The 72089-nt window shown below is 35.7% G+C and overlaps 3 protein-coding genes and 1 long non-coding RNA gene across 5 annotated transcripts; 1 reads left to right on the top strand and 3 right to left on the bottom strand.

Annotated features, from left to right (window-relative positions):
• Window positions 1–25750: 25750 nt before the first annotated feature.
• LOC129900277 (uncharacterized) lies at window positions 25751–26894 on the top strand. Its single transcript, XR_008769592.1, has 3 exons — window positions 25751–26255; window positions 26430–26489; window positions 26582–26894. It is a non-coding gene; the product is annotated as an uncharacterized LOC129900277 (long non-coding RNA).
• Window positions 26895–28599: 1705 nt separating this feature from the next.
• LOC129901166 (proteasome subunit beta type-4-like) lies at window positions 28600–39082 on the bottom strand. Of its 2 annotated transcripts, none has more exons than XM_055976290.1 (7): window positions 38946–39082; window positions 38795–38859; window positions 32545–32621; window positions 30228–30357; window positions 29921–30080; window positions 29549–29734; window positions 28600–29029 (listed from the first exon to the last, which is right to left on the bottom strand). In XM_055976290.1, exons 2-7 carry the CDS (start codon window positions 38854–38856, stop codon window positions 28916–28918), a joined length of 729 nt encoding a protein of 242 aa, XP_055832265.1. In that variant the 5' UTR covers window positions 38857–38859; window positions 38946–39082; the 3' UTR covers window positions 28600–28915. The 2 variants fall into 2 exon arrangements, with proteins under 2 accessions (XP_055832265.1, XP_055832264.1); XM_055976289.1 differs by having other exon boundaries at window positions 38795–38872.
• Window positions 39083–53481: 14399 nt separating this feature from the next.
• On the bottom strand, window positions 53482–54013 carry LOC129900400 (receptor kinase-like protein Xa21). The gene is made up of 2 exons (XM_055975360.1): window positions 53737–54013; window positions 53482–53606 (listed from the first exon to the last, which is right to left on the bottom strand). The coding sequence occupies exons 1-2, from the start codon at window positions 54011–54013 to the stop codon at window positions 53482–53484; spliced, it is 402 nt and encodes a 133-aa protein (XP_055831335.1).
• Window positions 54014–54105: 92 nt separating this feature from the next.
• LOC129899802 (LRR receptor-like serine/threonine-protein kinase FLS2) lies at window positions 54106–63952 on the bottom strand. The gene is made up of 6 exons (XM_055974815.1): window positions 63631–63952; window positions 62626–62799; window positions 62396–62539; window positions 61980–62248; window positions 61033–61367; window positions 54106–54340 (listed from the first exon to the last, which is right to left on the bottom strand). The coding sequence occupies exons 1-6, from the start codon at window positions 63950–63952 to the stop codon at window positions 54106–54108; spliced, it is 1479 nt and encodes a 492-aa protein (XP_055830790.1).
• Window positions 63953–72089: the final 8137 nt, after the last annotated feature.

The following is a 72089-nucleotide window of genomic DNA, read 5'->3' on the forward strand; positions in this document are numbered from 1 at the left end:
TTATTTAAAATAATCCTAATTTGTAATGACTTGTAATTAAAGTCTTATTTTAGTAAATAATAAAGAGTACAATTATGACTTGTAACATAGAGTCTTAAATACATATGTGGTGTGATTTTCTTTTTAAATATATACAATAAAGTAATTAGTTTATAATAAATATAATCATATTTTATTTACATAAAAATATAACCAAAAGTCATCGAAAGTATACACTGACTATACATTATGATACACTTATAAAGTTGAATATAGTTTAATGATACATAAAGTATATATTGATTATATATGAAGTATACACTGACTATTTAATCCTCACCCACTCAAAATCTCTTCTAAACAATTTCAAATTTTAGTTATGAAATTCTCTCGATGTTTGAGTCTTTTGATATATATTTCGCTCAAAATGTGTAATGACCTTGAGGGTCATTTTTGAAAATTCTAGAGAAATTACCATTTTACCCCTATCGTTAGTGTCCCAGAGTGTTATTTGACCAGTTTGTGTATTGGTTTTGTTATGTTCTTAAAATGTTATGATTTGAGTGAGTTTTTGAGTTTTAGAAGTTTAAGTGGCTCAAAAGTGATTTTTGGCACCAATCGGAGCTACGAGTCTCGGAACGAGATTCCCTCAGTTTCATCAACTCCGGAATGAGAAAATTGGTCTAAGAGAGTTGTCGGAATCAGATTTAAGGTTGATTCATGGATTTGAGGTCTTAAGTTGGAAAGTTTGGTTTTAAATGAGTCAAGTTTGACTTTGGTCAACAATTCAGGTTCGGCGACTCAGATTGAATTTCTGCTAATTTCGTTGGTTTTAGTGGGTCATTTTAGGCCTAAGAGAGGCTTCACTTTATTTTTCTAAACCTTCGAGGGAATTTTTGTTTTTTTGAGGTTCAAGTTAGTTTAGTTGCGACTTATCGAATTTTGGGTCAAGGAGACCTCGAATTTAAGTTTCAATGGTTCCATTGAATTAGAAACGTCGAATAGTAAAAGTGCATATATGATTTGTGAATGCGCGATTCCAAACGAATCTCGAGGGTCCGATCGGAGATTTTGAGTTTGGAAAATTGCTGTTCTAGCGCAGGTATTCTTCTTCATCACGTTCGCGACCTCTTCCTCTCGTTTGCGAAGAGTTATTCTATTTCTCCTCGCTATCGCGGCTGAAGCCACACAATCGCGGAAGGAAGTCTGTTTGTGCTTTGTGATTGCAAAGGTTAGTGGCCCGTGATCGCGAAGGGTTAAATCACGTCCCTAAAACAGTAACATTGGGAAAAACCCCATTTCCTTCATTTTTGAGTTCTTAAAGCTTGGGGAGGCAATTTGATAAGAGATTTTCGAGGAATTTTGTTGGGTAAGTGAATTTTGACATGACACCTTTCATTTTCATTAAGTATATGGTGATTTCGACTCCTAATCTTTAGTTTTAAACCCCAAATTTCTTGGTTTCTTTCCTAACCTGAATTTTAAGGAAAAGGGTGATTCCTAATTCGATTTCTACTCTATTTTTATGGATTTTTCAACCATGAGTTCTTTATTACTAATAGAACATGATTTTTCAATAAAATTCTAGATTTGACCCTTTTTGAAATTAACCGATTTTTTTGGACTATTTTGCCTAGGTTTTGAAACCTATCAATATGGGTGTCATTGGACTCTTTGTGACATGTATGTTTCATTTTTGATAGTGTATTGGCAATTCGAACATTGAAGTCGAGGGTCGTTCTTACGGTAGAAGTATTCGAGTGTGGTTTCGGCAATTAAGATAGGTTTGGCTATCCTTCTTGGAGCTGAGTTGGGGTAATTAGTCAATTCTATGTTGTAGACTTTGGGGTGAGGGTTGTAGTATAATTTGGGATTGTTAATTACTTTGAGATGCTCGTGTGGGGGTTTATTTATATTTTGATGCCTATATGGGAGCTTATTTTTGTTGTATAGCTCGTGTAAGGGCCTTATTTGCTATCTTATCTGCTTTGAGAGTATGTGATTCATGACTTTCCTATGAGAGAGGTGTGAGGAGACTATTTGACTTGTAATGCCCGTATGATGGTGTCACGCTCCGGGAGGGTACCCTAGACGTAACCAGCACCCGAAGGCCATTTTTGACCTCCAAGCGAACCACCTGGTCCATTCATACATTCGTTCTATCACATTCTCTTAGCGGAACTCAATTAATGAAATACTATTCACAATATGGGGGCCGAAGGCCATACATGTTTAACTCGACAAAATAAATATAATAAAACTCCTCACAATAACCATTCAACCTCCCCACACTCCAGTCGATGAAGCCTCTATCAAAGTCTAAAAGGTGCCAATGACAAGCCCATGGCTACCAAGAAATCAAAGTAAAGGAAGCTACAACAAAACTATACAATAAGGTTCAACATCCTCCAGAAAATAGGAGGACTCACTAACTAGCTGGGAGTGTATGTGGATCTTCAACGGAGCGTCGGTCGATGATCTCTAGTACCTGTATCTGCATCATTAAATGAAGTAGGCCAAATGGCGTCAGTACATGGAATGTACGAGTATGTAAAATGGTCGAATGCAATGAACATCAAGGAAGAATCAGTCAACTCAGAATCTCAACTCACATATATATATACAGGACAACTCACTCAAATGTCCTAAGATTAAACAAGAATATGATTTAGACGGGACCAATCACATATAATTTAACTTAGTCTTACTCAGAGTACTATCAAGATCTATCTGGGAGTTTCTCTTAACCGACAACCATCACTTATGAGCCAGTGACAGTACAACAAGCCGACGTTGTTGCCGCGTCCATTAATACTTTGCCAGGGCATGAACGAGTCAATCAATCATGGATCCAATCCAACCAAGTCCTATAATGTCAGGACAAAACTCTCGGGGAAGCATCCGACTTTAACGGTTCAATCCTCCCTACGTTTGGCAACACAAGTATTCGGTTCGAGTATGGACTATACTCTCACCCAATTCGGTGCTCGATACTCCTCCCAAGACTCAATGCTCATAAAACTCCATCCAATCAACTCAATCAAGTCATATCGACAAGTCTAATAACAACCTTGTCAACTCATAAACTCTATCACAATCGAATCTCTTCCAATCGTACTATCCGATCAATCTCAATCATCTCTTCAAAAAATTTAATTGCACAATTATAGCAACATATAGACATAACCAATCATTTACTCTATCCATTTGAGAAATCCTTGAGACTCATCACAACTCAAGACTTTAAATCACACTCTAAAATAGGCAACACTTCTTAGGAAAATAACCTCTTTTATCATAATCGACATAGTTAAGAAGATCAATAAAACATATTAAACAACTCATCTTCATCAACTCATATTCACATATAGGATCATTTTGGGAACTCCTTGGCTCAACAACATCAACACATATAGGGTCAAATAAATAGGGGGACAAAGTTCATACAAATATAAACTATACCAAGAAACTCTATTTTCATGAACATCTAACCTCAAAGCAAGAGTAGGGCACATGGGTGGACTCAATCAATATTTTAGATAGCCTTACATACCTTAGAATAGATGCTTGAAGAAACTTTGTTGTTGGGTCTTCAATGGAAGCTTGAGGTCTTGAAGCTCTTGGAACAATTTCTTGTTGGAAATGGAGAAGAAGAAGAAGTAGTAGAAGAAGAAGAGAGAGAGAGGGGTTTCTAGAGCTTTTAGAGAGAGATTGAGGGATTGAAAATGATCCCAAAAATGTGCTAAGGCTGATACATATATAATTTGGGACAATTCCCAAATTGCCCCTTCTTAAAAATTTTGAAAAATAGGCGAAAATGCACTAGGCGCGACAGTGGTGCTTCGCGCCCTTGCAGCGCCAGGCCAATTACGCCTAAAACCTGCACACCTCGTAGTGGCGCGCCGGGCCAAGGACCAAACTACTGAGGTACATTCTTGGCGCGATAGTGGCGCGTCGCGCCCTTATAGCGCCAAGGCCAAAGTTTCTGGGTTCCGGGAATTGGCTTGAAAAAACCTGCACACCTTTTAGTGGCATGCCGCGCCAGAGCCCAAACTAGTGAGGCATGTTTCTGGCGCAATAGTGGCGCATCGCGCCACTGAGGCGCCAAGCCCAATTTTCCAACAAATGCAACCCAGGCCTGAAAATCCCTCTTGTGCTAGTTCACCTTAGAATCGACGTATCTTTTGACTCCGAACTCCAAAAATTACATTCTTGGTGGCGTTGGAAAGAAGACTCGACGACCTTTAATTTGATGGGTCGTGGGCCACCCAGATAGTCGTCTTTTAAAATATAGGGTCATTAGAAGTTGACCCTATACACGAACTCATCCTAAAACTTAACCACGATGAACATTTTGGACTTGGCTTGGTCCTAGGGGTCCTCTATGACCCCACATCACCTCCAATACTCTTCAATTTCTTAGGGACTCGTCTTAACTCAAGCACATACTTCGAAATAAATACGGTTGACCCTACACGTGTACAAGAAAAGTCCGAATCTTAGGGAAAAATTTTGAGGGGTGTTACATTATCTCCCCCTTGGGATCATTCGTCCTCGAATGATGAGAAATCAAGAATAGACTCGGGGTGCAAATCACAATCAAAACTCAGTCATTCTATCAATTAAATTCTCAATCAATTATCAATCAAGACTCAAAATGCACAAATGAATTCAATGTCAAGGAAATGGACATTACCTTCAACATTCTCCTCGGTAGGCACGAATAGATGTGGATATTTAGATTTCATGGCTTCCTCCGCTTCCCATGTGGCTTCCTCAATGAATTGATTCCTCCACAGGACCTTGACTGAGGCGTCCTCTTTGTTCCTCAATTTGTGAATTTGGCGATCAAGAATTTGGACCGGAACCTCTTCATAGGATAAACTATCCTTAACTCCAGTACTATCAATGGGGACTACCAACGAAGGATCGCCTAAGCACTTCTTCAACATCGAAACGTGGAATACCGGATGAATAGAAGCTAACTTCGAGGATAACTCCAACTCATAAGCAACACTCCCAATCCGCCTCAAAATTTGGTAAGGACCAATATATCGAGGACTAAGTTTCCCCTTCTTTCCAAACCTCATGACGCCCTTCATGGGTGACACTTTCAAGTATACCCAATCACCCACCTCAAACTCTAAGTCTCTCCTCCTCATATCGGTCTAAGATTTTTGGCGGCTCTGGGCTGTCTTTAGCCTCTCTCAAATGACCCACACCTTCTCCATGGCTTAATGAACAAAATCGGGTCCAATCAACTCAGCTTCACCAACTTCGAACCACCCAATGGGCGATCTACACCTCCTTTCATACAAGGATTCATAAGGAGCCATTTGAATGCTTGCATGATAGCTATTGTTATATGCAAATTCTATGAGAGGTAAGTGATCGTCCCAATTTTCTTGGAAGTCAAACACACATGCCCTCAACATATCTTCCAATGTCTGAATGGTGCACTCTGCTTGGACATCTGTCTGGGGATGGAAGGCTGTACTCAAATTCACCTTCGAACCTAATCCCCTCTGAAAGGATTTCCAAAATTGGGAAGTGAATTGAGCTCATCTGTCTGAGATGATAGACAAGGGGACCCCATGCAGTCTGACGATCTCCCGAATGTACAACTTTGCATAATCCTCTGCGGTGTCAGTAGTCTTAACTTCCAGGAAGTGAGCTGATTTCGTCATCCTATCCACAATTACCCAAATCGAATTGTGTTGCTTTCGAGACCTCAGCAGACCTGTAATAAAGTCCATGTTGATCATTTCCCATTTCCATTCCAGAATTTCTATATTTTGAGCTAAACCACATGGCCTTTGATGCTCAACCTTCACATGTTGACAATTCGGGCACTTGGATACGAATTCTGTAATATCTCTCTTCATTCCACTCCACCAATAGATTTACCTCAAGTCATGGTACATTTTTGTGAAGCCTGGTTGAATAAAGTATCTAGAACTATGCGCTTCGGCCATAATTCTCTCTCGAACATCATCGACATCCGGCACACACAATCTATTTTGGTACCTCAACACACTATCTCCTCTTTTGGTAAAAACCATTACCTCTTGTTTGTGTACAGCTCCCTTCAATTAGAGGAGGATGGGATCTTGGTCTTGCTTCTCCTTTACCTCTGCCACAAGTGAGGATGTAGACCCATCCTGAACAGTAACTCCGCCTTCATTGTTCTCTTCCAGATGAACTCCCAATCGGGCTAATCTATGTACCTCCTTTGCCAATTCTCTCTTTCCTTCCTCCACGTAGGCAGTGCTACCCATAAACAACCTGCTAAGAGCATCAGCAACAACATTATCTTTACCTGGATGGTGGAGGATGCTCATATCATAGTCCTTGAGTAGCTTAAGCCATCTCCTTTGCCTCAGGTTGAGTTCCTTCTTGCTAAAGACGTATTGCAAGCTCTTGTGATCGGTGAATACATCAATAAGCACTCAATACAAGTAGTGGCGCCAAATTTTAAGTGCAAACACCACCGCTGCCAGCTCAAGGTCATGAGTTGGGTAATTCCTCTCATGAACCTTAAGTTGTCTTGAAGCATAGGCTATCACCTTCCCTCTTTGCATCAACACACAACCCAAACCAATTCTGGATGCATCATAATAGACCACAAATCTCTCTGTTCCATCGGGAAAGGTTAGAACAGGAGCAGTGGTTAGCTTGGCCTTCAATTTCGGGAAACTCTCCTCACAAGCATTGGACCATTGGAACTTAGCCTTCTTTTGAGTCAGCTTAGTCAATGGTGATGATATGGATGAGAATCCCTCTACAAACCTTCGATAATAGCCAGCCAAACCCAAGAAACTTCTTATCTCCATCGGGGATGTGGGTCTGGGCCAATTCTTCACAGCTTTAATCTTCTGAGCGTCAACCTGAATACCATCTCCAGATATAATGTGTCCTAGGAAGTCCACTGATGCAAGCCAAAATTCACATTTGGAGAACTTTGCATATAATACCTGGTCCCTCAAAGTTTGTAAAATGACTCTAATATGATAGGCGTGCTCCTCTTCATTCTTGGAGTAGACCAGAATATCATCTATGAATACAATCACAAATATATCAAGATATGGTTTAAACACCCGGTTTATGAGATCCATGAAAGCTGCGGGGGCATTTGTCAACCCAAAGGACATGACCAAAAATTCAAAGTGGCCATAACGAGTCCGGAAAGCAGTCTTCGGAATATCACATTCTCTCACCTTCAACTAGTGGTAACCGGATCTCAAGTCTATCTTGGAAAAACACGTGGCACCCTGAAGTTGATCAAATAAATCATCTATTCTAGGGAGAGGGTATTTGTTCTTTATGGTGACCTTATTCAGCTGCCTGTAGTCAATACACATTCTAAGGGACCCATCATTCTTTCGAACAAATAGGACCGAAGCTCCCCATGGTGAGACAATCGGCCTAATAAATCTCTTATCTAATAAGTCCTTCAACTGCTCCTTCAACTCTCTCAACTCAGTTAGGGCCATTCTATATGGAGGAATTGAGATAGGTTGGGTATTAGGAAGAATATCGATCCCAAAGTCAATCTCCCTATCAAGAGGGACTCCAGGCAGATCTTCAAGAAAGACATCCAGAAACTCATTGACAATCGGAACCGACTCAAGGGATGGAGACTCAATACTGTCATCTTTCACTCGGATAATGTGATAAACACACCCTTTTGAGATTAGCTTCCTGGCCCTAAGGTATGAAATAAACTTACCCTTAGGCATAACAGGACTACCCCTCCACTCTATGACAGCTTCGTTCGGGAATTTGAATTTGACAACCTGAGTTCTACAATCAATGGAGGCATAATAGACATAAAGTCAGTCCATGCCAAGGATCACATCAAAATCAACCATGTCTAACTCAACCAAGTCAGCCAAGGTATCTCTGTGATGAATTGACACAGTGCAATCTCTATAGACTTTCTCAGCTACGACAGAATCACCAACAGGGGTAGCTACGTAGAAAGGCTCACTAAGACATTCAGGGATTTTATTGAACTTACTAGCCACGTAAGGAGTTACAAAAGATAGTGTGGCACCCGGATCCATCAAAACATAACAATCAAGAGAAGAGACTCGAATCATACCCATCACGACGTTTGGAGAGTTCTCTTGATCTTGGCGACTACCCATGGCATACAGGCGGTTTGTAAATCCACTCGTACCTGAAGTAGTGCCCCTATGATTACCCTTAGCTGGTGGTGCGGTGGTAGAGAACTGGGTTCTGTTCCCCCATGCCGGATACTCCTTCTGAAAATGGTCTATTTGGCCGCATTTATAACAACTAACCCTTCCCGCTCTGCATTCTCCCAAGTGGAGCCTACCACACTTGCCGCATGGTGGCTTCCCCTCGAACCTTGACTTACACTTGCCTGGGATTGAGAACCCTGGGGGCTGAAACTCTGGCGACTCTTTCCTTGCTGGTCATACCTGTTCTGCGGCATAGGTGCACTTGCGGTAGATGAGGCATAATTGGGAGGCCTCTTCTGGAAGAAGGACCTGTTGCCCTTGTTTTGCCTCTGTTCATTCTCATGGCCCGCTGATTTTGCCTTCTTGCTCAAGTGCTCTTCTCTGTCCTTTCTTTTCTCCTCCTCTACCTGTTGAGCATACACCATTAATCTGGAAATATCCATATTCGAGATCAATAATGCTGTTTTGCACTCCTTCTTCACATGCCTCCCTAATCTAGAGACAAACTTCCTCATCTTTGACCTCATATCTTGGATAATTTCTGGAGCATACCTGGACAGCTGGATGAACTTCAGGCCATACTCCTTAACTGTCATGCCTTCCTATTTCAAATTTACAAACTCCTCCACCTTTGCTTCCCTCAATTCTCGGGGAAAGAAGTGGTCAATAAAGGCTCCCTCAAATTCATCCCACCTAGCAGTTTCAGCATCCTCACCCCTACCTTGCTCCCATTGGTTATACCAGATGTTTGCCACATCCTTGAGTTGGTAAGACACCAACTCAACCCCCTCAATTTCCGTAGCATGCATGGCTTTTAGAATTTTCTACATCTCATTAATAAAATTTTGGGGATCTTCATCAACCTTAGAACCCGTGAATGCCAGTAGATTCATTCTCAAAAAGTCTTGAATTCTGGCGGCAGCAGACGACTCTTGGGAACTAGAGCTAAGAGTCGGCGAATTCTGGTTACCATTTCGGGCAGCCATTAGTTGAGTGAGCATTGCAATTTCCCCTCTAAATTCTGCCTCTGATGTGGGTGCAGGTGGAGTAGCAGGCACTTGGGGTGCCTCTGCATATCTCGCAGGTCGGTCTCTGGCCCTTGCTGGGCGTACCTCTGACTGAGGCATCTCTGCATTATCAACATTTCTCTGACTAGCCGTACGTTTAGGAGGCATTATCTGTAACGTATGAATGCACGAATTAGAAAGAAAGTTTATAGAGTTTAACTCTATCGCACGAATTCAGAGTATGAAAGAAGTGAAACAATTCCTAATGTCTTATAGCCTCCTGATTATAAGTGTGGTGCACAACACACCCACAAGCAAGACTCTATTAGACACGGCTTCATAGACTCTCTAGGAAACTTAAAACCTGGGCTCTGATACTATTTTTGTCACACCCCGGGAGGGTACCCTAGACATAACCGGCACCCGAAGGCCATTTCTGACCTCCAAGCAAACCACCTGGTCCATTCATACATTCGTTCTATCACATTCTCTTAGCGGAACTCAATTAATGAAATACTATTCACAATATGGGGGCCGAAGGCCATACATGTTTAACTCGACAAAATAAATATAATAAAACTCCTCACAATAACCATTCAACCTCCCCACACTCCAGTCTATGAAGCCTCTATCAAAGTCTAAAAGGTGTCAATGACAAGCCCATGGCCACCAAGAAATCAAAGTAAAGGAAGCTACAACAAAACTATACAATAAGGTTCAACGTCCTCCAGAAAATAGGAGGACTCACCAACTAGCTGGGAGTGTATGTGGATCTTCAACGGAGCGCCGGTCGATGATCTCTAGTACCTGTATCTGCATCATGAAATGATGTAGGCCAAATGGCATCAGTACATGGAATGTACGAGTATGTAAAATGGCCGAATGCAATGAACATCAAGGAAGAATCAGTCAACTCAGAATCTCAACTCATATATATATATATATATATATATATATATATATATATATATATATATATATATATATACAGGACAACTCACTCAAATGTCCTAAGTTTAAAAAAGAATATGATTTAGACGGGACCAATCACATATCATTTAACTCAGTCTTACTCAGAGTACTATCAAGATCTATCTGGGAGTTTCTCTTAACCGACAACCATCACTTATGAGCCAATGACAGTACAACAAGCTGACGTTGTTGCCGCGTCCATTAATACATTGCCAGGGCATGAACGAGTTAATCAATCATGGATCCAATCCAACCAAGTCCTATAATGTCAGGACAAAACTCTCGAGGAAGCATCCGACTTTAACGGTTCAATCCCCCCTACGTTTGGCAACACAGGTATTGGGTTCGAGTATGGACTATACTCTCGCCCAATTCGGTGCTCGATACTCCTCCCAAGACTCAATGCTCATAAAACTCCATCCAATCAACTCAATCAACTCATATAGACAAGTCTAATAACAACCTTGTCAACTCATAAACTCTATCACAATCGAATCTCTTCAAATCGTACTATCCGATCAATCTCAATCATCTCTTCAAAAAATTTAATTGCACAATTATAGCAACATATAGACATAACCAATCATTTACTCTATCTATTTGAGAAATCCTTGAGACTCATCACAACTCAAGACTTTAAATCACACTCTAAAATAGGCAACACTTCTTAGGAAAATAACCTCTTTTATCATAATCTACATAGTTAAGAAGATCAATAAAACATATTAAACAACTCATCTTCATCAACTCATATCCACATATAGGCTCATTTTGGGAACTCCTTGGCTCAACAACATCAACACATATAGGGTCAAATAAATAGGGGACAAAGTTCATACAAATATAAACTATACCAAGAAAGTCTATTTTTATGAACATCTAACCTCAAAGCAAGAGTAGGGCACATGGGTGGACTCAACCCATGTTTTAGATAGACTTACATACCTTAGAATAGATGCTTGAAGAAACTTTGTTGTTAGGTCTTCAATGGAAGCTTGAGGTCTTGAAGCTCTTGGAATAATTCCTTGTTGGAAATAGAGAAGAAGAAGAAGAAGAAGAAGAAGAAGAAGAAGAAGAAGAAGAAGAAGAAGAAGAAGAAAAGAGAGAGAGAGAGGTTTCTAGGTGTAACAACCCCTAAAATGTTGTATATCGATATTTTAATTGTCGACGAAAATAATACAGCCTCTGTATTTTAGGCATAACTTTTCATAGATTGGTCCAAATTAGGTGATTCAAATTTCTGGGTAATCACAACATCCTTACCTACAACTTTCATGAATAACATAGCTTCAAATTCGGAGTATAAGTAGGTCGAATAAATTAATCTTTACAAGATATAGTGCTGTGACGGAATTGAGTATTGATAGAAGAAAATTCATATATCAATATAGGTTGCTCCAAATTGGTTGATTCTTGAACGATATGAAACTAGACTTCCATATCTACAATTCTTATGAAGACACCAAATCCTAATAAGGAATTTAACTTATTCAAACGCAGCTTCGAAAACAAGTATTCTGTTAAAAAGAACTCATCTTACCTACCATGGAAACATCTAGATGCATTTGACATCATGCATGACATAAATTGTCCTCCATTTAACATCATCCATGACATCAATATATTCCATTAAATTTTTAGATTTTTCTTTATAATTATTTTATTTATTGTTAGGTCCCTCTTTCCAACCTATAAATACCCACCTTATTTCCTCATTTTATTCATCAAGCTTTCTTAAGCATTTCTTCTCTCTATATACTTCTTCTCAAATATAGTTTTAGTTTTAGTAGTATAAAAATACTACTCCGGTGATTTTTATACTCCGGGTAGTACACAAAACGCTCCGGCGAGAAGAAAAGGCTAGGGATCCAAGAGTGTTCCAATTCGGAGTAAACCTTCGGATTTAAGGTATGTAAGGCTTTCATAGCATTGGATTGAGTTCGTCCATGCGCCCAATATTTAAATTTATTATAATTGAATTATAGTTGAGTTTTATCCAAATCTTGAATTCTAAATGAAATAATTCTTCTTCTATTGAGTTTGATATATTTATGCATTAATATTATTATTATTGTTATCTCTCATATTATTGGAATTATTGTTCATGGCTACTTTCCCATGAATCCTAATTGATTTGATGTTCATGAATATTTTTACACATATTTTGAGTAAAGATGTTGGCTTTTTAATATTTTCATTGATAAAAAGAGTGATATGAATTAATACTATATATGTATTTTATTGAGTTTTGAAAGAGCAAAAGAATTGAGTTTAAATGATTTTTTGAGTAAATGATGTTTTGAGCAAGATGTTTTGATGAGATGTAAATGATGTTTTCGAAGTATAATAATTGATGAAGAGGTAATGAGATGAGTTTGATGATTTAAATTAAAGTCCAATGAGACTAGATGATGAGTTTAATATGAGCACATATTTTGGGAGTAGTATTGAGCACCGAGTTGGGTAGGAGTTTAATTGACTCAAACCCCAGAACTACGTAGCCAGCGTAGGATGGAGGCTATGCCTCTTAAGTCCCAAAAAGAGGACTTTGATGAGTGGATCCAAGATGGTGATGTCCTTTACCCTGGCAAGGTATTGGATGGATGTGGCAACGACATCGCTTCGTTGTATCATCGCTAGCTCATAAGTGATGGTTGTCGGTTAGAGAAACTCCCAACTGAGTAAGCATTGCTTATTACTATTATTTTTATTATTATATTTTAAACTTGCATTACATATTCATGTTGAGATGATGTTGAGTTCGGAGCTGAGTTTTATTGAGAGGAGTATCTTGATATCTGTCCTTACCTTCCTGCCATTTTACATACTCGTACATTCCACGTACTGACGTCATTCGACCTGCATCGTTTTATGATGTAGATACAGGTGTTAGAGATCCTCAACAGGCGCATCGTTGAAGATCATTTCTTTTCAGCTATTTGGTGAGTCCTTCTTGTATTCAAAGGAACTCCTTATCCTTTTATTATTGTTGAGTGTGATGTTTCTTTTGAGGTAGCCATGGACATGTCATTGGCACCATCTAAGAGTATTAGAGGCTTCATAGACAGAGTCTGATGATGTAATCGGAGTAGTTCTCCTTAGAAACTACTTCTTCTAATAATTATCTATTTTTCCTTTGATTATGACAAGCCCACATTAGTATTCTTAAGTCTTCCGCTGATGAATAAATAAGAAATGAGACCAAGTGGTTCTCTCAGAAGTCAGAAATGGTTTCTGAGTGCCGGCCACGCCTAGGGTTCCCTCTCGGGGCGTGACAAACTTGGTATCAGAGCACAGAGTTCAAGAGTCCTAGGGTGTCTATGAAGCCGTGTCTAGTAGAGTCTTGTTTATGGGTGTGTCGTGCACCACACTTATAATCAGGAAGCTATAGGACATTAGGAATTATTTCACTTCTTTCATAATCTGAGTTCGTGCGATAGAGTTTAACTCTATAAAAGCTTTCTTTCTAATTCGTGCGTTTACACGTTTCAGACATGCCTCCTAAACGTTCAGCTAGTCAGAGGAACGCTGCCAGCACTGAGGTTCCACAGTCAGTGATGCCTCCACGGAGAACTAGGGGCCGACCTGCAAGGTCTACTGAGGTACCCCAAGTACCTACTGTTCAGACCACTCCTACTTCTGAGGAAGATTTTCAAGGAGCGATTGCTATGCTCACCCAGTTGGTGGCTGCTCGAAATAGTAGCCAGAGTTCACCAACTCCTAGCTCTAGTTATCAAGAGTTGTCTGCTGCCACGAGGATCAGAGATTTTCTGAGAATGAATCCGCCGGTCTTCACAGGTTCCAACGTTGATGAAGACCCCCAAAATTTCATTGATGAGATGTGGAAGATACTTAAAGCGATGCATGCTACAGAGATTGAGGGGGTTGAGTTGGTGTCTTATCAACTCAAGGATGTGGCAAATGTCTGGTATAACCAGTGGGAAGAAAGTAGAGGCGAGGATGCAGAGCCTGCTCTTTGGGATGAGTTTGAAAGAGCATTTCTTGATAACTTCTTTCCCCAAGAGCTACGTGAAGCAAAAATTGAGGAGTTTGTGAACCTCAAGCAAGAGAGTATGACTGTGAAAGAGTATAGTTTGAAGTTTATTCAATTGTCCAAATATGCCCCAGAAATGATTCCTCATATGAGGTCTAAGATGAGGAAGTTTGTCTTTGGCCTAGGCAAACATGTAAAGAAAGAATGTAAGGCAATGCTAATGATTTCTGACATGGATTTTTCTAGATTGATGGTGTATGCTCAGCAGGTTGAGGATGACAAGAAAAAGGACCGAGAAGAACACCTAAGCAAGAAGGCTAAGTCTGCTGGGCATGAGAATGAGCAGAAGCAAGGGAAGGGTAACAATTCTTTCTTTCAGAAAAGGTCTTCCAATTATGCACCTTTCCCAACAAATGCTTTTACACCTAATACCAGGTATGATCAGAGATCGCTAAGTCACCAAAACTTTCGATCTCAAGGTTCTCAGTCCCAATTAAGTATGGCTCAAGGTTCTAGAGGAAAACCACCATGTGCTAGATGTGGGAGGCTCCATTTGGGAGAGTGTCGTGTGGGCACCAATGCTTGCTACGGATGTGGAAAGATAGGTCACTTCCAGAATGAGTGTCCTTCAAAGAGGCAGGGAGATGGAAGTAGTAGAGCTCAGTTTTCTTCTACAGCTCCACAGAATAGAGGTAATCATAGAGGTGCAGCTTCAAGTACAGGTGGGGGAACCAACCGTCTGTATGCTATGGGTAGTCGCCAAGACCAAGAAAATGCACCCGATGTTCTTACTGGTATGCTCCGAGGCCTTTCTTTTGATGTGTATGCATTACTTGATCCGGGTGCTACATTATCTTTTATGACTCCTTACTTGGCTAGTAAATTTGAGATCCTTCCTGAGTGTCTTCTTGAGCCTTTCAGTGTGTCTACTCCTGTTGGTGATTCTATCTTAGCTGAGAGGGTCTATAGAAATTGTACTGTGTCAATCTATCATAGGGATACCATGGCTGACTTAGTTGAGTTGGACATGGTTGATTTTGATGTGATTCTTGGCATGGACTGGCTTTATTCTTGTTATGCTTCAGTTGATTGTAGGACCCGAATTGTCAAGTTTCAATTTCCAAACGAGCCTATCTTAGAGTGGAAGGGGAATTCTGTAGTGCCTAGGGGTAAATTTATTTCCTACCTTAAGGCCAGAAAATTAATCTCTAAGGGATGTATATATCATATAGTCCGAGTCAAAAATATTAATGATCAGACTCCATCTCCTGAGTCAGATCCCATTGTGAATGAGTTTCCTGAAGTCTTTCCTGAGGATCTACCCGGAATCCCTCGTGATAGAGAGATAGACTTTGGTATTGATGTCCTTCCTGATACACAACCTATCTCCATTCCTCCTTATAGGATGGCTCCTGCTTAGTTGAAGGAGTTGAAAGAACAACTGAAAGACCTCTTAGATAAGGGGTTTATTAGGCCAAGTGTCTCACCTTGGGGCGCTCCTGTCCTATTCGTGCGAAAGAAAGATGGGTCCCTTAGAATGTGCATTGATTACCGACAACTAAACAAGGTCACCATTAAAAACAAGTACCTTCTTCCCAGAATAGATGATTTATTTGACCAACTTCAGGGTGCCACATGCTTCTCTAAGATAGACCTCAGATCAGGCTATCACCAGTTGAAAGTGAGAGAATGTGACATCCCGAAGATGGCTTTTCGAACCCGCTATGGTCATTTTGAGTTTCTTGTTATGTCCTTTGGATTGACAAATGCTCCAGCAGCTTTTATGGACCTCATAAACCGAGTATTCAAGCCATACCTAGATACGTTTGTAATTGTCTTCATCGATGATATTTTGGTCTACTCTAGAAGTAAGAGTGAGCATGCTAATCACCTTAGGATTGTCCTTCAAACTCTTAAGGAGGAGGAGTTGTATGCTAAGTTTTCAAAGTGTGAGTTTTGGCTTGAGTCTGTAGCATTCCTAGGCCATATTATATCTGGGGATGGAATCCAAGTTGATACTCAAAAGATTGAGGCAGTTAAGAACTGGCCCCGACCTACCTCTCCAACCGACATAAGGAGTTTCTTAGGTTTGGCTGGTTACTATAGGAGGTTTGTTGAGGGATTTTCATCCATATCCTCACCATTGACTAAGCTAACTCAGAAGAAGGCTAAATTTCAATGGTCTGATGCTTGTGAGAAAAGTTTTCAAGAGTTGAAAGCTAGATTGACTACTGCTCCAGTATTATCCCTACCCGGAGGAATGGATGGTTTTGTAATCTATTGTGATGCTTCAAGAGTTGGGTTGGGATGTGTATTGATGCAGAAAGGAAAGGTCATTGCCTATGCTTCCAGGCAGCTTAAGACTCATGAGAGGAACTACCCCACTCATGACCTTGAGTTGGCAGCTGTGGTATTTGCTCTTAAGATCTGGCGTCACTATCTTTATGGTGTACATGTGGATGTGTTCACAGACCATAAGAGCTTACAGTATGTATTCAGCCAGAAGGAGCTGAATTTGAGGCAGAGGAGATGGCTAGAGTTGCTCAAGGATTATGACATGAGCATTCTCTACCACCCAGGTAAAGCAAATGTAGTTGCTGATGCTCTTAGCAGGTTATCTATGGGGAGTACAACCCATGTGGAAGAGGAAAAGAAGGAGTTGGCAAAGGAAGTGCATAGACTTGCACGTTTGGGAGTTCAACTTATTGACTCTAGTGAGGGTGGCATAATAGTACGAAATGGAGCTGAATCATCTCTAGTTGCAGAGGTGAAAGAAAAGCAAGATTAGGATCCCATTCTTCTTCAATTGAAGGATGAGGTTCACAAGCAGAAGGTAATGGCTTTTACCAAAGGGGGAGATGGAGTGTTGAGATATCAAGAAAGATTATGTGTTCCAAGTGTTGATGGTATTAGGGAGAGAATCATGAAAGAAGCCCATAATTCTAAGTATTCCATCCATCCAGGTTCAACAAAGATGTATCATGACTTGAGAGAAGTATACTGGTGGAGTGGAATGAAGAGAGATATAGCAGAGTTTGTGTCCAAGTGCCCTAATTGCCAACAAGTTAAAGTTGAGCACCAAAGGCCTTGTGGAGTGGCTCAAAATATAGAGATCCCAGAATGGAAGTGGGAAATGATCAATATGGACTTCATTACCGGTTTACCACGAACCCGCAAACAACATGACTCTATTTGGGTGATTGTGGATAGGATGACTAAATCGGCCCATTTCTTGCCGGTTAAGACTACGAACACTGCAGAGGATTATGCCAAACTGTATCTTAGAGAGATTGTTAGACTGCATGGAGTTCCTTTGTCTATCATCTCTGATAGGGGAGCTCAATTTACTGCTCAGTTTTGGAAGTCATTTCAGAAGGGCTTGGGTTCAAGAGTGAACCTTAGTACTGCTTTTCATCCGCAAACAGATGGCCAGGCAGAGCGTACGATACAGACTTTGGAGGATATGTTAAGAGCCTGTGTCATTGACTTCAAAAGTAATTGGGATGATCATTTACCTCTTATTGAGTTTGCATACAATAATAGTTTCCATTCGAGTATTCAAATGGCTCCTTATGAAGCTCTGTATGGGAGGAGATGTAGATCACCAATTGGTTGGTTTGAAGTTGGTGAAGCTGAGTTGATTGGACCAGACTTGGTTCACCAAGCTATGGAGAAGGTGAAAACCATACAAGATAGGTTGAGGACTGCTCAAAGTCGCCAAAAATCCTACACTGATGTTAGAAGAAGAGATTTGGAGTTCGAAGTGTACGATTGGGTATACTTGAAAGTTTCACCCATGAAGGGTGTGATGAGATTTGGAAAGAAAGGGAAGCTTAGTCCCCGCTACATTGGTCCTTATCAGATTATGAGGAGGGTAGGTAACGTAGCCTATGAATTGGAGTTGCCTCCAGAATTAGCTGCTATTCATCTCGTATTTCACATCTCTATGCTTAAGAAGTGTTTGGGAGATCCTTCACTTGTTGTCCCAGCTAAGAGCATTGGGGTGAAAGAGAGTTTGAGTTATGAAGAGATTCCAGTTCAAATTCTTGATCGTTAGGTTCGCAAATTAAGAACTAAGGAAGTGGCATCTGTCAAAGTCCTATGGCGAAATCAATTTGTTGAAGAGGCTACATGGGAAGCTGAAGAAGATATGAAGGCTAACTATCCTCATCTATTTATTCCTTCTGATGACGATATTCAAGGTAATATTCCTTACTTCTACCTTTGAGTCGATGTTTATTCTTGAGTTTGAGTCATTGACCATTTGAGTATCGGAGTTGATGTATTTCATTCTTTATATCTCCTATTTTCATCTTCATTCGAGGACGAATGATCCCAAGGGGAGATATTGTAACAACCCCTAAAATGTTGTATATCGATATTTCAATTGTCGACGAAAATAATACAGCCTCTGTATTTTAGGCATAACTTTTCATAGATTGGTCCAAATTAGGTGATTCAAATTTCTGGGTAATCACAACATCCTTACCTACAACTTTCATGAAGAACATAACTTCAAATTCGGAGTATAAGTAGGTCGAATAAATTAATCTTTACAAGATATAGTGCTGTGACGGAATTGAGTATTGATAGAAGAAAATTCATATCTCACTATAGGTTGCTCCAAATTGGTTTATTCTTGAACGATATGAAACTAGACTTTCATATCTACAATTCTTATGAAGACACCAAATCCTAATAAGGAATTTAACTTATTCAAACGCAGCTTCGAAAACAAGTATTCTGTTAAAAAGAACTCATCTTACCTACCATGGAAACATCTAGATGCATTTGACATCATGCATGACATAAATTGTCCTCCATTTAACATCATCCATGACATCAATATATTCCATTAAATTTTTAGATTTTTCTTTATAATTATTTTATTTATTGTTAGGTCCCTCTTTCCAACCTATAAATACCCACCTTATTTCCTCATTTTATTCATCAAGCTTTCTTAAGCATTTCTTCTCTCTATATACTTCTTCTCAAATATAGTTTTAGTTTTAGTAGTATAAAAATACTACTCCGGTGATTCTTATACTCCGGGTAGTACACAAAACGCTCCGGCGAGAAGAAAAGGCTAGGGATCCAAGAGTGTTCCAATTCGGAGTAAACCTTCGGATTTAAGGTATGTAAGGCTTTCATAGCATTGGATTGAGTTCGTCCATGCGCCCAATATTTAAATTTATTATAATTGAATTATAGTTGAGTTTTATCCAAATCTTGAATTCTAAATGAAATAATTCTTCTTCTATTGAGTTTGATATATTTATGCATTAATATTATTATTATTGTTATCTCTCATATTATTGGAATTATTGTTCATGGCTACTTTCCCATGAATCCTAATTGATTTGATGTTCATGAATATTTTTACACATATTTTGAGTAAAGATGTTGGCTTTTTAATATTTTCATTGATAAAAAGAGTGATATGAATTAATACTATATATGTATTTTATTGAGTTTTGAAAGAGCAAAAGAATTGAGTTTAAATGATTTTTTGAGTAAATGATGTTTTGAGCAAGATGTTTTGATGAGATGTAAATGATGTTTTCGAAGTATAATAATTGATGAAGAGGTAATGAGATGAGTTTGATGATTTAAATTAAAGTCCAATGAGACTAGATGATGAGTTTAATATGAGCACATATTTTGGGAGTAGTATTGAGCACCGAGTTGGGTAAGAGTTTAATTGACTCAAACCCCAGAACTACGTAGCCAGCGTAGGATGGAGGCTATGCCTCTTAAGTCCCAAAAAGAGGACTTTGATGAGTGGATCCAAGATGGTGATGTCCTTTACCCTGGCAAGGTATTGGATGGATGTGGCAACGACATCGCTTCGTTGTATCATCGCTAGCTCATAAGTGATGGTTGTCGGTTAGAGAAACTCCCAACTGAGTAAGCATTGCTTATTACTATTATTTTTATTATTATATTTTAAACTTGCATTACATATTCATGTTGAGATGATGTTGAGTTCGGAGCTGAGTTTTATTGAGAGGAGTATCTTGATATCTGTCCTTACCTTCCTGCCATTTTACATACTCATACATTCCACGTACTGACGTCATTCGACCTGCATCGTTTTATGATGCAGATACAGGTGTTAGAGATCCTCAACAGGCGCATCGTTGAAGATCATTTCTTTTCAGCTATTTGGTGAGTCCTTCTTGTATTCAAAGGAACTCCTTATCCTTTTATTATTGTTGAGTGTGATGTTTCTTTTGAGGTAGCCATGGACATGTCATTGGCACCATCTAAGAGTATTAGAGGCTTCATAGACAGAGTCTGATGATGTAATCGGAGTAGTTCTCCTTAGAAACTACTTCTTCTAATAATTATCTATTTTTCCTTTGATTATTACAAGCCCACATTAGTATTCTTAAGTCTTCCGCTGATGAATAAATAAGAAATGAGACCAAGTGGTTCTCTCAGAAGTCAGAAATGGTTTCTGAGTGCCGGCCACGCCTAGGGTTCCCTCTCGGGGCGTGACACTAGAGCTTTTAGAGAGAGAGTGAGGGATTGAAAATGATCCCAAAAATGTGCTAAGGCTGATACATATATAATTTGGGACAATTCCCAAATTGCCCCTTCTTAAAAGTTCTAAAAAATAGGCGAAAATGCACTTGGCGCGAAAGTGGCGCATCGCGCCCTTGCAGCGCCAGGACAATTACGCCTAAAACCTGCATACCTCGTAGTGGCGCGCCGCGCCAAGGACCAAACTACTGAGGCACATTCTTGGTGCGATAGTGGCGCGTCGCGCCCTTATAGCGCCAAGGCCAAAGTTTCTGGGTTCTGGGAATTAGCTTGAAAAACCCTGTACACCTTTTAGTGGTGCGCCACGCAAGAGCCCAAACTACTGAGGCATGTTTCTGGCGCGATAGTGGCGTGTCACTCCACTGAGGCGCCAAGCCCAATTTTCCAGCAAATGCAACCCAGGCCTGAAAATCCCTGTTGTGCTAGTTCACCTTAGGATCGACGTATCTTTTGACTCCGAACTCCAAAAATTACATTCTTGGTGGCGTTGGAAAGAAGACTCGACGACCTTTAATTTGATAGGTCGTGGGCCACCCAGATTATCGTATTTCAAAATATAGGGTCATTAGAAGTCGACCCTATACACAAACTCATCCTAAAACTTAACCACGATGAACCTTTTGGACTTGGCTTGGTCCTAGGGGTCCTCTGTGACCCCACATCACCTCCAACACTCTTCAATTTCTCAGGGACTCATCTTAACTCAAGCACATACTTCAAAATAAATACGGTTGACCCTACACGTGTACAAAAAAGGTCCGAATCTTAGGGAAAAATTTTAAGGGGTGTTATAGATGGGTTGAGTTGGGGTTTTTGAGCATACGTGAGTACTAAGACATTTTTGAAAAGGGGTAAACATTTAATTTGAGGTATTTCCTTCCCATTACTGTCTATTGAGGGTGAATATCATGTTTAGGTTAAGTTTTGAGAACTTTGAACTTTGTATTACATATCGAGTTGAATATTACCTCTATATTGTATGTGTTGTGAATGCATTCATCCTCATTAGAAAGTTGAGTACTCTGGAAATTCTTTTTGAAAAAGAAAATGTGACATATTTTTGTATCCTTGACCACAAGTTAGGTGGCAAGCGGATGAGACATTAGTATCATCAGTCTTTGGCCATAAGTTGGATGGGTGAAGTAGTTAATACATATAGATTGTGACGAGGTATATGGTCTGCGAGACCCCATGATCCTGTTTGGTAGCACAACTTGACAGGTGTATATATGATAGGCTGTGCAACAGTCTTGATTCCACTGTATCACCACATCATTGCAACATCTCATTGCATCTCATTTTGGATTATTTACCTTATCTAATATTATGTGATATTGAATTGTCCTTATGTGTTTACTTTACTCGCATCGTTCTATATAAATTGGCGGCACTGTAGCCGGAGTGAGACTTTTCTTTATGCAGGTGGAGGCGTTCCTTAGTTTATTTCATAGTCTTGATTAATTCCTTATACTCAGTCGGCTTAACCTACTGTGTACATGTGGATTGTACTCACCCCCTATTTTTGTGTCCCTTTTTGATGCAGATCCTAGTCAGGATATTCTGTGCGGCAACTAATCTCTCTCTCTTGCGGATATCTTACTATTCAGATTAGTGGTGAGGTCTTGGGATTTGTACCGCCATTAGTTCTAGCTTTTATTTTCAATCTTTATTATTGTTCAAAGACTTATGATGTATATCAGATTCGATCATTGTGTTAGATGTTATTCACACTTACGACATCAGGTTTAGGGATATTTTATTTGTGTCCAGCTTTTGTTTATTTTGTGTCCTAACTTCCACTTTGGAAGTCTCGTATAAGGCTTTTGTTTATTTTGTGGCCTGACTTCACCTTTGGGAATCTCATATGAGTTTTACTTTAAGGATTACATATCAAGTTGGGTGTTGGGATGTGTGTCATCATGACCTTCATTTTTGGATTATGACAAAATAATTCACGCTTGCGGTACGTCATTTTTTTGAAAGGATAAGCAATGAAGAAGAAGGAGGAGGGAGCAAGAGAAGGAAGAAGAAGGAGGAGGGAGTAAGAGAAAGAGGGAAAAGAGGGAGGAGGAGGAGGAGAGACAAAGGGCTACAACAAAAGGGGAAGATGTCGACCGTAGTGCTACAACAAAAAAGGAAAGTCGTCGATCATAAATAATGTGGCCGAAGGTCCAAGTTTTGTAACTAAAAAGTGCTGAATGACCACTTCATGTAATAAGTGGCTTATTTTTTAAAGTGAGTTATTTTTCGTGTAAGAAAATTTGCCCAATGAAAAATAAGGAATAATAGGCCTTAATAGACAAAAGCTTAAAAAGAGGGGAAAAAAAGTTACTAGGGTTCAAACCAACAACCCCGAACAAGAAATGAATCCCCTTAACCATCAAGCCAAGCTTCAACTATGTTTTTTAAAGAATAGAAAAAAGGCATAAATTCACCTCCGAACTTGTCACCAAAAATCAGTTATACGTTTAAATTATTGTGACTGCCTATTACACACCTGAATTACTTAAAAGTGGATTTATTTCAATCCTCAAAATTGTCGTAGAAATAAAATTAAATACAAAATAAATAATGTGTGTTTGAATCAAAATAAAGCCAATTTTTCCCCCACCCCCACCCTTCTCCTTCACGCCACCCTACCTTTCTTCTCCTATATTTTTTTCTTATCACAAACACTCTTTTTGCTATGGCTAATGAGAAAAATAATTTTTTTCATGGTAAATTTTCAAGAGAAAAAAATAGAAAACAAGGCTGAGGGACAGAAATTCACTGCAAAGATCGGCGAGTTTGTTCAATTAATTAGGTTCATTGCTCAAAAACAATTCCGGCGAGACATTTAAAATTGATCAATTCTTACTACTCCCTCATCAAATTTGTCAAGTCGAGCAGTGATTATTCAATTTATTTTTGTCATTTTGTTGATTGTGAGCATTGAAATAAGAAAATTCTCAGATCTGTCTTTTTTTTTAAAAAAAGTTTTTGAGTTTTGCTCAAAATCTATTTTTTTAGTATATGTTCATAGATCTTTTATGGCGGCGGGCTTGATGGTGATTTTGATGTGGATGCTAAAATTTATAGTTATGATTGTGGTGAATTTCATTAGTGGTGATGTTATTCCAATGGTGAATTTAGTCAAATTTATTATTGTTGTTATCAATTTTTTATGATGACAATGGTTGTGGAAGATTCCGGTGGTGAATTTGGTTGTGGGTGGTGAAATCTATGATGGTGAAGAAGTGAATTTGATGATTATGGCAACAATGGTGGTGGTTTAATGGTAAGTTTGATGGTGTATAGGAAGAAGAAGTAATTGAGTGACATGAATTATTATTTTTTGAAATCTGACATAATTATTGATGAGGCAGAATTATTATTTTTTGAAATCTGACATAATTATTGATGTGTCAGTAACATGGTGATGGCACGGAGCTAGTATGAAACACTTCCTCATCATGTGACTGGTTGTTTGTGTGTCAGAGTTGAAATAAATTCACTTTTAAGTAATTCAGGTGTGTAATAGATCGTCACAATATTTTAAACATGTAATTGATTTTTCGTGACAAGTTCAGAGGTGAATTTATGATTTTCCCCTTAAAGAATATATATATATATATGTAAATTTGAAATTTGACCATATATATAGTGTAATTTTTCGGTGAAGGGGGTTTAGATCATCAGATGAAGAGATGAACCCCTTCCCACCCCCGTAGCTCTATTCTCGTATACACGCCAAAAATTGAAAAACATAAATTTTATTTGAGATTAAGTTAAAAAATATATTTATATATTATGCCTCAATAAAATTATACGTACCACTTGCTAGTTGAATCATTAATATATATGATGTGACACTTAACCTAATAGGGGTAAAGGGAAAAAAAACCTCCACTCCATATTCAGGAAAAGATGACGTAGGAGTATGGACATCACCATTTCTGGAAGATGAGGCTTATAACAAAATAAAATTCAAGCCACTAAAATGAAACCCAACAAGTTGTATAGAAAACATTAAATGCCACTTTAAGATTGTTTCTTCCCCTCAATTTTGTGTAATTTTCTCCTTGTCCTATCTTGTTTTGTTTTATTTGATTAAATATGATTATTGGTCTTTATAATAGTGACCTAATATGGTTGGGAACATGCACCAAATAATGTTAAGAGATGAAATTTAGAATGCGAAGCCTCCGAGAATGAGTTAGCTAGTCAATAAAATAGGTGAAAATAATTATTTTTAAGAAACTAAAATTATTGTAGAGATAAAATTATCTGATTTTTTTGGGTTCACAAATGTGGATTCAGGATTTAAGCTTTATATATATTTTTAAAGTATGATTCACATATACTATTTGTTGCCATTTTAATAAACTTTTATTATATAAATGTATATTTCGTGTCAAGTATTGAATTCAAATAAATCAGAAACCTTAAAGCTGCCCCTAGCTACCTGTCTGCTTAAGGTTTAGCGGACTAAGTTGCCCGATATGTCTATTAGTAAAAGGTAGTTGGTACCTCGTGGAACGCACAAACTAGTTCAAACGCAACCACTACCGCCACTTTGTTGTAATCCCCCAAAGTGAGGTATTGAAAGGATAGAGTGTACACATACCATACCCCTATCTTGAAGGTAGAGAAACTGTTTTTGATAGACCATCGGCTTAATGAAAGAATAATTCAAAGCCTTATGAAAAAGAAAATAACGTAAGTGATGAAGTTATGGCAAACTACTATAGAAATCATGACAAATCATTCTGAACAGTATAATTATAACAAAAGAATATCATAATCGAAGTATAAGAAGCAGGGGAAGAACTAGAAGAGCGTCTGGGTGTTCACTCGAACCCCTTCGGCAAAAATTACACAATGTATATCTATAGATTTTGATCAATGAATCCCCTCCATACAAGACTGGCTAGAGGGTGACTCAGTGATGTAGGGGGTTTAAAATTCACCTTGAGATTCTAAGTTCAGGTTAAAAAGCAATATAACAACTATTAATATAAAAGGATAAGCAAAACAACGTTCTCGATAGGCTATTCTACTACCCCTCCCTAGTACAAACCGGTTCAAACACCACAAAACACAATCACAAACGTGATAAAAGGATAAATAGTTCCAACATTGACAATTAGTACATCCCAATATTTCTTTGATTAATTATAAGAAAGAAGAAATATAGAGAGAGTTGAGTTTTTTCAGGAATGAGCAAAATAGGAAAAGCATCAAAAGGCTTGCTACGCAGGAGAGATGATGCTGGACGATAGAGATATGGGAATATTAAAGGGGCCTAATTTATTGGCCAGCATCATACTCCTGCATATTAAGCCTAAAAAAGATGCTATAAATTACCATGATGGTTGGTTGGGCCAGGAGGGTCTCTTAACGCCTTCTTTTTTTTCTCATCCAAGTTATTTCACAAAGACTTATCAGGGTAAGGAAGAAGGGGAACAAGCACACTTGGAAGCGCAGTACAACGGAGAGTTGTATGCCTCTTTTCTTCACTCAAAGCGGCAATGCACCCTTTGTTTGAAGGGTACTTGATTTGTTTGAAGGGTACTTGATTCATAAAGAATGATTCTTTTGAAGTTATAAGTTATAAGAACTTTCAAAAAAAAAATGCCACACAGAGCGTGTCATGAGATATATCGCTCTTTGATTTTTTACGATAAGGCCAATTATGGATACTTCACATATTTCAGCTAACAGTGCTACTTTTTTTTTTGACAGGTTCTTTTATTTAGGTTTAGAAGGAGGCAGATAGAAAGATTTGAAAAATCTAAACAACTCGTAGGTTCCTATTTTTAAAGTGATTCCTGCTCTACTTTGTCTATTGAATCAACTTTCTTTTTTCTAGAAAATGAGCTCCTTTCCATTTTCAGGAGTAGGCAAAAGGAAAAGCTTGAGTTAAATATTATCGCTTAGTGGAATGATTTGATCCATCAAATGACAGATCTGGATTCCCAAAGGACGTTGGCATCAGGTAGAAAGTCCTTTTTTGCCTCTTCAAAACACATGAAATGCAGACAGACAGGGCGGAGCTAGTGCTTCAGTTACAAGTTCGACGAAACTCAATAACTTTATTCAAATTTTATCTGGACAAAAAAAACTCTCAAACTCATAAGTTTCGTTTCAAATCCTGACTCCACCTCTGCGGACAGAGCAAAGCTTGGCAGATGGTAGGGGTGGGAATTTTAGCAATGAGTCCATTTAGCAATATTAAATTAAGTGGATCACTCATAATTTTTTGTAAATTTTACTTAAATCTCATATTGATTTTACTCTATTCCTACTATTTTAAAAATTACCTGAAATTCCTTCTTTTTGGTCACTTACGGATACATCACGTACGTCATGATACATCACGTAAAGTGATGTATCCAATCGATATATCGCGTAAAGTGATATATCTGACGTCCCGATACATCACGTAAAGTGATGTATCCGACTAATACATCGCGTACAGTGATGTATCAGAGAATATGAGAGAGTATGAATTTTTGTAATTTTTTCAAATAGTAGAAAATTTTAGAGAATATGATAAAATAATTTGTGTATTTAGGTAATTTTTTCTATTTGGTTTAAATGGGTAAATATGAGCTTCAACCTATTTAAGCTCATACAAATATGAACAAAATGCGTAAAAAATGAAAATCCATATATACTCATATATCACTCACTTATGATAAAAATCTCTAATTGCACTATTTGTTTTAGAAAATAAAAATAAAAAATTAGGGGAGGTGGATGTGGGGATGAAAAAAATTGAAATTTTTTAAAAGATTTTTATAAAAAAAATTTGGGTGTGTGATGGGGGTGGGTCCCGGGGTGAAGTTTTTTTGAATTTTTTTTTGGGGGTAGGGTGGACAATTTTTATTTTTTAAAAAAAAAAAATATTCTTATGTTGAATTTTATTTTTGGCAGGTGCGGCTGGGGGTGGGAGTAGGGGTAGGATGGGCAAGCTTTTGTTTTTTTTGTTTTTTTTGTTTTTTTTTTTTTTTTTTTTTGGGGGGGGGGTATGGGTAGGACGTGGGGGTGGGGTGGGATGGGGGTACAAAGTGAAAAACAAATAAGTTTCTTTTTTTTATGAAAAATTATTTAAAAAATAATAATAATATTGGGGTGGGGTGGACGGTAGGAGTTGAGTATTAACAATTTAACTGGATTTAATATTTTTTTGATTTTCGGAGATTAAAATCGGTTCCAACCATTTTATCCAAATTCATATTTGACTAAATCCTAAATCCCATATTTTATATTGAATATATGGGTGGATTGTAATTCAATTTATTTTAACTCAATTCATATTTAATCCATTCAAATTCAATCAAATCCACCCATTTGCCAACCCAGCAGAGGGTTTCAAATATAGTGTGAGGTTCAGCCTTTTAAGATTCAAATCAGAAAAGAGTTTCAAACACATGTAGACATCACAATTCACAAGCCAGCTATACATAAGCAGGCAAGAAGGATACACCAGACAAAAGCAAATCATAGGACTCTCAAGATTGTGTATGAAGACTGAGGAAATGGGTGCAGCTGCAGAATTTGTTATTTTCCTTTTGCAAGTATAGTTGATCAATGATCATTTCATTTCTTTCTTTATTGAATTCATTAAAATTTAATCAAGTTAGAAGCATGTCAATTTGCGTTTGATTTGACACAATTTCTTTTTTAGTTAATTAGAAAAAAGGAAACCCACCACACAGACGTACCAAAAGAAATAAACAGATTGGTGATATATTTTGCCTAAGTCTATTTAGTAGGATTTCGCAACATAAAACAACCTATTGAGGAAAGAGTTTCCACCAACATCGTCTTGGATATCACTTGGGATCAGATTCCTTCAAGGAAGCAGGGATAGTGCATAGAATCGAAAGATATAATAAGCAGCAAACAAGAGAGAAAAAATTTCCAAACATGAAGATGTTGCCAAAACACAGGTTAACAAGGATTCTTTCGCTGTTTCACATACACATACAAGTGCCTGTCTAACCGGTGATGAACCATACAACACCAAATAAATTTGCAAACTAATCAGAGTAGATGGAAAGTGAGCGTTTTAGGAAAATAAGATGGCAGCAGTTGTCAGACGTGCCTGCGTGATGTGGCTGGTGGCATATCTTTTAAGTTGCACATCATAACTATGCAGCACTTTAGAAACCAGCAACGTGCCACATATTTCCTTTTGTTAAAACACGACATACAGGGCCTAGTTACCATGACCCCACCGCACCAGCACTTGGATTCTCGAAAGCAGAGAAATTCCAGAAAGTCTTTAATGAGTATGGCTGAGAAATTGTCACTCCTTCTTCCGTGATTTTTGCAATCTGCGAGTTCATGCAGCAATTTGAAAATTGAAGATCAAACACTTAGTAGACAGTGTCATTGTTTGTTATTTAACAAACTCAGTGAACTTGTTCATATGCAATAGTTAATGTATTGCCAGGACTCAGAGATATTAATGGGAGCTGAAAGGAGGAATCAACCAAGAGTTAAATATTCAGGAGTCAAAAAGTAGTTGATGCATCTATCATCACATTCAACTCTAAATCTGAAATCTCCTACAAGTTCTATATTCTGTTTAATCTTTCCAAACTCCCCTTTCTATGTTTACTGTTTTCTGGTACATCTAGGAATAGAAGTCACTGATACCAACATGTGGCGTTAACTTCCGAAATAAAACTGTGGACATTCTTTTTTGAGGAAGATAAAGCTGTGGACTTTGAAGATCAACATTTAGGTTCTTCTGCTTATACTTGACTGAAGTAACAAAAATCTTCCTTTTATAGAAAGGTAACAGCAAAAAAAGTCTTCTTAGAAGTCCATATCTTGCAGGAGGGCTATACCTGAAGCTTGTTGACCGCAGATCTATCCCTATACAGAAGAACACGCATACATTTCTCCAATAACTTAACACCTTCTTCATAGGTCAAGTCTTCACGCCATTCATCACGGATAATGGGCTTTGCAAGATGATTGCCAAATCCAGTAGCCATGTGATTGTCCTCATAATGGACACCAATCATACTAACCTAAAAGAATATATGGTTATCAAAACATTAAAATAAAAGAAATTTGATTGATGTGAAGAAAATAACAGAATGATGCAACATTCATAACTAAGCACTTAATAATGGGACTCAATAATGTAGCGAACAAATGCTTAATAATAGTAAAGCATGTAAGAGAATGTGCAAGACAAATGTAATGGTTTTTACCGTTCCAAGATACTTTTGTCCATTTTTTACCCCACCAAGTACAAGAGAATTCCAAAGTGGGTTGAACTTGTTCCTTCGATTATACATCACACGAGTTAGATAATTATGCACTTCTTTGGGACCCAAGGAGTTCCCATCATCCCACATGTTGTCATACAGGCTGCATTCATGAAGCATCAAGTACCATAAGCCACTAAACATTTTGTATCATACACAGATAAGCAGAAGCACTAGCAATTCAAAACTCATCACACCAACAGCAAAACGTGAACTTCAATTAGTAGTAACTTCTACAGGATAAACTTACATAAGCTCGTCAAGGTACCGCAATATCTCCTGAAAATCACTAATTTCACCACTAGCACCAAGAAGGGAGTGTTTTCCCACTGACTTCAATCGCTCCACACTCTTATAACGTATTGTTGAACCATAGGAACCTGAAAGGACAAACATAAAAATGACCAACATAACTAAGAAATATTATACAGTTTTAAGCATGTATGAGCTGAACTAAATGAAGTTGCAATGGTAGAAAACCGATCAAGACAAACTCTTTCAAGGTCATTCTCCTATTTATCTACTTGATTCCCATTACCGTCTTAATATAGCTGCTAACAATGTAAAAAAGGTTGCAGTTCTGAAGGAGTACCGAATTGACTAAATTCGAATATATGAGACACTCTCTCTACAACATAGATCTTGACTTCTAATTTGGATACGACCTAAACATTCTTTTCTCTCTTAGTAAAAATTCGTAGTCTAACAACTCCAGACTGCCAGCTGCAGGTGGAGTAGAAAAATACTGGGAGGCTGGGCCTGATAAAAGAAAGAAGGCAACCACAACACAAAATATAACAATTTTTTTGGCAAAGTCAGTATGACATGGAAGATTGGTATGAAGGATAAGGGATAATAATCTCGGGATAAAATGCAAGATTATTTTATCCTGTGTTTGGTTAGGGGTATAAGTTAGTCCCCGGATTATGTATCACATCGATAAGTTATCCCATATATATGGTGATATAACTAATCCCATGGGATATCCCAATCCATGGAATAACTTTGTCTATCCCAACCCCCATACCAAACGACTCCTTAAAGTCTTAAACACAAGTCAACTCTCTAGGTATATAGAGCTTTGTACTAATGAACAACTGTTTTATGGTTTATCCTTTTAGAGTAATGTTCAAGAACCTAAACTGTATGTGCATGCATTATCTGTCATTATTAAAAGGTAGAGAGCATCCTTATTACAAGAACCCCGTTTTTAAAACCAGAACTGCATTATCCATCATTACAGAAACCAGAACCCCCTTTCTAAAGAATCATCAAAACTGAGCACCGAACCAGAAAACCAAACTTAAAAAGATATATATAAAACGTAAACTGACCAAGGAAAGTGGAAAACCAAAAATTTCGTTTTTTTCATTTTATGCCCACTCCCAGCTTCAACTTCCAGACATAATAACTTATAACAATGAAATGAATTGCATAATTTTTTCTGCATGAATTTTACATTAAGTAAATCACTTTATATTTATGAGTCCCTCAAGCTTGGAATAGTATAGTACTAATCACAACTGAGGAAAACCCTGCAGAAAATTAGTCTCCAAGCCAAAGATGAAGTAAATAAAGTGGCGCAAAGTGATCACACTAAAGGTACTGCTCGTGTTAACTGCAACAAAAGAGTGTTTCAATCATCAATTATTTTTGTTAAACAGTCAGCAACTGCTGTTGGCTAGATATACCTTGACACTCCCTGTTACAGAATTTCTTCTGATATAATATTTTTTAGGCCAACCAGGCAAAGAAGGAAGAAGAAGTTGGATAAGATCCAAAACATATTAACTTCAATTCTTTGGGTTGAAATAATATATATGGGGATTTCAATAGGCCAAGATGCGTCTGGACACATGAAAGCCTCATATTCACCCTTGTACATTTTCTCTTACTGAGTACCCAAAATTCATGTAATTATTAAATAATTGTTTGGAGAGGGCTCCTATAGCTAGTTATCCATTTTATAACATGGAACACATCCCCATTCTACTTCTCGTGGATTAGTTCTCCGTTCTTTTTATTTTCATAGACTATGAACAAAGCAATTTATTGATCTCACGATCTGGTGAAGACAATGAATTATTTCGCGAACAATTTCAAATATCTAGAGTCCTTGAAAACAAGAGTTAGCTCCAGTAACTTCTCATAAACTAATAAGTAATGTATATAGCCCAAATTCCTATTGTAAATGACTTATTAAGGAGCTCAAAATTTGGTATTTTGAGGTGTCTCCCCTTTTCATCAGCAGTAACACCAAATATGAGATATCCCCACATCCCCCATGAGCAAGTTAGATTGAACACCATTTTAAGTGTTGGGAAGATTTTATAAGTGCTCAAAGTACCAGTTGGCTGAAACTTATAAAGAAATTCATATAGGAGAATCAATAAAATCAGAAAAACAGAAGTTCCTATGATCAATCCACCTCTGTAATATATGCTTAACCAAAAGGTAAACAGAAAACAAAATTCCCTATAATAGTAGCAACTAGCAAGCAAACTAGAATGAGACCAAATGATTTTCAAAATAGTATTTTTTCACAAAATCCAAAATTAGAAACAAACCTCCCATATCAGCAGCCAACAGAACACCATCCTTGTACTTGATGCCGATAACTGATGTACCCGTCACATATGGGTACCTGTAACCAAGATGCATATAAGTTAATATTTACTAGAACCAAAGTATAGTGCGAAGAGAAAACGAAGGGACAATTCACAAAAATGCAATTTCCATGACCACAAAAATAAAAATAGGTGTTCAGGCGATAACTTATTGGATCATTTTATCTGCACTCTTAAAACAAGGAAACTGAACCATTCCCCCATACCAAGAGGAAAGTTCTGTATATAAACTCAAGCCATGTTGTTCACGTCCAATAGTAACCTATTCAATTATCTGAATCTTTTGCACCCCCGCCCAATTTTTATTCTTCGACATCATTTTCTAGCAAAGTGCATCATTTGCCCCCCTTAACTTTAAACCTCATGGTTTTACATAAAAACAGCGCCTCTATTCTCTAACAGTCGTGCGTTTATTCGGAAAAGAAAGAGAGTCTCTGCTTTCGGCCTTCGTTACCACATAAATAGGAAAACTAGAATTAAGACGAGTTATCCATTGCCACCCATGAATCAGTGGTCAAACTGTATTCTAAGGATTCATCCCTAGCTACCAACTATTGGCTGGTAAAAGTTATGGTACTAAAAGATTTGAGCTGGCCAGGTCAGTACCACTATTAACCAATCATGAAGAACTAATCAATGAAGCTCCTTCCTTGCTTAAATTGTAGAGAAATAAGCAAAATCAAATTGGAAGCCTCGACATTGTTAGAAACGTCTCTCAAATTGATCGGTGGAGAGTGCACAGATAAATCCACTGCCAATACAATTTAATATATACATATTTTTAATTTCTGTATTTGAACTTTCTTTATTCCTATATACAGTCCAAGTCCAAGACCATAAATACACTTCCAAACAAGAATCCATTGAGAGTTTTTGGCCAAAATTATCCCTTAACTTTGGTAGAACATTTAATTTGTCCTTTAAATATAACTCTGAGCACTATTCATCCTCGAAGTTAGCAAAACTTGTGGGCTTTAGTCTCACTACCAGAAAATACCCATATAGTGTTAAACTTAACAGGTGATCTCTCTTGGAAGTCACTTGGAACTTTTTTTAAAAAAAACCAGCTCTATTTTCACCCCACCAATTTCATGTTGTCATAACTTCTCTTTATCCAGAAACTTTAAATTTGTCCTTTAAATATAACTCTGAGCACTATTCATCCTCTAAGTTTGCAAAACTTGTGGACTTTTAGTCTCAGTAACAGAAAATACCCATATGTGCTAAACTTAACGGTGATCTCTCTTGGAAGTCACTTAAAACCTTTTTTAAAAAAAACCAGCTCTATTTTCACCCCACCAATTTCATGTTGTCTTAACTTCTCTTTATCCAGAAACCAAAATAAAAGATGACCAATTATTTTCTTCTCTAATCAATGATTTTGTTTTATACAAAAAATATCTACAGTAAGAAATGGAACCAAAACAGTTCCAGCAAGTGTTTTAGAATTTTGTAGAACTAAAAATGGGGAAGTGTGAAAGTAAGTATAAAAATACTAAAATAATAACAGTAAGAAACAACGTAAGAACAGCGCTAAATTGGGCTACAAGACAGCTAAAAATAACTTATAGTTTCGAAACTTGCTGAAGAAGAAAATTCAAGACATATGGTTGCTGGTAAAAAGGCAAAGAAAACCATTTTTTAATAAGGAAGAAAACCAATATATCTAGCGGGATGAAAATCAAGTGATTTCCAAGAGAGACCACAGTTAAGTTTAAGACTATATGGGTATTTTTTATAGTGAGACTAAAAGTGCACAAATTTTGCAAACTTAGATGACAAATAGTGCTCATGGTTATATTTAAAGGTGATTAGACACGACATGTCACACTTGCATCTTACCGAGAACATGACCCCAAATAAGAAGATATGGAGGTCGAGAATTAAGGTAGAAGGTTAGTGAAAATCGAGCGATGTCTAGTCCCCCTTATCAGGATTGTTAGTATTACTCATGTACTATCTTGTTCTCCGACTTTCTTCGGTTTGCATATTATGTGTTGTTGTTACCGTTCTCTTCTACATTATTGTATTTTCTTTTCCATAATTTTAATAAGATTTACTTGAGCTGGGGGTTTATCGGAAACAATCTTTTTATCTTCACAAGATAGGGGTAAGGCTGCATATACACAGTCCTCTCCAGACTCCACTTGTGGAATTACACTGGGTATGTTGGTGGTGAGAATTTTTGACCGAAATAAACCATTAAATCAATTCACCAAAATAATACGTTTTTTCTGAAATTTTACAAAGCTAGAATATATGTGTTTCTCAGTAACGTTTCAGGCTTTATTTTATTCAAAAAAAATTAATGGCAGAAAGACAAAGGTTTGATGGAGTAAACAGACATAAAATGTTACTCTCTATAATGTTTTATTAATTTGTTACTTTAAGGCACGTTTTATAGCTGCAACGTTATTCTTTAGAATCCAATCACGGACCATCGATTTTTGCAAATTTAGAATCTTGCAGATTTACCTATAAAACGTTACTGACAATTACGTTTTAATTTTAAAACATGATAGTCGATTATGACACTCTGTTAAAGTTATACTACTCCATTTTTCAAACTGACCACATATGATTATAAAATAAACATTGTTGCAATGAATATTCAGCACATTCCAACAATATTCAGCAAAGCTTTTGCTTGTGTGGCCCATTGTTATAACAATATTCACAAAAGTTCATCAGGTATGAATTAAATAAGTCAAGTCAATACATCGTAATATGTTAAGACTTTACTAGAACTCTAAAATTACTTTTATGATTTATTAATTATAATAAAAATGTCTTATTTTTATGTGTAGGAATAAAGATCACGAACTTTGAACATAATGTTATGGTTGCTTCGTATTGGGGTGCAAAATAATTACTGAAATGAACAAATTCAGGTATGGCATGTCTACTTCAACAATCTATGTTGAATTGGTTGGATTGTTGCATGAGAAAATGGGAACAAATAGTGAACATATTCAAATGGATATTTCTGAAAAATATCTATGTTCAATTCAAGGTAACAATACAAGTTTCATTGAATTTAAAATTGAGAATGACCAATCTTTGCTAAATTATTTTCCATACCTCAAAATTTTGCCGATAAGATTGATATAAATGTTTTGGAGATGTATGTAAAGTCCAAATCAACAAACCAAAATGATGTATTTCAAATTAGTGGTCGCCATGGTTATCACATGAATCTATTGGCTCTAAATTATGGATGTGCCATGATCAGTCAACCTCATTTTGTAGAACTGATTGTTCAACCGCCTTTCTTCATTCATATTTTGTTGAGTAGTTTATCATTTTTTTATTCTCATCCCATGAATCTTCATGATTCAATAATGATATACTAAATTTTATTTTAACTTTCTACACGTTATAAATATACATGTATATTTAGATAGTGATATCTTTTGTGCTTAATTAGCTTGAAAACTTCTTGGAGAAAAAACACTTCTTGGAGAAAAAACCTTTTAGAGTACAATTTGTCGCTTTTGAAACAAGCTTCTATTATCCCATAATCTTGCTAGAATTTAACTAATATGCTTTTTTCACAGAAAAGACGAGGCCAACGTTGATCTACATAATGATGTAAATGCTGAAATTAGTGATGAAAGTTCGGAGGAAGATGAACCTTCCAAAGATGATGAGAGTGAACTTGATGAAGATATCAATGATATTAGGGGAAAAGGCATAAATTCACGATGATCTATTACACACCTTTATTCTTCCTCCTCTTCTTCCTCCTCTTCTTCACCATCAAATATCACCACCACTAATATCAAAAATCCAAATACAAAGCACCAAATTTTTGTTTTTTACAAAAGAATCCTGATTTTCTCATCAATTCCATTGAATTAAAGTTCAATTGTTTATGAATTTCATCTAGATTTCTTCTTTCTTTTTGGGTTTTGAAGAAAATCAAAATTCAAAATAAGGAGTAAATGGAGGAAATCAAAGCTTGCATTGGGTTTTAAATAAATGTCTTTCTGTTTCAAAGACACTTAAAGATTCACCGGCGATGGTGGCGGCGGCGATGGCCAGAGGAAAGTTTTTCGATGTTGTTTCGTTGTCTCACACTTTGAGGTTGTGATGAAAAATAAAAAATTATTATGAAAAATAAAGAACGAAGAAGAAGAGGATAATGAGTGGAATGTGAAGAAGAAGAGATATAGGGTGGGGTGATTTTGATTTTTTAATTTTTTTTACTTTAGTTTTAATCTGACGCGCATGTTTTTATTTTATTTTTTATTTTTTTGCCACATCAGTATTAGGGGGTAAATAAATTCATTTTAAGTAGTAAAAGTGTGTAATAGGTCGCCGTGATAGTTTAAGCGTGTAACTGACTTTTCGGGATAAATTCAGGAGGAAATCTATGCCTTTTTCCATGCCGTCAAAATAATATTAGTGTAAAACTTCATAATCAATATGAGCAGCGTGTGCCTGAATGCAAAATCATGATATATCCTACTTCAAGACATCAGAAAATGAGGAAGACATTTTTTATGTTTACATGTGAATCTGAGATGGAATGTTGTTCAGTCTGGTTCGAGGATGCCAAAAAAGACTTGAAAAAGGTATGTATTCTAGTAGTAAAGAAAAGTTGAAATGGGCTGTGATGATTTTGAATTTGCACAAGAATAAAGAGTTCAAGGTGATAACGTCAACCAAGAGTCTATGGGTTGTGAGATGCAAGTTTTATAATATATTGGGTTTCTTGTGGTTTCTTCGAAGCCGAAAGGTCGGAGATAACCAAGATAGGAAAATATATTGAAAACCATAAATGTGAGACTAAAGGACGTAATATGGGTCACGTCAACCTAAAATACCAATTTGATTGCATCTCTAATTCTAAACCAAATTCAAAAAAAAATCCTAAGTTTTTGATGGTAGATGTCATCTCAAAGGTTCACAAAAAAATTGGCCATCAAGTGACATACGAAAAGCATGGCTTGGACATCAATGCGGTGTATAATGACTTTGAGAAATCATTTAGAGACATACCTAAATTTTTTACAGTTTTTCAACACTTTAATCATGGAACAGTTGTGGAATGGAAACACTAAGAGTTATGAGTTCATCAAAGGTAAACAAAATTAAATTTGTATTTTGGGCTTTCAAGTCATGCATTGATGGATTCCAAATATCATTGTTGAATATTGTTGGAATGTGTTGAACGTTCGTTGCAATAGTGTTTATTTTATAATCATATGTGATCAATTTGAAAAATGGAGTATTACTTTAATAGTGTCGTAACTGATAGTCACATTTTAAAGTTAAAATGTGTTTAAAACGTGACAATCAGTAACGTTTTATAAATAAATCTGCAAGATTTAAATTTGCAGAATTCGATGGTTCGCGATTGGATTCTAAAGAATCATTACCGTGAGTAATATTTTAGCTATAAAACGTGCCTCAGAGTAATGAATTAATAAAACATTACTCTTACATGTTTGTTTACTCCGTTAGACCTTTGTCTTTTTGCCATTGAACTTGGATAAAATAAAGCCTAAAACGTCACTGAGAAACACGTTTATTCTAGTTTTATAAAATTTCCGAAAAATGCATTATTTTGGTGAATTAGTTTAGATAATGACTGAGAAACATGCCTGTTTGGATAAGCTCTTTTTAAGTTGGAAATCCCAACTTTTCACTTTCAGCTTTTTTAAAGTTGTTTTGCCTTAAAATGAGTGTTAAAAAACACTTTTTTCATTTACCCAAACCCCATAAAAAACTTTAAAACTATTTTAACTTAAAAAATACTTAAAATAAGTCTATCCAAATAGGATTTTATTTTTTTGGCTTATAAGCTATTTTCAATTTATAAGTTGCTTTAGATAACTTAAGTCAAACATACTCTTAGTCCAATGAAGTATGAACTGCCACTCTGAAGTTAAAAAAATAAATTAAAAAGTTACTTTTACTGGTTCCAAACACCCATAGCTAGAAAAACCCTATATTTCCCAACACCAAGGGTTAGACTAGCGGGCATGTTTATCGATCCACTATGATTGTGGACTGTAACAGGCTGCTGAACTAAATGAAGCACACACAAATTGGTCCGAAAACCTCTGTTATCCACACAAACGAAACAAAAAAAAACTATAATTCAAAACATATAATTTACTTGCTAATCAAATCAGCGCAATTTCATAGCACATTCAAAGAATAGAGAAGAGAGAATGCATACTGTGTTCTCTGGATATCAACTTCAGGGCTCAATAAGATACTCTTAGCCGATGCGGAATCCATCAACTGCGAAAATTAACTAAACAAAGATATAATCAATGCCAGATTAGAGTTATTGGAAAGAGAAGTATGCGAGAAGATTGAATTCTTACCAAAACTCTCTTCGATTCTCGATCGACAACAGCAAACTGTAAATGTTCCCAAACTAAATTTGCAGAGGCCTTTCAGTTTTCCCTTTGAACAAGAAAAGTTGCGCATTTATATTTTTTGAGGTTTTGGGCCGACATAGAGGAGTCCTTAATTTAGGGATAAGAACACTTCTAAATTACTTTTATATCTATTTTTATTTTAAAATGAAATGGTTTTATTTTAAAAAATTTACGTGCGGACATGAGCATCCACCTTATATGATACCGATAAGTTATTAATATATTGATAGAGTATCAAATAGGATTAAGCTTAGGCCTATATGATACCGATATGGTATTAATATACCGACGGAATATCACAAAAATTATATTTTTTATTAATTTAGAGTTTAATAAATAAGATTATGACTTTAATAATTTTCTCTTAATTGTTTCATTTTTATTTCTTAAAAAAAGAGTTCAATAATATACGATACCGATATATGCCGACGGAGTATTATAGAGAACTAAGCTCAGTCATATATGATGCTGATATGATATCAATATATCGATGGAGTATCACAAATGATTAATTCATAGTAGTGATGTTGATGTCATGGTGACATCATACGCTAAATAAGAAAGGAGAAAGTGGGGTAAGAGGGTAAATAATTTGGGTAATGAGTCTATTAAAGGTAAATAGTTTGAGTTGGTTTCAATTTGAGTAAATAATTGGGAAACTTACATAAATATATAATATTAAGGAAATATTTACCATCTATAGCAATAAAAAAAATCACTGAACACTTATAATACAGTTTTAATACATATTGCAGAGAACTATTTATAAAACATATATAATTCAAGTTTTATAGATAGATAATACATTTATCACATACTTTAATAGACTTATAATACATTATGTTAGTTTCTTACTACACAAACATAATATATATTTTAAAACACTTATAATACATTTATATTGTATGCATAATTCACTTTTAATACAAGTGTAGATTTATCATAGTATTGTTATGTATTGCTATAAATGGTAATAAATAATAAATATCGCTAAAATCATTAATTAATTTTTAAAAAGCATTCAATTAAGTAATTTTTCCTAAATAATTTCACTATTAGGCCTATTTTATGTAGTTTTTTCAGAAACAAATGATCTCTTGTCAAGCTTTTAATTGTTAAACATTAATACTGCACTACATTTTGCAGAGGATTCATCTCATGCATGTTTTTTTATCTTCAAACACTATTCTACCAACAAAAAAGAAAAGGAAGGAACTGCACTGAAGTGAAATTCCAATAATAAAGGTCTAAAGATAATCAAACATAATATAAAGAAGGGATTCTTATAAAGAATAAAGGTTATACTCTGCAACCATGGTTAAAAATAATAATAAAAGTTTCCTGGTAAAAATGAAATATGCCAAAACTAAGAGTATCAATTTTGAGTATTTCAACGATATTAGAAAACTCTAAATTATTCTAGAGAGAAGTATCAAAAACACTCCCGAATTTGGTGCGATTATTAATTTCGTTCCTGAATTATTGACAGGCTTAAAAACACCCCTCAACTTGACAAACCAAGTTTAAATACACCTCTCTCATGCCACATGGCATAGCAAGTGCCTCCAGTTTATTTAAGCACGTGAAAGAGTAAAAAAAAATGTCGCATTGGCCTTATTTTTTTTTAATTTTTCCCTTTAATTTTTAATTACCAACGGCTACTATCCTTTTTCTTCCTATTTAACTTCTCTTCCAATAACAAAGACCTCCAAGCAAGATCCATTTTTTTTCCATTCTCTTTTTTAATTGCGTAATTTCATAGCTATAATATTCTTTCTCTTCCTATTGTGTTCATCACTGTTTTTTGTCAATGTGGACTTTCGGCAACATTATGAATTTCATAGTCGGATGACAATACCGAAAAAAGATTTTCAGGTTGTAAAAACTATAAGGTATGAATTAGCTTTTTTAATCGGATTTATTTTATGTATTAAACTTGTTCACTAATGTTCCGTCATTCAATTTCTTACAGTTGAATGCTCTAGTGTAACATCCCCCAAAAATTTTCCCTAAGATTCGGACCCTGCTTGTATTCGGGTAGGGTCGAACACTAGTATTGTGACATATATGCATGAGTTAAGATGATTCCCCAATAAATTTAAAGAGTGTTAGAGATGATGTGGGGTCACAAAGGACCCCTAGGACCGAGCTAAGTCCAAAAGAATTTGTCTTGGGTAAGTTGTCGAAGGAGTTTGTATAAGGGTCGACTTCTAACGACCATATCGTTTGAAATATGATGAACTGGATGGACCACGACCTACCAAATTAAAGGTCGTCGAGTCTTCTTTCCAACGCCACCAAGAATGTAATTTTTGGAGTTCGGAGTCAAAAGATATGACGATCCTAAGACGAACTAGCTCGATAGGAATTTTAGGCCTGGGTTGCAACTGCTGGGAATATGGCCTTGGCACCACAAGGGCGCGACGCGCCACTATCGCGCCAGGAACATGCCTCAGTAGTTTGGTCCCTGGCGCGACACGCCACTATTGGGTAGCAGGGTTTTTCAAGCCTATTTTTCCAGAACCCAGAAAACTTGGGCTTGGCGCTGTAAGGGCGCGACGCGCCACTATCGCGCCAAGAACACGCCTCAGTAGTTTGGTCTTTGGCGCGATGCGCCACTAACGGGTGTGCAGGTTTTAGGCCTAATCGGCCTGGCGCTGCAATGGCGCGACGCGCCACTATCGCGCCAGGAGCGTTTTCAGCCTATTTTTCAGAATTTTGGAGAAAGGGCAATTTGGGAATTGTCCCAAATTATATATGTATCATCCTTGAACATTTTGGGGACATATTTTTAGCCCCTCTCTCTCTCTAGAAAAACCCTAGAAAATCCCTCTCTCTTCTTCTTCTTCTTCTCCATTTCCAACAAGAAGAGTTCCAAGAGCATCAAGATTCGAGTTCTCCATTGAAGACCCAACACCAAGGTTTTCTTCAAGTCTTCACTAAGGTATGTAAGGCTAACCTAAAATATGGATTGAGTTCTTCCATATGCCCATAGATGTGTTGGATAGGAGTTGTGAAAGAGTTGAACCTTCTAAGAAAGGTTTTCTTGAAAGTTTTCCTAAACTATAGAATGTTTTTAGATACTAATGGTTGATTGATGATTTTAATGACTTGAGTTACTAAATAGTTATCTTTCATATTATTGACTACAAATGTATCTTTGTATATAGATTTATAGATGTTGATGATATTCTTGAGTTGAGTTTTGTTGAGAGTATGGATTCATGTTTCATTCACATGAACCCAAGATGAGATTTCTTTGGTCATAATTTGTCTTGAGTTGAGATGGATGATTTTGTGTATATGTGTATTGATTGGAATGAAAAGAATGAATTGGATAGTTAAGAATGTCCTTTTGCTTCCATAAATTGAACATAGGACTAAAATAAGGATTTTGGAGTAGATGTTTGACGATTGACGTGATGATGATATTTAACAATGATGTGATGATAATGTTTGATGATGATGATGATGTGATGATGATATTTGATGACGATGTGAATAATGGTAATTGAAGATGATGTGAATGGAGAGGTTATGTTGATGAGCATGTTGTGTGATGAAGTGGGTTGGAGTCTAATGCGATTTTGTGGTATGTCATGTGCATAATTTGAGTTGATTGGAGTCTTAGGAATATTTTGAAAATGAATGATCTTTTGAGGAGGAGATTTAAATAAATTATTTGTGAACCTTTTTGCATAAACTATTTACACACTATTTTGAGTCTAAAGAGTTATTAGTTTCATCTATGATTTAAAAAGAGTTTAAGCATGAGTCGAGTTTGAAAAGTCTTTTAATTATTTTGAACATGAGTATTTTGAGTATAAATGAGTTGAACATTTTTACATAAAAATGTCTATTTTGAGGTAGATTTGAGGAGTTGGAATTATATTTTAAATGCATATAATATTTTCTACATCCATTGAGTTGAGATGGTATCAATTTAAAGAAAAGAGTTTGATGATTTGAAATGAGTCGATTTTGAAAGAAGGTCCAATGAGGCCAGATTTGAGTTGAGTTTTGAAAGAGTCCAATGAGACTTGCCATTTCACTTGATTGAGTTGAATTGAGGATAGAATTGAGGAATTGGCAAGTTCTAAATGAAACTAGCCGTGAGGGCTTGTTTGAGATGATTGGATGGAGTCTTATGAGCATGGAATCATGGGAGGATTATCGAGCACCGAAGCGGGTAAGAGTATAGTCCGTACTCGAACCTCAAAAATTATGCTGCCAACGTAGGTAGGGATGGAACCGTTAAAGTCGGATGCTTCCCGTGGGATCGAACCGTTAAAGTCGGATGCTTCCCGTGGGATCGAACCGTTAAAGTTGGATGTTTCCCATTTTATTGTCCTGAAATGATAGGACTTAACTAATCGATGGTATCCATGATTAGGGAGGCGTTCATGCCCTGACAAGGTATGGACGGACGTGGCAACGACGTCTGATTGTTGTACTATCACTGGCTCATAGGTGATGGTTGTCGGATAAGAAAAACTCCCATTTAGGTCTTGATAGTGTTCCGAGTCAGTTGAGTTGAGTGGTTTACGAGTTGGTCCTGTCTAAACTATTTCTTGTTAGACTTAGGACACTTGAGTGAGTTGTTACATATTTATTGAGTTGAGTCCTTTGAGTTGATTGTTGAGTTGAGGGTATATGATCGGGATGGGTTAGATGAGTTGTGATTGGATTGTGCATGATTGAATGGATATATGATTCGATTGGATTAGATGATATGTGATTGACTTCGAGCTAACAATATACGATCGAATTGGATTGAATAATTTGATTGAACTGCATTGTGTATGATTGGATTGGACTGTATGGTATATGATTGGTCTTTGTCTAAAAAATGTATTATTACTTTAGACTTATGACGCCTTGTTGAGTCTCTCTTATCTTTCTGATTTGAGATATTTGGACCGCTACTATTCTTTCTTGAGGTATGTTTCATTCTGCCATATTACATACTCGTACATTCCACATACTGACGTCCATTTGGACTTGTATCATTTCATGATGCAGAGACAGGTTTAATAGATCGTCAATAGGAGCATCATTGGGGATCTATTTCACACTCAGCATATTGGTGAGTCCTTCCCTACATTCGGAGGACACCGCTCATGAAATCTTGCATCGAGTTAGCCTTTTCATTTTGAGTTGAGGTAGCCATGAACCTGTCATTGACACCAATTAGATAGTAATGATAGAGGCTTCATAGACTAGATAGTGAAGGGTTGATTGAGTATTTCTTTCCTTACATTATTCTTGTCAAACTATTTTTAATGACAAATATTAGAGTTGATTTGTTGGCCCATGGCCTTTATTCTTTGTGTTAGATCGATGTTTTGAGTTGCCCACCGAATATTCTCTTTATTTTTTTTGTCTTCCGCTGATTGAATGAATGAACGGATGTGTGATCTGTGGTTCGCTTGGGAGCCAGAAATGGTTTCTGAGTGCCGGTTACGTCTAGGATACCCTCCCGGGGCGTGACATCTAGCTTGTTGCAAACCCAAATCGAAGAAGATATTAACCTTGAAGACGATGCTTAACAAGATGAGCAAAATATGAAAACAAACAAAGCACTTAAAATTCAAATCGAAATTTAATCAGTAAGAAAATCGCTAACAAAACCCTAACAAAATAAAGAAATAACAAAGCATATACCTATCAGTACTTTAACCAATGTTTTCTGAGTTAAAATCCTTTGATTTCCATAAAATTCGAAGGGTTATGTTGTGACATTGGAGAAAAGCTTTGGTGGGGAAGAGAAGTGGAAACTGAAATACTCGTTGCTAAACTTTAGAATAACAAAACTCTTTCATTTATTTCTTTATGTTAATTTATCTTTTTAATTAAAGAAATAATAAAATCCCTTTATTTTTATTTTTTAAATATATATATAAATGCCACATCAATTAAAAAAATCCACGTGTAGCGCATGAATGACACATTTTTGTGTATGAAATGGGAGGGGTGTATTTAAGTTTAGTTCATCAAGTTGAGGGGTGTTTTTAAGTCTATCAATAGTTCAGAGACGAAATCAATAATCCACACTAAGTTTGGGGTGTTTTTAATACTTCTCTCTTTTTTTAATCCACGTGTAGCGCATGAATGACACATTTTTGTGTATGAAATGGGAGGGGTGTATTTAAGTTTAGTTCATCAAGTTGAGGGGTATTTTTAAGCCTATCAATAGTTCAGAGACGAAATCAATAATCCACACCAAGTTTGGGGTGTTTTTAATACTTCTCTCTTTTATATATATATATATATATATATATATATATATATATATATATATATATATATGCAACATTAGTTAAAAAAATCCATGTGTAGCACATGAATGACACATTTTTGTATATAAAATGGGAGGGGTGTATTTAAACTTAGTTCATCAAGTTGAGCAATGTTTTTAAGTCTGTCAATAGTTCAAGGACGAAACTAATAATCTACGCCGAGTTCGGAGGTGTTTTTGATACTTCTCTCAATATTCTAATATGCTTGGAACAATATATCCAATGGTTGCATTTGTCCCTATTTGAACAAAGGAAGCCTCCCCTGCACCTAAAAATTTTGCAATGCCGAAATCACTAACATGGCCAACCATTTCTTGATCTATCAAGACATTGCTTGGCTTTAAGTCACAATGTACTACAAGTGTTGAATAGCCATTGTGGAGATAGTCCATTGCAAAAATGCAACATCAATCATTATATTTAGTCTCTGCATTAAATTCAAGAACAAGTTGTGGGAATATAATCATTTATTGAGTGTCCCATTGGGAATGTATTCCAGCACTAGGGCTTTGAAAATCAAGGGTTGGAGCAGTTGGTGATGACTTTGTTCAGATTTCTGTGGCGAAGGTTCTGGAGTATCTCATAGTCCGTGTCAAAACTTTTGAAGGTACCCTCCAATGAAACCTTTGCTGCCAAAAGAGTACCATCCTTAAGTATTCCTTTGTAGACCATGCTGAAGCTCCCATTACTAAGTAAGTTGCTTTTGTCGAATCCTTCCGTTGCTTGTTCAAGTTCATAATAGGAAATTCTTTCATGCTCTTTTACCACAGATACATCTACCTGACTTGCATTCTTCTTTGTCCTTCTCAATCTTAACACCACATATCCAACAGCCAACGCGAGGAGTGATCTAATCCCTAATAGAATATATAAACTAGTAGGCACCATTTTTCTTCTTTACTGCTTAGGCATGGTTTCATGATAAACCAAGAGTCACCACAAAGTGCATCATTGGATAGGAAGGACTGCCTGGCGATGCTTGCAAAAGGACCACCGGTAAGAATTTACCACCGAGTTTATTGAATGAGAAATTCATGTATTTGAGATACACAAAAACTTTTAATGCTTTGGAATTTCTCCACTAAGATTGTTATAGCACAAATCCATGAATTCTAATGCTAACATTTTGCCAAATGAATATGGAATAGGCCCATCTAATCTATTATGTGCCAGAGAAAGATTAATCAATTTATGTAGACCCCCTAGAGTGCTAGGAATGTTACCAGAAAAATCATTTTTTGATAGATCAATGAGTGCTGCAGCTTTTAAGTTTCCAATCTCAAAGGAAATTTTTCCACTCAATAAATTTGATGAAATATTGAATTCTATGAGATCACGAATTCAGCCTGTTATAAGCTAGATAAAGTTTCCTCAAACTAGTAACATTCCCTAAGCGTGGTCGCACGGAGTTGGAAAACTGATTACTTGACAAGTTTAATGCACACGATTCTTTAAGCTGCACATAACATTTGGTATGGTTCCTTTAATCTCGTTTCTTTGTAGGTAAAATTCTTGAAGGTTCGTATATTTTTTGGAATATGTCCGGTCAACTCATTGTTAGACAGACTCATCATTAATGTCACTCCAGTAAGATTGCCAATTTCTTGCCCTTCAGTTTACAACCATTTCCTAGTAAACTTTGCAGTGAATTTAAGAAATTACCAACAGATGTTGGCAAAATACCATCTAAAGGATTATCAGCAAACCAGAGTACTCTTAGATTCCCAGTAAGATTGTTATAGGTACGACCAATTATTTTCATATGGAGTTGATTAAATTGCAGATGTAAAAACCACAGGTTCCCGAGGAATCTCTCCTTGTAGAAAACTACTTTGCATACTCAACACTTGCAGTTGTGTTATATTGGAAATAAAAGAAGGAATTTCTCCCGAAAACTGATTCATCGAAAGCCTATAGGTTTTGTAACAAACTTAAAGATGATAGAATGTCTCGGGTGAAGTTATTTCTCGTGATTTCAACCTTTGTAAATGAGCCAAATCTTCTGGAAATGTTTTACTGATGATGATGGAAACAAGAAATGAGAGGTTTCCAAAGTGTGGAGGTATGCATGGTACCATGAAGTTGCATATCAATTTGTATACTAATATATTGTTTTGATATATAGGAATGCCTTTGTGTCACTTTAACTAGATGGATAAAACAACTAGTCGTTTAATTATTTTAACAGTATTTTCTTATTAAGATGTGTGGCAACTTTATCAACAATTAACATTATCTTTTTCTCCAGTTAACTAATGAACAAAGTCGGTTAACATCATTTTATGTTTGAATCTTGAAAAGGGAGCCGCGTAGATGAAACTTCTCAAAATCCTAATTAATGGGGACTTAAAATAGATATCGTACATCGAATGGGTAACAAACAAAAATCCTTATACAAATGTGGTAGAAATATGACTGAAATAGAAAGCTAGTAAGAGGATTCCGCGGATTTATTTCTATATCTATCTCGTTACCTTATCATCTATTTGTGTTTGATTATAATTTAATTTTGCAATGAAGAAAAAAGAGCATTATATAGGATTTGTATATAAATCTCTTAAAATAACTGGCGGAATCAAACCATGGATATCCCTAGTAATCTTGACTTTTGGAAAGTGGGAGTTCAATCCATTAGTTAAGATCACCTGAATACACAAAAGGAGTGGAGGCACGCAGTTTGTGATTAGATGGCAAAGAAATATTTATTTTCTTACAAGATGGAAAATCGAACCCTCACCAACAAGATGAAAGCATAGGTAGCCAAGTAATTGTGCTACTAAAGGAAATATTTAATTAGGTTATTTATTCTTAAAGAATTTGTCGAAGACCGATATTCATAAAATTAACTAAATTAAAAAGTAAAAGGAGGGAAATATGATACATAAGCTCAAACAAATTACACCACGAGTGTTATTTAATACAAGAGTAGACTGCTTGATTCCACCTAGTGCTGACTAATTCTTGCATCGGGTGCCACTAAGTGCATCTCAAAGCTAATTCCATGATAGATAACAAACACTGCATTTTTGAGTCAATTTGTTCATCCCCTAGTTGTACCAAATTAGAATCCATCACCTTATTGTTATATTTGACAATATTCTAGATGAATTAATGTGAAGATTTGATAGAAAAATAATTCTTCTTTGGTATAAAAGGTCAAGGTAGGAAATTTGTAGTTGAAATATTGGTAAACCATTAAATGGTTTCACAAGATAAACCTTGACATTTTAACCCATAGTGATGTCATGGATGACATCAAGAAGAAGATTTCATTCCTATAAATAGGCAGCTCTTGGTTCATTTGTAACACACTTCTGACTTGTCTTCTCATCTTTTAAGGCATTTGATCTTTTTTCTCTTATAGTATTTCACTTGTATTCTTTCTGAGTGAAATAAATATTGGTTGATTGTATCCGAGGATTAAGCAAAAAAAAAATAAACTTTTGCCGAACCTCGTAAATTCCTGGTATTCTTTTTATTGTTGTCTCATTTACTATTTATTAGTTACATTTAGATATAGCAGTTATGATTTCATCATTCTCTATATATCCGATTTCTACAACAATTGGTATCATAACTAAAATTTTATCTGAGTATGCTCTGTGGTTACAGCACAGTCTGAACTTCCACATCAAAATAAAATTATTTTGGCTTTTTGCAATTGTTAGCTAATAAATAGTATTTGTAGTAAAAATGGGAGATAAGAAAAATGATGAGTTCACATCGAATGTTAATAATACATCATCATTGGCATCTTCGCTTATGACAAGAATTGTGTCAAATGTGAAATTTGCAGTTGAAATTTTTGATGGGTCAGGACATTTTGAAATGTGGCAAGGCGTGGTCCTTGATGTCCTTTTTCTATAAGGACTAGACATTGCCATAGAAGAAAAGAAGCCAGACGATGTAGGAGAAGAAGATTGGAAAATTATCAATCGTGATGCTTGTGGTACCATTCGATCTTACCTTGCAAGAGAACAAAAGTATCCATACACAAAGGAAACTTCTGCAAGTAAATTAAGGAATGCACTAGAGGAGAAATTTTTAAAGGAAAACAGTCAAAATAAACTTTAGATGAAAAAAAGAGACTGTTGCACTTCACATATATCTCCTGTAGCATAATGAATGATCATATCACCAGTTTTAATAAGTTGGCGGCAGATTTACAGAATATGGATGTAACTTTTACTGATGGAGATATGGCATTAATGTTGTTAATTTCACTTCTCGGTGAATTCGAGCACCTTGAAACTACTCTACTTCATGGGAATGATGAAGTATCTCTCAAAGAAATTTGTTCTGCCTTGTATAGTTATGAACAAAGGAAGAAAGTGAAAAAAAAGATGGAGAAGCAGAAGCACTGTTCATGAGCTCACGACAACAAAAAAAGAAAGATCCAAGTCAAGATCCAGACCCAGCAAAGATGAATATGCCTTTTGCCGAGAAAAGGGGCTCTGGAAGAAAGACTGTCCAAAGTTAAAAAAATAAGGCCAAAGGAAGGCCATCATGGATTCAAATGTAGCTAACTGTGATGACTTTGATTTCTCACTAGTTACAACAAAGCCATCCAAATCATCTGATGTATGGTTGATAGACTCAGCTTATAACTATCATATGTGTCTCAATCAAGACTGGTTTGTTGATTTACAAGAACAAAATGTGGAGTTATTCACACCGCAAACAATAATCATCTTACCGCATATGGTGTTGGTTCAATCCGATTAAGGAATCATGATGGATTGAGCAGAACATTAACAGATGTTCGATACGTACCATATTTGAAGAAAAATCTTATTTCTATAGGAGCCCTAGAGTCAAAGGGGTTCAAAATCATTGTAGATAATACGGTGATGAGATTATGCTCCGGTATACTAGTGGTAATGAAGGTGATTCGAAGAAACAATAATATGTACCACTATCAAGGTAGTACAATTATTGGAACAGCGGCAATAATATCCAGTGACGCTAAAGAGACAGAAATGACCAGGCTATGACATATGCGCTTGGGACATGCTGGAGGAAAATCCTTAAAAACTTTATCAGATCAAGGATTGTTGAAAGGAGTAAAAAGTTGCAAATTGGAGTTTTGTGAGCATTGTATCAAGGAAAAACAGACAAGGGCTAAATTTGGAACAACTATCCATAATACTAAAGATATTTTGAATTATGTTCACTCTAATGTTTAAGGTTCTTCCAAAACATTTTCATTAGGTAGGAAACACTATTTTATAACCTTTGTTGATGACTTTTCTAGAAGGTTGTGGGTGTATACGATGAAAATAAAAAATGAAGTATTGGAAATTTTTCCCAAATGAAAGGCGAGGATAGAGACTCACAGTAAGAGAAAGATAAAGTGTCTTCACACAAACAATAGTGGAGAATACAAAAATTATCTTTTTCAAGAAGGTTTGTGAAGATAATGGCCTCGTTAGACATTTCACCGTTAGAAATACACCACAACAGAATGGAGTGACATGACGCATGAATCGGACTTTACTGGAGAAAGTTTAGTGTATATTGTCCAATGCTGGCTTGGGCAAAGAATTTTGGGCTGAGGCAATAACATATGCATGCCATCTCATTAATCGTCTACCATCTGCTACTATTGGTGGAAAGACACCATTAGAAAAATGATATAGAAAACCGGCTGAAGATTATGGTTCTTTATATGTATTTGGCTTAATGCATACTATCATGTAAAAGAGTCAAAATTGGACCCAAGAGCAAAGAAAGCTCTATTTATGGGGATTACTTCTGGAGCCAAGGGATACCGTTTATGGTGTCCAGAAACAAGAAAAATTATTTTCAGGAGGGATGTTACCTTTGATGAATCTACCTTGACAAACAAGGTAATAATTGGAGATGTCAAACAAATTGATGGTACTTCAAAGCAGGTGGAGTTTGAGGAAAAAATAACTTTCCCAACATGGAGAGAAAATGAGGAAACCATAGAAAATTTTCCTCTGGAAGAAGAACCAGTTGAGGGGGTGATTCAATCTTAAGAACCTTAATCAATAGAAACCAGCAAGCCAAAGAGAAAAATAAGAAAACCTGTTCGACTCATAGTTATGGTGGCTTGTGCAGACTCAATTGCAACTAATGGCATTCCTACCACTTATAAAGATACAGTCCAAAGTTCAGAAGAAGATAAGTGAAGGATAGCCATAAATGAAGAAATACAGTCCCTTCATAAGAAGCATACATGGAAATTGGACAATATCCCGGAGGGCAAGAAAGCAATTGGGTGCAAATAGGTATATGCAAAGAAAGAAGGATTTTCTAACCAAGAAGATGTTCGCTACAGAGCAAGATTGATGGCCAAAGAATATGGTCAAAAGGAGGGAATTGATTATAATGAGGTATTTTCTCCAGTCGTGAAGCACCCCCCATTAGAGTTTTGTTGGCTTTGGTAGTACAGTTGAATTTGGAACTAGTTATGTTGGATGTAAAAATTGCGTTTTTACATGGAGACTTGGAAGAGGAAATCTACATGACTCAGCTAGAAGGATTCAAAGTTGATGAAAAAGAAAATATGGTGTGCAAACTTGAAAAATCATTGTATGGATTAAAACAATCATCTAGGCAATGGTACAAACGATTTGACAAGTTTATGTTGCAGCAAAAGTACAGAAGAAGCAAATACGATCATTGTGTCTATTTATGAAAGCTTGAAGAAGGATCATTTATATATCTCCTCCTATATGTTGATAGCTTCTAAAAGTCAAGAGGAAATTAAGAAGCAGAAAAATCAACTAAGAAAGGAGTCTAAGACAAAGGATTTGGGTGAGGCGAAGAAAATTCTTGGCATGGAGATTAAAAGATATAGACATTCAAAGACATTTTTTTATCTCAAAAGAAATACTTGAAGAGGTTACTAAATCAATTTGGTATGAATGACAAAACAAAGTTGGTTAGAACTCCACTTGCTCCTCACTTTAAGCTTAGTGATGCTATGTTGCCAAATACTGAAGCTGAACAAGAGTATAGTCAAGAGTACCATATGTGAATGTTGTTGGTAGCTTGATGTATGCAATGGTTTATAAAAGACCAGATATTTCACATGTTGTAGGAGTTGTAAACAGGTATATGCATAATTCTGGAACAGGAAGATAGTCAACATCTTGTTGGATATTATGAATCAGATTATGCAGGTGATTTGGACAAACGAAGATCAACTACTAATAATTATTTTACTATTGCAAACGCACCAGTTAGTTGGAAGTCTACTTTGTAGTCAACAGTTGCTTTGTCTACCACAGAGGCAGAGTACATGGCAATTACAAAGGCTGCAAAGGAAGCAATTTGGCTTCAAAGGTTGCTTAGAGAGCTTGGCATTGAACAAGAAGGTATCACAATATTTTGTGATAGTCAAAGTGCTATTCATTTAGAAAAGAACCAAGTTTATCATGCAAGGACGAAGCACATTAATGTTTGATATCATTTTGTACGAGAAATCATAGAAGAAGGTGTAGTTATAGTGCATAAAATTCGGACTACGGTTAACCCTGTCGATATGCTGACAAAAGTGATGACTGCGGTCAAGTTTCAACATTGTTTGAACTTGATCAACATTGTTGAAATTGAAGATTGAGGTTAAAGACACAATCAAAATTTATTGAGAGAAAGTTGACAGTGGAGAATCTTGTCAAGGTGGAGATTTGTTAAATTTGAGAAGATTCTAGATGAATTAATGTGAAGATTTCGTAGAAAGATAATTCTTCTTTGGTATAGAAAGTCAAGGTAGAAAATTTGTAGTTGAAATATTGGTAAACCATTAAATAGTTTCACAAGATAAACCTTGACATTTTAACCCATAGTGATGTCATGGATGACATCAAGAAGAAGATTTCATTCCTATAAATAGGCAGCTCTTGGTTCATTTGTAACACACTTCTGACTTGTCTTCTCATCTTTTAAGGCATTTGATCTTTTTTCTCTTATAGTATTTCACTTGTATTCTTTCTGAGTGAAATAAATATTGGTTGATTGTATCTGAGGATTAAGCAAAAAAAATAAACTTTTGCCGAACCTCGTAAATTCCTGGTGTTCTTTTTATTGTTGTCTCATTTACTATTTATTAGCTACATTTAGATATAGCAGTTATGATTTCATCACTCTCTATATATCCGGATTCCACAACAATTATGAATTTCACTTGGAACGGAATCACTAACCCTACGTTACATGCTCAAGTGTGTAGTAATCATTTCATCACTTGGTCTTGTTCTTGTGAACGTCTCCATCGTCAGGATGCCAAAACTATAAACATAACAGTTTGTGGATACTATTATATCTTGTCTATACTTTGAAATCATGGTAAAAAGTGATCGTAAAAGCTTCCTAGTTATAATAGAATATGCCAAAGTGAGAGTATCAATAACGAATGGTTTTGAGTTTTAAACGACATGAGAACACATTAAAAAGTTCCAATATACCTGGAGCAATATATCCAATGGTTTCAATCCTTGTCTGAACAAAAGCCTCCCCTGCACCTAACATTTTTGCAATGCCAAAATCACTAACATGACCAACCATTTCTTGATCTAGCAAGACATTGTGTGGCTTAAAGCCACAATGTACCATAGGTGTGGAACATCCATTGTGGATATATTCCATTGCAGATGCAACATCAATCATTATACCTAGTCTATGCATTAAATTCAAGAACAAGCTGTGGGAATATAACGATTTATTTAGTGTCTCATTGGGCATGTATTCCAGCACTATGGATTTGAAATCAAGATGAAGCAGCTGGTAATGACTTTGGTCAAATTTCTGTGGCCAAGGTTCCGGAGTATCTCACACTATGTGTCAAAACTTTTGAATGCACCCTCCAATTGCACATTGAATACCTTCGCTGCGAAAAGGGTACCATCATTATGTATCCCTTTATAGACCATGCTGAAACTTCCATTACCAAGCAAGTTGCTTTTGCCGAATCCTTTTGTGGCTTGTTCAAGCTCATAATAGGAAATTCTTTCATGCCATTTTACCAGAGCCACATCTGCTTGACTTGCATTCCTCTTTGCCTTTCTCAATCTTAATACCACATATCCAAAAACCAAAGCGATGAGTGATCCCATCCCTAATATAATATATATACTTGTAAGCACACTTTTTCTTCTTGATTTCTCTGTCAATTTGGTAAGGCATGGTTTCACGTTAAACTAGGAGTCACCACAGAGTCCATCATTGGACAGGAAAGATATTGGATTTAATTGATAGTTTGAATGGGAAATTGAGGGAAAAAGAAGTGGAGAGAAAAATGATATATTCTCTCTTGCTTTATTAAATAAGCTTTGATCCCACATAGGTGGTGGAAATGAAAAGTCTCCTACTTAAAAGTAAAAGCACTCCTTCATGTTGCTAAAGGGTCAAGAAGAGGGTCTCCCCTCGCGCCGTCGTCGTCGTCGCTCGCTCGGCTCGACTACGGCTACGGCTTCGGCTTCAGCTTCGGCTTCGGAACCCGTGACCCGTTTCTTTCCCGGATTAATTTAAATATTTCCCTCCATTTTTTCCAACAGATTTTTGAAAGGTTGCTACCTTGTCCGAAAAGTTGCAAACCTTTTCTCAACAGACAAATCTTTTCCCAACAGGTGCCTTTTCTTAAAAGGTGCAAACAGTCTATATATATGTCTCTTAATCCTCAGAATGTTCCATACGAAATTTTGAATATATACCATCTTCTTCTTCTTTCTGCACTTCCTAAAATTCGTGTGAAATACAACCATCAAGTGGTTCACAGTCACCAAAAATTAGCAGTACCTCTACTTTGGTGAGTAAATCGTTCTATCCTGGGAGGAAAGATTCCAAAACCTCGGATACTTTGAGGAGAATAATTTCCTTAAGGACACACTGTGTATTCAGTGGGCTCGATTTTATTCTTATAATAATTGTTCATATACTGTTATTATTTTTTGATTAATTCCAGATTCTGTCTTTATTAATTTTAGAAGACTGTTTAATATTTTCCAATACAGTTTACTAACAATCTTAAGGAAATTATTATTATTATTATTGTTTTTTGATTAAACTGTATTCTGCTTTTGGAGACTAAAACCTGTGTGGTTTTTCTACTCCATATGAAATAAATATTCTGACTTGGAGAGTATAAAAACTTCGTTGGAATATTAAAGTTCATACTTGTACAACGATTGGAAGAGTATAAAAACTTCATTGTTGTTTTTGTAAAAGGTCTGATATTCTGAAATATTAAGACAGTTTGTCTATTTTGACAGTGAAAAGAAATGACAAGTGATACTCCTACTACTTCTGCGACTGTTGCTGCAACAAGCCGTACTTCTGTACCACCGACAGAAAAATCAGGAAAATTTTCTGGAGCGAACTTCAAAGGATGGAAACAAAGGGTGTTCTTTTGGCTTACCACTCTTGGTATGCAGAAGTTCACAAATGAAGACCCTTCTGTGCCCGCTGCTGATATGCCGGCCAATGAAAAATTTATGATTACTGAGGCATGGACACAAACAGATTTTCTATGCAAGGGCTATATCCTAAGTGCTTTGGATGATGATTTGTACAATGTCTACAGTGGTGTAAAACCTTCTAAACAATTGTGGGATGCACTTGAGAAGAAGTACAAGACTGAAGACGCATGCTTGAAAAAATTTGTGGTTACTAAGTTCTTAGACTATAAAATGATAGATAGCAGAACTGTTGGAACCCAAGTTCAAGAACTACAACTTATTTTTCATGACCTTATTGCTGAAGGTATGGTAGTTAATGAAGCATTTCAAGTGGCTGCGATGATAGAAAAGTTGTCTCCTTCGTGGAGAGATTTCAAAAATTATCTAAAGCACAAGCGTAAGGAAATGAAGTTGGAAGATCTTGTGATTCGTCTCAAAATTGAGGAAGATAACAAAACAGCAGAAAAGAAGTTGCGTGGAAATTCAACAATTATGGGAGCAAACATCGTTGAAGATGCTGCTCTAAAGAATAAGAAAAGGAAGCAACCTTTTGGAAAGAATCAGGAGCAGAACAAGAAAAAGTTCAAGGGCAATTGTTATAATTGTGGGAAAGTTGGACACAAAGCTCCAGATTGTCGTCTTCCGAAAAAGGACAAGAGAAAGGGACAAGCCAATATGGTGGAAAATAAAGAAGGTATTGATGATCTGTATGCAATGCTATCAGAATGCAACCTAGTAGGTAATCCCAAAGAATTGTGGCTTGATTCGGGAGCTACTTCGCATGTGTGTGCAGTCCGAGAAGCCTTCTCTACTTATTCCCCTGCAGCACCTGATGCGACGATCTATATGGGAAATTCTGCAACTGCTAAGATTGAAGGATATGGGAGAGTATTTCTGAAAATGACATCCGGCAAGGTGGTGACGCTAAACAAAGTGTATCATATTCCAGAAATGCGAAAGAATTTGGTGTCTGTCGGCCTTCTTATCAAGAATGGATTCAAGTGTGTTCTAGTTTCAGACAAAGTAGTTGTCAGTAAGAATGAAATGTATCTAGGAAAAGGCTACCTCACTGAGGGTCTTTTCAAACTAAATGTAATGGTTGTTGATGATAATAAAGTTAAAGCTTCTTCTTACTTACTTGAGTCAAATAATTTATGGCATTCACGTTTAGGACATGTCAATCATAAAACCTTGCGAAAATTGATTAACTTAAATATATTGCCTAACTTTGATTGTAATAAATCAAAATGTCAAGTATGTGTTGAATCTAAGTATGCTAAGCATCCTTATAAATCTATTGAAAGGAATTCTGGTCCCTTAGAATTAATTCACACAGACATTTGTGATATGAAGTCTACACCAACTCGTGGTAGAAAGAAGTATTTTATAACTTTTATTGACGATTGCACTCGATATTGTTATGTATATTTGCTTAATAGTAAGGATGAAGCAATTGATGCATTTAAGCAATACAAGAACGAAGTGGAAAATCAATTGAATCAAAAGATAAAAATGATTAGAAGTGATAGGGGTGGAGAATACGAATCTCCTTTTGAAAAGATATGTTTAGAATATGGAATTATTCATCAAACTACTGCCCCCTACACACCACAATCAAATGGAATTGCGGAAAGGAAAAACCGAACATTAAAAGAAATGATGAATGCTTTATTAATAAGTTCCAATTTACCGCAGAACTTGTGGGGGGGAAGCTATCCTTACAGCTAATCGAATACTCAACAGAGTGCCCCACAGCAAAACACAAACTATTCCGTATGAACTATGGAAAGGAAGAAAACCCAACTTGAAATATTTCAAAGTGTGGGGGTGTTTAGCAAAGGTCCAAGTTCCTTTGCCCAAAAGGGTAAAAATCGGACCAAAGACCGTGGATTGTATTTTTATTGGCTATGCTACAAACAGCAAAGCTTGTCGATTTTTGGTTCATAAATCAGACAATCCTGAAATTAATATTAATACGGTAATTGAATCAGATAATGCTGAATTCTTTGAAAATATTTATCCGTATAAAACTAAATATGAATCCTCAAGTGAAAGATCTAAACGACCACGAGAAGAACCAAAGGAAAGTAAACCAACTGAAGAGGATCCAAGGCGTAGCAAACGTCAAAGGATATCTACTTCCTTTGGACCAGATTTTGTGACCTTCTTGCTTGAAAATGAGCCTCAAACATTTAAAGCTGCAATGTCTTCTTCTGATTCAGCATTTTGGAAAGAGGCAATCAATAGTGAGATTCAATCAATTTTGAATAACCATACATGGGAATTGGTTGATCTTCCTCCTGGAAATAAACCTTTAGGATCAAAATGGATATTTAAAAGGAAAATGAAAGTTGATGGCACTATTGATAAATATAAGGCAAGACTTGTGGTCAGAGGTTATAGGCAAAAAGAAGGCCTTGATTACTTTGACACATACTCGCCGGTAACAAGGATAACATCTATTCGGGTGTTAGTGGCACTTGCTGCTGTTTATGGTCTTGAAATCCATCAAATGGATGTTAAGACGACTTTCTTAAATGGAGAATTGGAGGAAGAAATTTACATGGAACAACCTGAGGGTTTTGTAGTTCCAGGTAAATAAAGGAAAGTGTGCAAACTTGTTAAGTCACTTTATGGACTTAAACAAGCACCTAAACAATGGCATGCGAAATTTGACCAAATAATGTTAGCAAATAGATTTAAGATTAATGAGTGTGATAAATGTGTTTACATTAAAAATACTCCAAATCATGAAGTCATTGTTTGTTTATATGTTGATGACATGCTGATAATGAGTAAAGACATTGCCGATGTAAATGCTACAAAGCGTATGCTTGCTAGCAAATTTGACATGAAAGACTTAGGGGTTGCTGACTTGATCTTAGGAATTAGAATCCATAAAACTCCACAAGGTCTAGCATTATCACAGTCACATTATATTGAAAACATACTTGATAAGTTCAAGTATTTAAATTTCAATGTTGCAAAAACTCCAATTGATGTAAGTTTTGCACTTCAAAAGAATGAAGGTAAAAGTGACTCACAATTGGACTATGCACGAGTTTTGGGAAGTTTGATATATATTATGAATTGTACACGACCAGATATAGCATGTGCTATTAGCAAGTTGAGTCGATTCACGAATAATCCCAATCAAACTCATTGGATGGCAATGAAATGAGTCTTGGGGTATTTGAAACACACCCAAAACTATGCTTTGCATTATAATAAATATCCCCCTGTAATTGAGGGATATAGTGATGCAAACTGGATCACCGGATCATCTGAAGTTAAATCCACAAGTGGATATGTTTTCACCGTTGGTGGAGGAGCAGTGTCTTGGAAATCATCAAAACAGACATGCATCGCCCGCTCTACAATGGAGTCTGAATTTATAGCTTTAGACAAGGCTGGTGAAGAAGCTGAATGGCTCAGAAATTTTTTGGAAGATATTCCATTTTGGCCCAAACCTTTGGCACCCATATGTATACATTGTGATAGCCAAGCGGCAATAGGGAGGGCAGGAAACGTTATGTATAACGGAAAATCGCGTCACATTCGACGGCGACACAATACTGTTAGACAACTACTCTCTAGTGGTGTTATCACTATTGACTACGTAAAATCAAGAGATAACGTATCGGATCCACTAACAAAAGGCCTATCTAGAGAGGCTGTTGAAAGATCATCGAGGGGAATGGGGTTAAGGCCTAGGACAAGTCATCATGGCGGTAACTCTACCTAGTAGACTAGAGATCCCATGAACTAGGTTCAAAGAGATCAAACAAAGTTATGATTGGCGGTTCAACATTGTCAAATAATTCAACCCATTCTCGTGATGATGACAATGTTCATAAATAAAGGATAAAACCTTAAGGCTTTTTAATGAGTTAATAAAGCATTAAAGGTTTTTTAATGATTATCTAAATCTGGCGGAAAATGACTAGATAGTGTGTCTATAGGACTACACGTTTAGAGATCACCTATATGAATGTGAAGTATAAGCCGCTTCAAGGGGAATGACGGTAAAGGCCCATTCTCTATGCATTCACGAAACCAGGCGGTGTTCATAGCTGAAACGAACACAACCGTGAGAACCATAGATGGTTGATGATTAATTGTGTGACTTATGTTGTCTAGTTATACAACAAAGTTCGACGGTTCAAAGATATCGCATCTACCGATTGATCGAGTATATCCTATATAAGTTCACTATGGAAAGTTCAAAGGGAAACCTACTTATCCAGATGCAATTAATCTTTGTTTGTATATCACACACTTATCCGTGCATTCTTTTATCTTGTAGACATTCCCCATTCATGTGGGGAATTGTTGGGTTTAATTGATAGTTTGAATGGGAAATTGAGGGAAAAAGAAGTGGAGAGAAAAATGATATGTTCTCTCTTGCTTTATTAAATAAGCTTTGGTCCCACATAGGTGGTGGAAATGAAAAGTCTCCTACTTAAAAGTAGAAGCACTCCTTCATGTTGCTAAAGGGTCAAGAAGAGGGTCTCCCCTCGCGCCGTCGTCGTCGTCGCTCGCTCGGCTCGGCTCGGCTTCGGCTTGGCTACGGCTACGGCTTCGACTTCGGCTTCGGCTTCGGCTTCGGCTTCGGCTTCGGATTTGGATTTGGATTTGGATTTGGATTTGGATTTGGATTTGGATTTGGATTTGGTCAATTGATATGATTGATTGATAATCTTTTTGGACCAAATTTTCTTTACATTTTAATTAATTAATATTATTTATTTATTTATTTAATTAAGTGGAAAAATCCTGACCCGCGACCCGCGACCCGCGACCCATTTCTTTCCCGGATTAATTTAAATATTTTCCTCCATTTTTTCCAACAGATTTTTGAAAGGTTGTTACCTTATCCGAAAAGTTGCAAACCTTTTCTCAACAGACAAATCTTTTCCCAACAGGTGCCTTTTCTTAAAAGGTGCAAACAGTCTATATATATGTCTCTTAATTCTCAGAATGTTTCATGCGAAATTTTGAATATATAACATCTTCTTCTTCTTTCTGCACTTTCTAAAACTCGTGTGAAATACAACCATCAAGTGGTTCGCAGTCACCAAAAATTAGCAGTATCTCTACTTTGGTGAGTAAATCGTTCTATCCTGGGAGGAAAGATTCCAAAACCTCGGATACTTTGAGGAGAATAATTTCCTTAAGGACACACTGTGTATTCAGTGGGCTCGATTTTGTTCTTATAATAATTGTTCATATACTGTTATTATTTTTTGATTAATTCCAGATTCTGTCTTTATTAATTTTAGAAGACTGTTTAATATTTTCCAATACAGTTTACTAACAAAAGATTGACTAGTGACATGTGCAAAAGGACCACCAGTGGGAATTTCTCCACTAAGTTCATTAAATGAGATGTTCATGTATTTGAGATACGCAAGAGCTTCTAATGACTTTGGAATTTCACCACTAAGATTATTATAGCACAAATCCAAGAATTCCAAAGACAACATTTTGCCAAATGATTCTAGAATAGACCCTTCTAATCTATTATGTGCTAGAGAAAGATTAATCAGTTTAACTAGACCCCCTAGAGTGCTAGGAATCTTACCAGAAAAATAATTTCTTGACAAATCAATGAGTGTTGCAGCCTTTAAGTTTCCGCTCTCCTGTGGAATTTGTCCACTCAATAAATTGGATGAAACATCGAATTCTATGAAATCTTGAAGGGTCCCCAAGCTTGTGGGTAATATTGAATTCAGCCAGTTGTGGGCTAGATAAAGTTTCCTCAAACTATTTACATTCCCTAAGCATGGTGACACCGAACCAAAAAACTTATTTCTTGACAAGTCTAATGCACCAAGATTCTTTAAACTACATATAACATCTGGTATGGTGCCTTCTATCTTGTTGCTTTGTAGGTAAGATTCTTGAAGGTTCAACATGCCTTGGATAGTATTTGGAATAAAAGGGGCAGCCCGGTGCACTAAAGCTCCCGCTATGCGCAGGGTCCGGGGAAGGGCCCGACCACAAGGGTCTATTGTATGCAGTCTTACCTTGCATTTCTGCCAGAGGCTGTTTCCAGGCTTGGATAGTATTTGGAATAAAGGGCAGCCCGGTGCACTTAAGCTCCCGCTATGCGCAGGGTCCGGGGAGGGGCCCGACCACAAGGGTCTGTTGTACGCAGCCTTACCTTGCATTTCTGCCAGAGGCTGTTTCCAAGGCTTGATAGTATTTGGAATATGTCCAGTAAACTCATTGTTATATAGACTCATATATACTACTCCAGTAAGATTACCAATTTCACGAGGAATGATACCCTTCAGTTTACAACCATTTCCTTGAAAATGTTGCAGCGAATTTGAGAAATTACCAACTGACACCGGTAAAGCTCCATCCAATGCATTGTCATTAAACTTGAGTGCTCTTAGTTTCCTACAGTTTGTTAATGATGTAAGGAAGCTCGATGTTGAATCGTTGAAAAAATTATTCAGCTGCAAGTTTAGAATCTCAAGGTACTCTAAGTTACCAAGTGAATCAGAAATTGGACCTGTGAAACTGTTGAATGAGAGATCAACTATTTTGAGTCTTGAGGAATTTGAGATTGAACCACTGATAAAACCACTCAGATTATTTTCTAGACAATAAAGTTCTTCTAAGCTCGGCATACCACAACCTAAATATAAAGGTAGAGTACCTGAAAGCCTGTTTACTCCAAGATCTATGATATGCAGTGTTGATATGTTGAAAATGCTTGCAGGGACAGAATCGATAAACTGATTATCAAGAAAACTCAGCCACTGTAGTTTCTTAAGATTACCTAGCTCCACCGGTATCTCTCCTGTCAATTTGGGGAAATATATGAGTTACCAATTTAGCAGAAGAGAGAAAAGGAAGAAAATTTTAATTATCGAAATATCATACTACCTTCCAAGTGTTGTCCAGCAAGAAATAATCTTGTAAGAGTTGTTAAGTTGGCTAGCTCTCTTGGTACAGTTCCGATAAAGTCATTGAGCGACAATGACAATCTTTGAAGCTTTCTACATTTCTCCAAGTTTGGTGGAATAACTCCATCTAGGGAGTTGCTTGAGAGGTGAAGCCCTTCCAAGTTTAGAAGATGATCACATATAGTTCTTTGTAGTAGGGGTGTTCACGGTTTGGGTAAAAAACCATCTATATCGAAAAATCAAATCAAATCGATTAAATAAATCGATTTTTTATTTGGTTGGTTTGGTTTTACATTTTTACAAATTGATGATATTTGGTTTGATTTTGATTTTGTTCAGAAAAATCGAAGAAATTACCAAACCGAACCAACGAATTATATACATACTTTTTATATTTATATATACATAATATATTATTTTTTATGAATTATTTTTTATGCAAAAAATTAAGCACACTAATTTAAAATAGTAAGGTATAATATGTCTTTTATTCATACAATCATATCATTAGCTTATGCATTATTCAGTAAGTTTATGTTGTTTAGTACATAAGATTAAATAACAATATAAGCAGAAAGTTAAACATAGTTAAAGTTCTGGTATAAAAATTATAAGATCCAAAATAGCACGAAGACAAATTTTTTTTTGAATGAGTCGTTTCTTTTATTTTTATGTATGGTTAATAATCGAATCAAACCAAACTAAACCAAATCGAAACCGATAAGAACCAAATCAATGGATGTATATTTTAATTGGTTTGGTTTGATTTTAATAATTTTAAAATCGATTAAATTGATCTGGTTTTGATTTTGACCAATAATAAACTCAAGCCGACCCGTGAACACCCCTAATTGGAAGCTTTCCAGTAATATTGTTGTCGGTAAGAGCAATCACTTGCAATGTAGTAATGTTCAAGATTGATCGTGGTATAGAGCCAGTAAGCTGATTATATTGCAGGTCTAGGACAATCAAGTAACAAGATCACCGATTTCTCTAGGGATCTCTCCATCAAGAAAATTTATCTGTATTCTTAACACTTGCAGCTTTGTTAGATTGGAAAAGGAAGTTGGAATTTTCCCCGAACATTGGTTGCTTGATAGGTACACAAAGCGTAGATTTGGTAACAAACTTAAAAATGATGGAATGGCTCCGGTGAAGTTATTGCTTGTGACATTAATCAATCTCAACCTCCGCAAATGAGACAACTCTTCTGGCAAATCCCCATAGAAAGTGTTGTCGCTGATGTCAAGGGAGACGAGAAATGAGAGGTTTCCAAGATGTGGAGGAATGGTACCATGAAGTTGCATGCTAGAAATGTTTTAAGCAGTAACTCGATGGTGACGGGAGCTGCAAGTGATTCCGATTCATCTGTAAATTGGGGTTGAAGAAAACCAGTTTCTTGAGAAGATGTTGACGTTTTTACATAGTACAAGTTAGCATTTTTTGTCAAATGCAAATGCAAGTATAGGATGCAGGTCAACCACGGCCTTTGGCTTGACTTCAATAGTTAAATAGGCAATTGATGAATCAAGCAGTGAATAATTGTCAAGATGATTGTTGATGAGTCCAAGAAAATGAATTCTAAAGCGAATAATTTTGTAAAATTCTCAAATGAACAAGACTCCTCTGATTCATTCTATCTTCTACTCAAATTAAGACATTATCACTTTTTTGAAGCATAGAATCTTTCTTTTTCTGTGCTTAGCTGATATAACATGTTAAGAAAGTGCAAACATTTCCATGCTTTCTCCCTTTCTTTTTTTACAAATTAAATACAACTACACTGTATCACACTTTACATATATATATATAACTATCTAGTATCCAGAACACACTGGCCTGAGATTCGCATCTCGTAGGACCCTTCTAAGGGTTTAGTGATCCCTATCAAGGGTTTCTCCTTTTTCACAGCTTGAACCCGAGATTTCTCTTTAAGGATAGAGGAATCTCATCCATCCCACAACGCCCTTTCGGTGCTCTATGTTAGAGCAGGTAAAAGTCCAACATTGGTTGGATAATGAACTGATGGTCTACTTATATAGATTTGGGCAATCCTCCACTCATAAGCTAGCTTTTGGGGTTGAGTTAGGCATAGGTCTCATAGCTTTTGGTGTCCTACGTGGCAGTTATGCGTCCTACATGCATGACATGCTATTTGTATTATGCCACTTAGGATGCGTACATGTGTCTACTTGTTTAATCTTTGGATAGTTTAAGTGTTTACTTATGTACATTTAAAGTTGGAGGGCATAGATGTCAGTTGATGTCAAGTTAAATGACACATTTATGTATTATGCCTTTCTAAAACAAGCAATTTTTTGGCAAACTGAATATTATTCTGTGAAGTGTTTTAAGGTTTAGACTTAAGATGTCGACTTTTAGTACAAGAAGTTGTATTAGTGAAAGTGGTCAATAGTTAAAGTCTCTTGTACCATGCCACTCAGGCACTAAGGGCACTCACACAATAAGCTACAGTACAGTAGTAGTTGATGTTTTCCCAAGTTCCTAACATCTCTCTTAGTTAAATACTTTTTCTTGGTGATTTTTGGTAGCGTCATTTAAATTATATCCAAAGTGGGAAAAAAAATTGTAAATATATTGCTTCAGGAATAACGTTAGACCTACAAAGTCGTGAAATTCCACGTTTTATTTCATATATTTTTGTTTGGAGTGTGGCCTTGTGAGTTGTGAAGACCAAATGTCAAACATTTATGTTTGAAATTTGATATAACTTACCAAGATCAAATTGAAGCATTTTTTACTAAACTTGTAGACTTGGGAGGGGGTCGTATACTGAAAAATTATTTGGTGAGGACTTTTTAATAAATAATTATTGATTTTAGCGATACTTTTTATTTAATATCATCTATAGCAATGCATAGCAATGTTATGTTAAATTTAATATGTGTTAAAAATGAATTATGCATGCAATATAAATGCATTATAATTGTTTAAAATATATTATGCTTGCTTAGTAAGAAATGGACACAGTGTATTATAAATATATTAAAGTGTGTGATAAATGTATTGTCTATAAATAAACTTGTATTATATGTGTTTATAAATTGTTCTCTATAATATGTATTAAAATTGTATTATAAATGTATTATAAGTGTCCAGTGCAAAAAATGTTATTGCTATATATGGTAAATATTTTCTTAATATAACATATCTATGTAAGTTTCCCTTGTATATTAGTCTCTAGGGTGTCAAAATTAGTTCATGAAATCATAATCCGTCCAATCCATCAAGTTTGGGTGATTATTGACCTGCCCATTGCATCCAAATTTGAGCTTATTATTGATCCGGTCATTTATTAACTTAGCGCATCAAATTCAGGCTCATATCTAGCCCAAATTGATCAATGAAAAAATCTTCTCAAAATATTTTTCAAAAAGATATTTTTATTTGATATGGGCACGGACGGTCTGGTGTCCGAGCAATTCCCGTTCCCAACCCATGTTTTCACCTCTCTGGTTCTTAGATATATCACTTGTATTCAATACTCTTGTATAACTTATATTCATTCTTTCTTGTATGATTTGTATTCACTCACTCTTGTATCATTTGTATTCATTCGTTCTAGTATTACTTGTATTCAAAACTCTTATATCACTTGTATTCAAAGCTCTTATATCACTTGTATATTCAAAGCTCTTACATCACTTGTATTCAACGTTCTTGTATCTATTCGTTCTCATATCATTTGTATTCAAAACTCTTTACCACTTGTATATGAAAAGGGGAACAGAGAATATACAATTGATACAAACACACAAAATAAAATACGAAAAAAAGGTCATAGAGAGATTGGAGGGGGGTAATGAGAAAGCAAATATACAATTGATACAAATACAAGTGGTAAAGAGTTTTGAATACAAATGATATGAGAACGAATAGATACAAGAACGTTGAATACAAGTGATGTAAGAGCTTTGAATATACAAGTGATACAAGAGCGTTGAATACAAGTGATATAAGAGCTTTGAATACAAGTGATATAAGAGTTTTGAATACAAGTAATACTAGAACGAATGAATACAAATGATACAAGAGTGAGTGAATACAAATCATACAAGAAAGAATGAATATAAGTTATACAAGAGTATTGAATACAAGTGATATATCTAAGAACCAGAGAGGTGAAAACATGGGTTGGGAACGGGAATTGCTCGGACACCAGACCGTCCGTGCCCATATCAAATAAAAATATCTTTTTGAAAAATATTTTGAGAAGAAAAAATATATGAAAAAAAAGCTAAAAAAAGAGAGGTAGTGAGAGAACGTGAGGAAGGGGAGGGAGAGAGCACAAATATATAATTAATACAAATACACAACAAGATTAAAAAAACAGCTATAGAGGAAGAGGGAAAAATAGAGTAAATACACAATTGATAAAAATACACTAAGCAAAATATATGAAAAAACTAATAAAAAAAGTAAAAGAAAAAATGTGAAAGACAGTGTGAGAGGGAGAGGGAGAGAGAGAAAATAAATATACAATTGATACAAATACATAAGGAAGTTATAAGAAAAAAACTATAGAGAAAGGGGGCGGGGGAGAGATTAAAAAAGAGCAAATATACCGTCGATACAAACACATGAAATAAAATACAAGAAAAAAAGCTAAAAAAGAAGAGAGGCAGTGAGAGAGGAAGAGAGACAATATATAATTAATACAAATACACAAAGCAAAATAACTATACAAGATGAAGGAGAGGGAGAGGGAGAGTGCAAATATACAACTGATGCAAACAACCAAAGGAAAATACAAGGGAAAGAAAAGCTAGAGAGAGAGAGAAGAGGCAATCGAGATTGGGACAGAGAGAGGAGAAAGATGCTAGAAAAAATAAAATATAGTTAACTATGTAATTTTTGTAAACTGTAGTTATATCATTTTCTATATTAATTCGATTCATTTTGACCAACCCAAATTCAACCCAACCCAACTCATCTATTTAACACCTATATTTAAACTTAGGAGTGAATTTTTAGTACCACAAGTTGTATTTCTGAAAGTTTTAAACTGTGATGTCTCCTCAGGAATAGAAAATCATGATCTTGAGCAAGTGCATAAATATACTTTGGAGAAAAGTATTAAAAACACCACTAAACTTGGTGCAAATTATTAGTTTCGTTCCCTAGTTATTGATAGGATTAAAAACACCATCTACTTGACTAACTAAACTTAGATACACCCTGATATGTCATGTGACGTAGCAAGTGGTCTCAAACTCTTGTAGGAGAAAGGACTCTTAATAAAAAGCCAAGAGAAGTGTTGAAAATATCCCTAAACTTGACAATAATTTAGGGGTGTATTTCACCCATGTTGCGGAATTGGGGGTGTATTTAAGTTTAGTTAACCAAGTAAAAAAGTGTTTCTAAGTTATCAATAGTTTGGGATGAAACTAATAATTCACGTCGAGTTTAGGGGTGTTTTTAAGTATACTTCTCTCTCTTATTTTTTTCAACTGAAAATCCCCACTGCCTAAGTGGTCTTTTCCCAAAAAGAATTGTTGATTATTATTTTTAATTGTTATTAGTAATTAGTAATTGTTATTTGCTTTATTAATTTTTATTAGTTTAGATATTTTTACTACCTTATTGTCATTTGTTTTGTTAGTAATTAGTTTAGTTATTGTTATTGGGTGAAAATAGTTTTCATCCCCCAACTTTACTTTTAAAATCGAACCCCTCTCGATTTTGAACAATAACCAAACACCCCCTTTATCCTAATTAAATCTTTAAAATGCCTATTATATTCTTTCATTGTCAATTTTTTTTACTTCTTTAAAAATTATGATGTTTTCATTTTTTTAATTTCATGTGACAATTTTTTTCTTAAAAGTATAAACATTATCTTTTGTAGGAAAAAAGTGAAAAATACTAATTAAGTATAAACTAATGATGTTGTATAATGGAGTAAATTAGCATAATAAAAAAATTAATTAAATTAATAATGATAATTCAAAGAATAATAACTATACAAATATATTTGGAAGTAGGAAATACAAAATAATTAATTTAATTAAGGTCAAATTTTTAAAGATTGTATTTATTTAGATATTAAATTATTTTAAATTATAATTTATGTGATACTCCATCAATGTCAATCAAAACTTGTTTATTTATATATACAATAGAGAATACCTCGCCGTTTATATTACTTGACTCTCATTCTAAAAAAAGTTATTTTAATTTACTTGTCCAATTTATGAAATAAAAAGAATTTTTAAACATTTTTTGTTTCTATCCTTAGTATTAAATGACTGGATAAAATAGTAGTAGTCAAATTTAAAGTTTCAAAGCATTATTAATAATGTTAGTTTAGTAAAATACACATCTGGTTAATTTTTTTAAGGGGTTTCATATCAAGAAGGGCAGAGTAATATGAAATGCATGGAGCAAAAGAGTGGAGAAAGACAAAAATATACTCTTACAAACGTATACACACACTTAATGCATATTATATTGAAATAATAGTAAAAAATAATATCAAATTTTGAGAAAAATTCATAAAAACTATTCTACTTATTATGTTAATGGACTGAAAGAAAAAGTTATAAATACCTGGGTTAAAAAATAAATTATATATAATATAAAGAGGTATTATATATATGTGATATAGTAAAGGTAAAATGGATAATGCATAGGATAAATGGGGGAGTTCGATTATTGTTCAAAGTTAAGAGGGGGAGTTTGATTTTTAAAGCAAAGTTGGGGGTGAAAATAATTTTCACCCTATTGTTATTAGTTTATTGACATTTGTTATGTTAGTAATTAGTGAGTCCGAAACATAAATTAGTAATTAGAAACTAATAATCACTACTAAAAAGCTGTCAAAAAAGGACGTTTTGGTCAAACTCGCCGGAAAAGCAATGCAGTCACTTTTGTCTCCTTTTTGCTCGACGCTTTTAATAAAGCGGCATACTATGTCGCAAAAAGCGACGGATTGCATTGTCCATAAATTTTTGTTTTAAAAAATATAAATAAAAAACAACGGATTGTGTCATTTTATTTTTTAATTTTTAATTTTTTTTCCAGAAAAGTAGCAGACCCTGTCCGTCGCTTTTGTTCATGGTGTTTTTGAAAATTTTCAAAAAAGCGATCGACATGGGGTCCTTGTGCGTCGCTTTTCTGAATTTTTTTAAAAAAACAAATCCAGAAAAGCGACGGACTAAAGGACCCAGTTCATCGCTTTTTCTGTAACATTTTTGAAAGCAGAGGTTTCTGCTACCCACTTACAATTAAATTACAATTCAATAATAATTAATACAACCCAATCCAACACAGCTAACCAACCAATAAAATACACAATATATATCATAACGAACATAATTAAACATTCAAAACGAATAAAGTCATAATTTATAATGTTTTAAAGTCTTTCAAAGTTAACAACTTAAAGTTCATATATTATCCTACAACAATTCAACATTGCTAAAGTGCAAGTTTTTGGACAATTAAAGTACAAACTAATTCCAACAACTAAACCAAATCAAAACTAAGTGCCAACACTAGATGGACACAAATTGATCTCGCAAGAAAATCAATTTTGTCATCAATAGGATCAACTAGTGTTGTCACTTATGCTAAACTAACACATTATCACTAAAGCACGCTCTAAAAAATTAAATATATCCTAAGAAATCAAACAAACCTAAGTAAAATGCAAGTATTGTACATTAAATAAAAAAATCTAATATATACAATAATTAAAATTTAAGAAGAAAAAATACCTCGACTTTTTCCAATTGGGGCTCAGATGGAGGGGTTGGTGACAGTGGATTTGGCGGCGTCGAATATTAAAATATTTAATTAGATTGTACCCCTACACTTAAAATTTTATACAAAATTATTCAACCTTCACTAATTATTTCAAGTATGCTAAGTTTAAGTATCTAAAGTTGAGAATTTATACAAACCAAAATAATTTTTAACTACTTAATTAAAAAATCTTAAAGTTCAAGTTCTGAAATCTAAATTCAAGTAAAAAAAATCCTAAAGTTCAAGTTCAAAGTTCACAACTTAAAGTTTACATGCATATCCGTAAAAAATTCAGGAATTCTCAAGTTCAACATTTCTAAAGTTCAAGTTGATTTTTTTCTAAGTTAAGTACAAACTTTCAAATTTCAAGTGTAACTAAAGTTCAAGTATCTAAAGTTGAGAATTTATACAAACCAAAAATATTCCTAAGTACTTCAAAAATCCTAAAATTCAAGTTCTAAAATCTAAGTTCAAGTTAAAAATCCTAATATTCAACTTAAAAAATCCTAAATTCCAAGTTCAAAATTTAAGTTGAAAGCTTACAACTTAAAAGTTCATATATCCTACAATAATCCAACATTTTTAAAGTTTAAGCTTAATTAATTCTTAAAGACTACAATTCATTAAACCAAAGTTAATAACTTCATGAACAATATAAATAATTCACAATTTTTAAAGTTCACAACCTAAGTTCAAATAAGTAAATGCTACACCAAAAAAAAAATTCTAAGTTCAACTTAAAAAATCCAGCGTAAAGTTCAAGTTCTAAATTCTAGTTCAAAGTTCCAAATTCAAAACAAGTTATGATTAAGTTCTAAGTTGTAATTAGAAGTTCTAAATAAGTTCTAAGTTTCTAACTTGTAATTAACTTCTATAATTACTTCTTAAATCTAACTTTTAACTTCAACAACACTTCAATTCAAACTAAAAAAAATACCCAAATTTACAATCTAATTCAAAAAATCCAATTCAACTAAAACCCAAAAATCTCCATTCACTAATTCACAATTAAATATACAAACTAACAATGTTAATAATATTTAACTTCAAAAATACTTCAATTCCAACTCAAAAAACCCAAATCACAAACTAATTCAAACTACCCAATTCAAAGTAAAATCCTAAAATCAAAACTATAACTTTTTGTTCACTAGTTCACAATCAATGCTACAAATTAACTATGTTGACAACATATATTCAACAACATAAATGAAATAAACTAACTAACAATTCAAAATTTTCTCAATTTACAAAAAAATAAAACCCTAACTAAGTTTAAAAAGGAGAGAAAAAGAGAAGAGAGAGAATGTCGGATGGAGTACCTGAGAGAGAGGGAGGGATGACGACGGCGGAGACGCTGTCGAGCTGCAGAGAGGGTGGGGTTGGGCGTCGGGGTCGAGGTTTGGGGGAGGAGATCAAAGAGAGAGAGAGAGAGAGAGTTAAGAGAGTATACAAAATTAAAAATGGGAGAAGTTGTGGCTGATATTTAGTAGGGAGCGGCGGACAGCGTCGCAAAGTCCGTTGCTCCATTTAAAAAATTTTGACCAAAAAAAGCGACGGACGAAGCAACGCCATCCTTCACTATTTTTAAAAAAATTAAAAATTTATAAATAATAAAAAAAATATTATAAATTAAAATTAAAAATAAGCGAAGGACTCAGTCGCTTATTTAAAATT

This window comes from Solanum dulcamara, chromosome 8 (genome assembly GCF_947179165.1).
Source record: "Solanum dulcamara chromosome 8, daSolDulc1.2, whole genome shotgun sequence".
NCBI lineage: Eukaryota > Viridiplantae > Streptophyta > Magnoliopsida > Solanales > Solanaceae > Solanum > Solanum dulcamara.

Bases quoted from the DNA above. Each gene is read 5' to 3' on its own strand.
- LOC129900400 (XM_055975360.1), bottom strand. From the start codon at position 54,013: ATGCCCAATGAGACACTAAATAAATCGTTATATTCCCACAGCTTGTTC. The intron at 53,607-53,736 runs GTATATTGGAAC...CCATGATTTCAA, and splicing joins CATTGGATATATTGCTCCAG to AGTATAGACAAGATATAATA.
- LOC129899802 (XM_055974815.1), bottom strand. From the start codon at position 63,952: ATGCAACTTCATGGTACCATTCCTCCACATCTTGGAAACCTCTCATTT. The intron at 62,800-63,630 runs GTGATCTTGTTA...TAAACTTGGAAG, and splicing joins AGAGATCCCTAGAGAAATCG to GGCTTCACCTCTCAAGCAAC. The intron at 62,540-62,625 runs GTAGTATGATAT...CCAAATTGACAG, and splicing joins TGCTGGACAACACTTGGAAG to GAGAGATACCGGTGGAGCTA.
- LOC129901166 (XM_055976290.1), bottom strand. From the start codon at position 38,856: ATGGATTCCGCATCGGCTAAGAGTATCTTATTGAGCCCTGAAGTTGAT. The intron at 32,622-38,794 runs GTATGCATTCTC...TCTTGGTTACAG, and splicing joins GTTGATATCCAGAGAACACA to GTACCCATATGTGACGGGTA. The intron at 29,030-29,548 runs GTATAGCCCTCC...ATGAACTCGCAG, and splicing joins CTGCGGTCAACAAGCTTCAG to ATTGCAAAAATCACGGAAGA.